This window comes from Phyllostomus discolor, chromosome 11 (genome assembly GCF_004126475.2).
Source record: "Phyllostomus discolor isolate MPI-MPIP mPhyDis1 chromosome 11, mPhyDis1.pri.v3, whole genome shotgun sequence".
Classification (NCBI taxonomy): domain Eukaryota; kingdom Metazoa; phylum Chordata; class Mammalia; order Chiroptera; family Phyllostomidae; genus Phyllostomus; species Phyllostomus discolor.
Genome location: NC_040913.2, coordinates 8,341,663 through 8,412,536, shown reverse-complemented (window position 1 = coordinate 8,412,536; position 70,874 = coordinate 8,341,663). Strand labels below are relative to the sequence as shown.

Here is a 70,874-nt window from a genome sequence, read left to right as displayed (position 1 = left end):
CACGGGGTACTGCAGTGCTGCCACAGGCCTGCATTGTCCGAGGGCAGTGTGGTGATGTCGGACACATGTGGATCACTACTAGGGAGCTCATAGTTTCAGCCATAGATCATTTCTTTGAGTGACATCATCTCTTTGAGAAGCTAGGTTTTCAGCAGTTGTGATGAAAAGTAATTGCCCGTGAAAATAAATGCATAACAGAATGTAAGAGTGGCAGCTTCCAAGGCTTGAGAAATTGTGCACGACCCAAAGGGTTCATGCATCCCATTGGTAAGTGATGATGAGTGCTTATAAATAAAAAAAATAGAATGTTTTTTTCAATTTATGTGTATAATTTTTTTCCAAAGAGTTATAAAGTTGTTAGACAAATATTTAATAAGTTGTTTGGGCCTGAGCATTTATAAAAGGAACTGTTTCTGATTCCTTTTGACTTGGGGCATTCAGAAATGTTATGGAGACACTCATACATTATGAACAGAGAAAGTCTGAAATCTCTAGCTTAGTGCCTCAGTGTGGACAACAGGAAGGAAATTTCTCGGTGAGCTTGGACAAAAACCTGGCTTTGCCCAGCACGACTGCGGAGGCAAGAACCGTCAGAACTGCGCCAAGGGCTAAAGTGGAAATCTGCATACACGTCACGGGAAGGAGCAGACGATAAAGAAATGCACTCAAATGAGAAAGATGTTGAAAAAGGCTCCATGTTGAAAGAAGTTTTATGTAGGCTGCAGTCCTGTCTTCCAAATTAGCCCATGGATTCCAGCCAGCTCCAGTCTAATTACCTGTGATAACTATGAAAACTAATTATGAGAAGACCTGAGAATAAAACAACTAAAGAGAATGTGTTGTATATAGTTACAACACCTAATAAAGTTTTGAAGTGCTGTCAACTGGTAGTGTGTCCTCAACTTTGCTCCTGAGACCGCACAGCACACACACACACACACACACACACACGTGCTTATTTTGATTTGCCTCTGATTTTAATCAGTATTTCTCAAGTGTGTAAAAAAAAATGGGAATGTATCAAAGGGCATAGGAGCCACTTTGAAGGGGCTCCCAGTAGCCAAATTTGGGATAATCCAAGCATCAAAATAAACAGAGAGAGTAACAGATTATTCACCCCTTGGATAAAATAAAAATCCATGAGTACAGTAATGGGGGGAGAGGGGCATGGAGGATTCCGGCTTGGCTGGTGCCTACTGAGAAATGTGAAGGGTGTGGTAGCATTGAAGTCATCCTTTCCCAAACATCATGGTAAAGCCTGGTTCAGTCCAGAATCATCAGTGGATGCTAAGTGTGAGGGAGGCGTTAGAGGACGAGCAGGAACACTGCATGGTCTCAGAGCATTCCTCCACAGATTCTTAGCGGCTGCAAGGGGGAGGCAGAATCTATGCAGTGGAGAAACGACACCATGCCTTGGTCTGGTCATCAAGACTAGCATCACCAAGGAAAGACATCCAGACATCACATGGCTCCTAATGTGATTCTCCAGAAAGGACACAGCTTGGTCCCTGACATGAGAGTCCAGCCAGGGATGCATAATCTGAATTCAACCAGGAGGCAGCACTCGACAATCCAAAACAAAGGTCATGCTAGTACCGGACTGGCCTGTATTCTCAACACTGGTGAGGTCATAAAAGCAAAGAGCTGAGGAGCTGTGTCAGATGGAAGGGCTGAAAAGATTCAGCCACTGACGCAGTGTGTGATCCCGGACTGGCTCCTGTTAGGGAGGGTCAATGCTTTAAAGAGTATTGGTGGGCGATTGAAGAAATCGGAATCTGGGCTGTAGATTACATAAGAGGGTCATGTCAGAGTTAAATTTCCTGATGCTGGCGACCATATTTAGGCAAGAAAATATCCTTGTTTTTAAGAAATGCATACTGAAGTATTCGGGATAGAGACATGTCATATCTGCAATGTACTCTCAAGCCGTTCAGAAAAATAAAATAGTATATATGCAAATATACACAGAGAGAGAGAGACAGGGGAAAAGAATACAAAAAAGTAAATAGGGGAAAATATTAAAAGTTGATGAATCTGGGTAAAAGATACATGGGACTTCCTTGTACCATTTTGTAACTTTTATGGAAATTGGAAAGTCAGAATTTAAAAAAAAATTTTAACTTGATGTTCTGGACCTAGACAGTTTGAGTTGGAATCAAGATAATGCTAGAGGTGGAAAAGAATTTAGGGTTTACTTAGCCCGACCCACAAATTTTACGTATCAGGAAACTGAGCCCCAGGGACGCTATAAACAGCTTGCTCACTGCCTTGCTGGAGATTGGCTGGGGCTGCCATCACAAACTACCACAAACGTTTGAGGGAGGGGAGAATGGTGCTTAAAGAACAGAAATTTATTTTCTCACGGTTTGGCGTCTGGGAAGTCCAAAGTTGAGGTGCCTGCTAATTAGGTTCCTCGTGGGAGATCCTTTCCTGGCTTCCAGACAGCTGACTTCTCCCTGTGTGCTCACGGGGATCTTTCCTTGCTTCCTTGGAGCACGTGCATGGAGACAAATCTCTCTTCTTCTTCTTCTTCTTATGAAGCCACCGATCCTACAGATTAGAACTGTATCCTTATAACTATCTCCTAAAGGCCACATCTCCAAATACAGCCACTTTGGGGGTTAGGGCTTCATCGTGTGAATTTGGGGAAGAGGGGATACAATTCCATTCTTAGTCACAATTAATTTGGTGCAGAACTGACTGCCAACCTAGAGAGCGTATTCTCTAGCTTGTGCTACATACTCCAAATACATATTTTTTTAAAGAAAGACCTTCTTTCATTCACCCCGGTTGGTGTGGCTCAGTGAATTGAGTGCCAGCCTGTGAACCAAAGGGTTGCAGGTTCAACTCCCAATCAGGGCACACGCCTTGGTTTCGGGCCAGGTCCCCAACAGGGAGTGCACAAAAGGCAACCACACCCTGATGTTTCTCTCCCTCTCTTTCTCCCTCCCTTCCCCTCTGTCCAAAAATAAATAAATAAAATCTTTGGCGGGGGGGGGGGGGGGGAGCCCTCTTTCAATTAAAAATTGGCGTGGGAGTCCAAATCCTTAACTGGAATCTTGTGTTAAGCCTCAGCTATTTTTGGTTTGGGAGGTCCTTTTTTATGGGTATGCCTATGCATTGTGAAGTTGTGTGGCTGTAGACAAGAATGCCTTTGCTTGATGGATGTCTCCAAAGTGATGTCTCCAAAGTTATAAATTAAAGTTGTGACTAAGGGGAGAAGTATTCAAAACGTTCATAGATTGCAAAATCATCAGTGTACTGAATTGATCCAAAAGAAGTTAATTTATTTAAAGCCATTAAACCACAAGTCAATAAAGACCTTATTGTTTTTTGTGTGTGTGTGTTTGTAGAATCACATACATCGATATAAAGCCTCTAGGTATACTTCCCAGGCCAGAAACGATTAAGTAAATTATACTCCAGAACAACCTCCCAGGTTTTTCATATGTCCAAATCCAATCCTCTCATGCCCATCAAGCAAATGCCTAACTAATCACATGGATTTCGCACAAAGGCCTAAAGGCCAAAAAGCTTGGATTCTAGAGCTTGAGTTTCAGAAGCTTGCACACCCTTTAAATACTTGTCAGCTTAATTACTTGTCTCTTTCTTTTGATGAAGTGGGCCAGCCTCCCAGCTGTATCCCTGCCCATCTTCCCAGCTCACCCCCACCCAGCAATTAAAGGATGAGGCCTGATTAGTCACCCAAAGAAAAAAAGACAACATAAATTCAATGCGCGGGTTTCCTAAACCCTTGATATTTTCTTTTTAAATGCCAGAAACAAGAAATAATTAGTCTCCTTTTCTGTTCCCCAATGAAGATGCAGAAGACAGTGTTAAATGACTAGAGACTCCGAAAAGGAGGCCAGGACAAAGGAGTGTCTGTGGGATTTGTCCCCGGAGTCCCCTCCAACCTCCCAGGAGCCTTGAATTCTTGACTCTCCACTGCTTTCATCCGCTTCTCCAGTCCTCTTCTTCTGTCCCCTTACACCAACTCCACGTCCCACCACTGGCCAACCCCTGACCCATACCGCTTTACCCAGGAGCCCTAGCAACAGTCAGCTCTTCTCCACTGGTCCTCCCTGTCTTCCTTGCACACACAGAGCAGATACTTTCTGGAGACCTTTAGTGGGTGGGTGGGGTCCGGTGAGAGAACCGGGTAGCGGAGCGTTGCTGCTCGGCGCTGTGGTCCGGACTCAGGCAAGACTCTGCAGTGTGAGACAGATGCTTCGTCGGACCTTTTCTGCCTTGAGGTTGGAGCTGTCACGGCACATTTTGGCAGTTTTGCTAAATTAGCAGGACAGAAAGCAGGGCCCTGACCCCAGGTTCCACCACTTAGCTTTCCAGCCGGTTTCCACCATACAACTGGAAAAGCTGACCACACCCACTTGTCCACACCTCCCTGGGCTGCATATTGTCCAGAAGGAGCAGCAGCTGCCCACCCTACATGTTTTCGCACTGGTTGTCCAGGTCCGATTCTTGCTGATGGAAAGGCAAGAATCCACACTACTGACAAAAAGACATAACGAACAGTTAATGTGTGGACCTGTACTGGATCCTGGTATAGGTTTGTTTTTTGTTTTTTGTTTTAAGCTATAAATAAGAGACCCTTGGGATATAGGGGAGAAAAAGTTTTCTTTCTACCCATCTTAGGTTTCCTGGCTGGGGTCCTGTAAATTAGACTGACAAAAGACAAGAGAAAACAAGAGAAAAACAGAAGTTTATGAACCTGTGCATTACACGTACATATCTCCATGATGGGTAACTCAATGGGGTAGTTAGAATTTGGGCTGACATGGCATCTTACAAGATAAAAATAAGTTTGTAGAGCAGTGATAAGGCAAAGAGAAGACTAAGGTTCCAGGGTGGCCAGGTAAACGTGGGAGAGACTAATGGTCCACAGGGCTAGTTCGTCAGGTTGGTTATGTTGATTCCTCGGTTGCCACTTGTGAGGGGATGGGGCTGTACAGTTTGCGTTGGCGATTAACTCCTGTCCTTTCTGGTAGAGAGGGGCAGGGGGGACACCCTTACAAATGTATCTCCTGCTTTTAGGCACATAGGGGAGGGCAGAGAGCTTTTCTTGTATGAGTATGTCTTCTCAATTGCCTGCAACTCAATATAATGCTTATGCCAAAGCAGCGTGTTTTGGGTGGCATGTTCTGTAACTTTCAGGGAAACATGGAGACATTTAAATATGTATATTAGGAAAGGACTGTGAGTTTTCTTAAGTATGAAAATGATAATTATGTAGGAGAGCACTATGAATTTTAGGGTGTGTATGCTGAAGTATCTAGTGTGGAAACATCCTGAAGTCTACAGCTTACTTTCAAATATCTCACACGCACACACACGTGAGTAAAACTAATATAGCAAAAGGTGAACAACTGTTGAATCTAGGTGGAGAAATACACCCTTCAAAAATTTTTGTTTTAATTTTTCATAATAAAATTTGAAAAAAGGTAAATATCAGTCTTATGTTACAGTTCCAAAAGAATTCTGGATTTTAATGTTATTTTTCACTAAGTAGTGAGGATGTTTGTTCCTCATTAATGGGGTTTTCAGCCTCAGAATGTGATTAGGAATAAATTTTGTGAAACTAGAGAGGTTCTTCATCAAATCCACAGTCAGTCTAAATAGCCCCTTGGCCCCGCTACTGCCAAGGCTGGTCCTGCATGTACTGGGACCACAGTTTTGGAATCACCGAATAAGGGCATGTGGTGTGGCAAAGGATGGTTTTTCCTCACTTCTGTTTTCACACACATGAAAGCCTTACAAAGGCATAAAATAAAAATATGTGTAGATATAGCATTTTTGTTTAATAGATCACAAAGTACATTTATTGAAAAATAACACAGTTAAATGAAATTATACTGTTTCAAGATTTGGGATGCAATATTCATACCTTATAGTGGAGTCCAATGTGATTTACAGAAAAACCTTTCATTAACTCTACAAGGTCAACCTAATATATCATGACATGTGTTGGGGATAAAAATGTCTTCCTTGTCTTTTATTCTTAACTTTAATTTCCTTTTTGAATCAGACTTTCTGTTTTGACCTTCACAATTACTAAGGAAAATCAGATTGCAGTAATTAGAATATTGCAGCAACACCATCTAAAACCATGGTTTGACTGGTCCATCAACTTAAGGAACCAGAGTTTCAACTCCTGAGAATTTTAAACTGATTTAGTTTTAGCTATGTGGTACACTATTTATTTTTTTAATGAAATCTGAAGTATTTTCAGAATAAGTCACAGGTAGCATAGTCATTTAGAATGTTACTAGGGCAAAGAGAAAACTTGCAGAGCAGCAGAGTAATCTTAGGGAAATGTGTATTTTCTAAATATTAACACACGGTATTTTCACTTGGTATGTAACATCCAGATAAGCTATAATTACATTTTACTGTGGAGGCTTTTTTCCTGAGCAAAGAAAAATTGCTTTATATTTTCACCTAAGTGTATTCAATTAGAAAATTGTGAAGGGCAGAGCTGCAGAATCATTCATCAAAGTTCTGAAATTTGCTTGCCCTGGCTGGTGTAGCTCAGTGGATTGAGCGCGGGCTGTGAACCAAAGCATCGCAGGTTCGATTCCCAGTCAGGGCACATGCCTGGGTTGCAGGCCATGGCCCCCAGCAACCACACATTGATGTTTCTCTCTCTCTCTCTTTCTCCCTCCCTTCCCTCTCTAAAAATAAATAAATAAAATCTTTTTTAAAAAGTTTTGAAATTTGCTAGAAGTAGAAAGAGGTTCCTCAAGGCCTTATCTGGCCTATTTTATGTAATAGTTCTCATCTCTGTCCTTCTTATTCAGTATTTTAACCTGAAAATGTGTTTTCCCTCCTCCCTCACAAGTATCTTCGTTCAGTGAGCAATATTTTCATTCTAAGTCAAGCCAATAATAAGGGTAATGAAGCAAAGCACAAAACTGTTACTGAAAGGTTTACAGTTCTGTATTTTGAAAGACATTTTATTGAAAGGTTTTCCAGCAGTTCAAACCAAGAGAGGAAAACCATGAATTCACATTTCTTCTTTTGCTTCACAAAATTAACCTTATTAAGTCAACATGTTAAAAAAATGTCAGGGAGGGGTGCTTCCTCCTTTCCAAATGTAGAAGGGAAAGATTACGTTGGTATAACAGAATCTTTTTCACCATTGGGTAAGTCTGGTCTGAGAGTGTGTCAAGTAAAGCACAGTGAGTTTGGCTGTAAACACAACAGTATTAGAAATACCGACTCTCAAAGCTAAGAAAACATCAAAGAACAATTATCCAAAGCAGTTCCTACAAAGACTCACGGAAGTGAGGATTAAAGATCCGTCCTTCTAAAGTGAGATCAGCTGTGAGCATAAGGCTCGCGAAACTGGTTTACCTCTTTCTTCAAATGTGAGGTTCAAGGAAGAACGCAGGCTTTGTGTGGTCAGTGGTGTGTGAAAAAGCAAGGGTTCTGAGTGTCGCAGGCTCAATTCCTAGTCAGGGTACATGCCTGGGTTGCAGGCCATGACCCCCAGCAGCCGCACATTGATGTTTCTCTCTCTCCCTACCCCCCCCTCTCTCCCCCTCCCTCCCTTCCCTCTCTAAAAAATAAATAAATAAAATCTTAAAAAAAAAGCAAGGGTTCTGCCCGGGGTGGGGTGGAGAGCAGATGTGAGCACACGTGGAGAGGGAGGCAGAGAGAAACTGCGAGAGACAAAACATAGTGACAAAGAATCTGCTCCTTGGAGACTCTGCAAGTGAATGGGAACACTGGGTGTCTGGGTCCTGGGACGCAGAGATGATGACACACTCAGGAGCAGCAAGTCTAGGGAGGCACACACACCTATAAACAGATGGCCCGTATGAGTCAGTGTGGTGGTCATACAGAGGGCAGAATCTCAACAGCTGCAGGTGAGGCCACCTTCCGTGAGTAGGTGACATTGGGTTGGGTTTTGAAGGTTGAGTAGGAGTTCTGCAGACAAAGAAGAGGAAGGTGCGTTTGTGAAAGGATGGACAGTTGTGCGGAGTAACAGGGTCTTTAAAGGGCTTGGAAGGGCCCGGCATCCTGAGGAGGCCAGGATGCTTATGGGTAAGGGTGTCTGAGGGGGGAGCTGGAAGGATCAGGGAGCCCGGGTAGGGAAACACTTTGGAGTTTGAAGCATTAGGCAACAGGGAATCAAAATATACTTTCCACGTCAGGAAGTAGTTCGATTAACAGTAATTTTGTGTTTAGGGCCAGGAAACTCCAGTTTCCTTTCTTTTTTTTTTCCTGTGAAATAAAAATAAAAACTAACATTTAAGGAACATGTATTATTTATGTACCAGGCACAGTCTGAATGTTTTACATGCATTACTTCTTTTTTAAAAAATCACAATAACTACAGTTTCCACTTTATAAAGGAGGTGGTGAACCTGGCTTTGAACTTGAAGTGTCGGGAGGCCCTCCTAAGCTTGGGGGGTTTCCCTGTTGCCCTGTGCAGAGGCTGCTACTGCTCAGCCTGAAGGCCCAAGGGCAGTCTCCAAAGTCAGAGAAACCGGTCACGGCAGCTTTAAAACGTCAACTAGCCCCAGTCCTCACGTTTTATCCATTCCCTGCAGGAGGCTAACAAATTATTGCTGGGTCACTCCGGCTCTCCATCTGAGGTTCAGAAAGGTGGCTTTGTGCTCCCTGAAGAGCTGACCAGCTGTAGGCTGCCATGCCACTCACTCCTTGCTCAGTCCCTCCAAGCAGGACACCTGCCTGGCAGCAAGTCTGGCCGGGTCTGGTTGTCATGGTAATCACAGCTGATCGGCTTCTGGAATCTCCGCAGTCAGGGAGTGGTGCCAGCTCGATCAGGCTGTGGCATCTCGGGACCTAGGATTTCATGAGCTTGCACACGTCTCCTCGAAGGGTTAGTGGAGAATTTTCAAAGGTGAGCGCCCATTTTCACATTTGCCCTGACCCAGCAAACACGTCTCCAAAACTCAGGGTTTTTTTTACCACTACATCATTTCACATCCTTCTACAATATTAGTAGGAGAACGGACTGAGAATGAGTGAGACCAGAATCAAGTCAAGAACTTAACATCGTGATAAAAAAAATATGGAGAGCTGCTACCCTATGGCATATGAAAGGCAGCTGAGCAGGAATAGGTGAACGCATTGCTTATAGTCTTAAGGGCACGTTTGTTTCTCTTGGTGGTACCAATACATAGAAGTTTGAAAATTTCTTCAGCAACATTCTATAGTACATGTACAGAATTAGAGAAAGAGAAAGATTAGATTCATTTAAGGTTGGGCGAGGTAAGGATAGTGCTTGGAACACAGTAGGTAGTCAATAATAGGAAAGGGAAGGGAAGGGAAGGGAAGGGAAGGGAAGGGAAGGGAAGGGAAGGGAAGGGAAGGGAAGGGAAGGGAATTGCAACATGGGGCCACTAGAAATTTGTGGCTTTCGACTTGGCCATGCCCTCACCTGGGTAACGATCAAGTTTCTGCTTTTACTTTCCTCTGTGACACTTCAAAATTCTCACGTCCCCTCATTTGCCTTCCCTGCCACTCAAGAAGAGATTGAGGTCATGGTGAATTCCCTCATGCCCCTTTCCCAAAGTCTCTACATCCAGAAATTCATCTCAACTCCTGCCGTTGCCAGTCCAGAAGGATGAGGAAAACCCCATCCTTCCCATTCCACCCAAGCCAGTGCTCTACCCTGGGGCCTGTACCCCCTGGGGCCCGTGAGTCGCCCACTCCTGACCCCCCATCAGCCTCTCCTTCTCTACTGTCCCGTCTCCCTTTTAGAACAGCACAGAACCCCATCCCATGCAGGAGGGGGGGGGGGGCGTGGGGAGAGAGAGAGAGGGGGGGGGGGGGAGAGAGAGAGAGAGAGAGAGAGAGAGAGAGAAGTTAGTTTCTGAAGACCCTTTTGAAGGGAAAAACTCAATTTCCTCCTCTACTCTTGACTATTATTACTCTCTATAATTATCACACTTTTGGCCACCAGAAAGCGTGCTTTTTTCCACACCAAGCAATTCTTCAGTTCCCGGAGGACGCCAGCAGGCTGCCCTACAATTCAATCCAGTTGTGACATAGCTACCTGGATCCCCCGACACATCCCACAAGCAAAGACTGTCCTCACCTCAGGCACCAGTCGCCAGTCCAGGTTGTCACTTGTGCTTCTGACCATTAGCTGACAATTTCAGGTCCCCACAATCCCCCTGTTCAGGTTTGATAATTTGCTAGAAAGGCTCACAGAACCCAGGGAAACATTTTATGTACGATTATTAGAGAGGTTACAACTCGAGAACAGCCGGATAGAAGATGCCCCCAGGGTGAGATGCGGGAAAAGAAGGCAGAGCCCCCCAGGGCCTTGTCCAGAGGCACCCCCTCCCAGCACCTCCGCCCCTTCACCAACCTGGACGCTCAGCAAATCTCTCTGATCAAGGGGTTTATTACAGACCTCAATTTTTAGGCTCTGTTTCTAAAAAAATCTTACTTTCATAATCATTTGGTGTTTCTGGTGGCCAGAGCCATCCTGAGGCTACTTAGGGGCCCCATGCTAAGTCAACTTATCAGCATAAACTCGTGTGATTCCACGGGGCCTCCTGTAAATAACAAAGACGCTCCTAACACTCTGGAAATTCCAAGAATTTTAGGAGTGCTGTCCCAGGAGCCCGGGACCGAGATCCAATATATTTCTCACACCACACTTTCCTGGATGCTCTACCCTCCTTAGGGCTGGCCCGATCTTGATTTTCTCAGCTCCTGTGGATGTAAAAAGTCAAAAGCTGTAGATGTTTTTATGAGTTTATCTGAACCCAATTGATGACACTGGCCAGGAAGCAAAATCTCAACAGACTGAGAAGTGTTCCAGAGAGTGGCCGTTTTGCAGCTTATTCTAAACATGGGAATGAAAGGAGGGGATGAAAGGAGGGTTACATGAGATCTCCTGGTGGCAGATGAAAGGGGCGGGAGAAAGCAAAGTAGGAAAACCTCTGGGGCTGGAAAAAAGGAACACGGAGAAACACTCCTTAAGAACTAACGTTTCCAGCACGGAGAGATGGTATGTAGGGAACAAGGTAACGAAGAGGGGTGTGTTCTCACACTCTGTCTGGTGCAGCAGTTATCCTGGGGGGTCTGGGAAAGGTCATGTCTCTGCCTTGGGACACACTTTCAGTTCGGGATGTTTCTGTCCAAGACGGTCCTGTGGGGTTCCTGTGGGTTTCTGAGCCTGTATCGCCCGTCATGCCCGCCTCCCCTGGCCTTGTCAGGTTTCGTGTGTAGCCCCCCACACTCCATTCCGAGATCCCTAATTGCAATCGGCATTAAGGCTCTTGGGGTCTTCAAGGTAGACATCGAGAGGAAACCCCAGAGGCACTTTCAGACAGATTTTGTTAAGCTTATGCTTGAGCACAAGGGAGGCGCCACGGAGGAAAGGAAGGGAGGTCCCTCTGAACCAGCTCAGTGGCTGGCTCTGCTGGGCTGCGTGTACAAGCTGGGGGCAAAGTGGGCTTTGTCAAAGGCAGCCTTGTGAAATCTTCCATCTCCGGGTAGGGCGACTTCCTTTTCCAGCTGCGTTGCCCGGTAACCATGTTTGCCTGCACTGTGTGGACAGGCTGGCGGACTGCTGGTGACCACCACTCTAGAAAGGCAGAGAGGTCAAATCTTGATCAACCGCGTGTGCAGGTCAGTGGCTTCAACACCAGCAGTTAGAAGGGAGGACATATCGGCTCCCTCCGCTCTTTTGAGCTGGGAGTGGCAGGGTGGCGACATTCTTGCAGTCAGCCTGTCTGGCACTCTCTCTGACCATGTGGTCTCAACGTGGCTTCCTGGCTGCCCTGTATTCTCTATTCCCAGCCCTGCGTGCCTGTGCTGTCTCATCATCACCTCTCGGTCTTTACTATCCAGACGCTCTCCTTCTCCCCCACACTGCACTAAATCAACTCCAGAAATGTTGTCTGTCTATTGCCCAAGCCAACAGGCGCTTTTCAAGTCTTTACCTTACCCAACTTCAGCCAGCCACCTGCTTGTTGTTGACTATCTATCCCTTTGACTGCTGTGGCATTGCTTCCTTCTGTTGTCTGCCACTCCTCTGACCATGTTTTTAAACCATTCCTTCTAGACCTCTCTGGCTCTTCTGCCTGAAACTGACACCGTGGTGTTATTTCTCATGGCGTGTTTGTGAATCGTGACGCCCACCATCAACCTTGTTCTTGTGTGTGATCTCCTTGGGGAGATTTTAATCCACTCTCTGGGTCTTAATAGCCACTGAACTCATTAATACAGGGGTGGACACAAGTAGGTTTACAGTCGTTCATACGGACAAAGACATGCAGGTGATGACGATTACAACAGCTTTAGTAACGCAAGAGAATGTCACAATGCAACTGTAAACCCACTTTTGCCCGTCCCACACGAATCTGTAGGTCTCGAACCCTGCCCACCAGTCTGAGCCTCAGATTCCTGTCTGATTTTCTGTTAGATGTCTCCTTTTTCATGCCCCACCGATGTCTAAAGCTCATCACTTCCCAAACATAATTTACCGTTCTCCACCCTTTGCAGGGCAATATTTACAACCTTAAAATACCACCCAAGTCAAGAAAGTGCACCTCCCACGTCTAATCATCTGGTTTTTAATCTAAACACTTCTCGTGTCTGTCCTTGACACCGTCCCTTTTGGGCAGTGCTGGGCTGTGGGCCTTTCTGGGGCTAGCCTGATTTACAGCAACGGCTTCATCACTTGGATCCTGCAGGGGCTCAATCTTGCTTTCCTTCAGCTCATCGTCCACGCTGTTAGCACAATAAGCTATCAAAGCTGTAATTCTGCTGTCAGTAAAAGTGGCCAAAGATCTCATAACGTGTAAAACCATTCGTGATATATTGCTTAGCATAAAAAAGCGACTCTAAAAACAGTATGTCCATTATAGTTCCATGTTTGACTTTTTAAAAAAAAATTATATATATTGATCGACTTTTTGGCTTCTATAGTGCATGTACCTGCCTTCCCCTGCTCCTGCCCCCAATCTTGTACTGTGGGAGGGATGGGGATAAGGGGTGAAGGGTAAGGGCTTCTTTTTCCTCTCCAATCACCTTGCTAGCTTTTCACACACTCAGTGTAAGAATCTCCCCACTGCCACCACCTTGGCCAATGGGTGAGATTCCCCCAGACTCCAACTGTTTTACAGTAACAGCGAGATAAAGTCCAAGCATTTCCTCATGGCAGACAAGACCCCGCCACCCCATCCCTTTCCCGCCTCATCTCCCCGCCCCCTTCAGGGAGCAGCGGCTCTCAGACATTAGGGTCCATCAGAACCGCCAGGCCGCACCCACGGAGGTGCCGATTCCCTAAGTTGGAAATGGGGCCAGGAATCTGCATTTCTAAGAACTGATGCCAATGCTGCTGGTCTGAGGGCGAATTTTTAAAAATTATTATCGTGATAAACTATACATAACAGAAAGTTCCCCTTGTTAACTACTTTGAGCGTGTAATTCAGTGACATTAAGTACATTTACAATGTTATGCAACTACCACCATTATCACTTTTGGAACCTTTTCATTATCCCAAACATACTCTGTGCCCATTAAACAGTAACTCCCCCTTTCCCTCCCCGCCCAGCCCCCAGCCCCCAGCCCCTGGTGAACCTCTATTCTACTCTCCAAGTCTATGAATTCCTACTCCAGATGCCTCCAATAAGTGGAGTCTCTTGTCAGCACTGGGTGGTACCAGCGTTACAGATTTGGGGCTTTCTAATGGGTGTGTAGGGGTATCTCGTTTTCATTTGCATTTTCCTTGTGACCTATGATAGGGAGAATTAATTTCTTTTAAACTTTTTTGCATTAAAAAAAATAAACTGGTTTTCCATTATATGTTCCTAATGTCTGTCAAGGTTATCTCCTGAGATTAGACAAACAATAAAGTAAAGGCATTAAAGTTGGAAATAAAGGTATACACAAGTCCTGGCTGGGTGGCTCAGCTGGATGGAGCATCGCCCTGTGCACCACAGGACTGTGACTTCGATTCCCAGTCAGGGCACATGCCTAGGTTGCCGGTTCGATCCCCGGCCACGGTGCATATGGGAGGCAAGAGATCAATGTTTCTCTCTCATATCGATATTTCTTTCTCCCTCCCTCTTTCTCTCAATTCAATAAACATATTCATGAGTGAGGAATCTTTTTTAAAAGTGCACACAAAATTATGTGCAAGAACGAAAGACACAAAAAGTGTTATTCTGTCATCTACCCTCAGTGACCAAACTCCACGGACCATTTGCTCCCGGTCGGCCCTGTTTCTGCCTGTAACTGCCTGGCCCCTGAGCTCTCACCCCAGCCTCCCTTTGCCTGCTACCGTCTCCCTGTCTCCCAGGGCTCCGGGCTACCTCCAAGGGGCATTTTCTTCCCTACAGATCCAAGACTGGTGAAGCCCCAGTTCGCTTGCCCTCACTCTCTCCTCCTGCCCGACCTGATGCGTACTAGTCCCAATTCTGGCTCAATCTAACCGTGTTTACAAATCTCCAAATTCTAGAGTTACCAGTGTTCCACTTTACTTCCTGCTTGTCAGGCAAATCCTCTTACTAATTTTGGGTCTGCTTGCCCTTCTCCCAGCCTCCACTTCCTCAAGGTCCTTATTCCCCTCCTCCCCCCTGCCCCACCACCTCTGCGTTCAGAACCGACCCTGCTTCCTACTTCCCAGAGAAAACCACCATCACTCATGCACCGCAGCCAGAGAGTTGGGTGTCGTTTCTGACTCTTTTCCACTTTTCAATGTAATATCCAATCAGTTACATTTCTCAAATCATCTTAGTCTTTAGAGGAGAGAGGAATTAAAAATATATAATCAAGTGTTTTAAAATTTTTCTACAGCAAAATAAAAACATACATTACCCCCCAAAACAGACTCTATATTAAATACATTAAAATATTGAATTTATAAATAAAATCATGATAAACATTAAGTACATAATATAATTTCCAATACGTGGTTGCTCATACAGAGTTCAATGACTGATTTTGAAAATATAAAAACTACATCTTTGTTTTAAAAAACATTTAACTTAATATTGCGAAATTATCCAAAGTTAAAAAGTGCTTCCATTTGGTCCCATTTTCAAAGCTCACGTGGCACGAGAGCGCACCTTTAAAAAAAGGTGAATCAGGGCACACCATCGAGTGCTGTCTGAAAATGAAAACCCCCGAGACTTCTCAGGCGGCGGGAGAGGACGGCACAGGGGTCCTGGCCGGAGCTCTCGCATCCCTGCTCCCGGCGGGGGGGGGGCTCCTCTCCCCGGCCCCCGCCTGCGCAGGGCTCCGTCTGCGCCTCCTGGCTCCCGATCCAGAAAAAGCTTCGGAAAGAATGTTCATGTTCAAATCCTACACTAATACTGAAACTCTTCTCAAGATGGGTACAATTTCTGAATTTTATACCAAAAGATATGAGTCTAGTTCCAAATGAAAACAAGACACTTCCTTTGGTCGCTTGATTTCACATCGCTCGTTGAGGTAGGGTAAGGCTCTCCCTTCTCCAAAAGCTCCCGTCTACACAAACGGCGGCTGCGCCGGGAAGGGCTCTAATGCCTTTTCCGCGTTCTTCCAGTTGTGAAAATTCTCCCGGTACCACTCAACTGGTGGGGAAGGAAACAAAAGACAAGGACCAAAATTAAAACACTAAACATCAGTGCACCAAAATTCACTGGGTTCCGGTAAGTAAGAGGAGTCCTGCCCAACAGCTTACCAGCGGGCAAGGGCGGCCTGATGACAAAGTTCGATTTTGAACTGACAATGAGAAAATATTTCATCATCTGAAAATTCAGATCTAAAAATCAACTATTTTTTTTAACTTCAAAAGTATTATATTGAATTTGCTGGTATAAGTGTTTAAGACATTCTCATTTTAAGAAATCCAGGGAGAAAGGGAGATAAGTCATTTGTGCTGGTTTTAAAGTTACAGAAAATAAGTGTCGTATTTTATTCATGCAGATGCAGCAATACTGCATTACAGGCACAGCGAGGTGATGTGAGTTTACTTCTGTTAACATGTGAAGTTATTTTATCTTGCTATACTAGCATTAAAGTTTTTTTAATTAAAAAATAATCTTTTAATTTGCTTTTTAAAATGTAACACTGGTATTTGTATTTTAAGCTCTGAATCAAGACTTTATGTTTGAACATATTTTTTCTCATGAGTACATTTCTAAATAGAACTTTAACATACATACACTTATATACATTTATTTTAATAGGTATTCTGCACATGGTCAATTCACTTCCTATTTAATATAAAAAGACTCAACACTTAAAGACTGTAACAATATATTTCATCAAACCTAAGATGTCACTGAAGATGGGCCATTGTTTTACATACCAAAAAAAGAAAAAAGTTGCAATAATTTTAACATGTGAGTGACTGTAAAACACACACCTTTCAAGGGTATGAAAAGAATAAAGAATGTACACCTGAGAATCAATGAAACAGGAATCTGAAAAATGCTAATAAGATATAGGAGGGCAGATCAGAAGTTAATCTATGAAATTCAAGATGCTTAGGAAACATATTTCTATTGTTAGAAATATATTAAACATAACGATTTGAAAAGTAAAAGTGATGCATCAAAATATTCCACTGAATTTGTAGTGTTCTAAAAATAAAACTTTTTCTTTAAAATTTTCTGAAACCCTCAACCCCCAAGGGACCAAGTCACAACATACTTGTTCTCTTTATTCCTTCTTTCCAAGGCACTTTGGGTCTCCATCCCAAGCCGTGTATCTTCTCTGACTTCATTGGATACCTCATGTCATTCGTGGGTCTTGGGAAACGAAACATTTAAAATGATACTATGGAAATATATTCACACATCTGAGTACTATGAGAAATAATGTGTCCATGCATCTCTACCATAATTCAATTTAAAAAATTCTCCTTGATAACATGATCATAGAACATTTGTAAAATAAAGTATTTATTTTTAAAAAATTAGCCCTGGCTGGTGTGGCTCAGTGGACTGAGCTGGTACGAATCCAAAGGTCACAGGTTTGATTCCCAGTGAGGGCACAGGCCTGGGTTGTGGGCCAGGTCCCCAACCCGTCGATGTTTCTCTCCCTTTCTCCCTCCCTTCCCCTCTCTGTAAAAATAAGTAAATAAATAAAACCTTTTAAAAAAATTATCTATAATCCCAGATACCTAACACTCCCCTTGGCTGGTCCTCTTCTTATCTCAGCACAGTCTGGGTCTGAATGCAGCGGATAATACCTATGTGTCTGAGGAATGAGTCAGCAAACACACACAAACTTATCAGGGCTCTTGTGTTCCACACCCTGGGCTGGGCACTTTGTATTTATAGTCAAACCGTAAAATTCCTTGTAAACAGCAAGATGGTATTTTCTCTATTCCACACTACAGGAAACCTCACCCTTGGAAAGGCTCAATAACTTTCTTTAAATCACAGAGTTAGCAAGTAAGAATGTTATTCTTTATTTGTACGACATTTATAATTAGGAAAATATTTTAGTAGAAAACTCAAAACGAACAAACTGGTTTTGGCCCATTCCATGTATTTTATAATTCTGTGAGGACCTCAGGTTTCACAGTCTTCCCTGATGTTTGCACTTGGTACCCACCTGTCATTGACATAATCAACCCAGCGTTCCATTTCAGACTCCGACTTGGTCTCCTTGATCTGTCGAAAAGGAAAAGGCTTTTGAGTCAAATTATAAAATGAGACCAGAGAACAACAAGGTATTCCCTGGCAGAGTCAAAGGGTGAGAAGTCCAACCCCCTCAAAGCCGCGGAGACAGCTGAGACGAACAGCGTTTCAGTAACACCATCTGTACTTTACGGCCCAAATTCTACCTGAAGCTCAGTTAATACACGATGTATACTATGGCAGAAAATACATTTTTTGGCTTTTGGTTATTACTCAGTGTGATATTGTGATTTATAATAAGAAACACAGGCTTGGTCGTCACCCCCGTTCCTGGCACTGAGCTCCTAGGGCACTTGAGATTTCCTAAGTGATGAGATAAAGTCCTCCTGCTGTTTACAGCAAGCCCCTTTCAACCACACCGGAGTTCATGTTCGAGTCTTTGGGGAAGTCCATAAGGAGGGGGGCTGGTTTCCTCGGGAACCAACCATGTGATTAGAGGGACAGAACTCAGCCCTGCTCCCTTCATACCCGGGAGAGGGGCAGGAGGCTGCGTCAGTCACCTATGGCCAATGAGTCAGTCAATCATGCCTACTTGACAAAGCCTCCATGCAGAGCTCCCAGCCTGCTAAGGTGTTGGGAGGGGGCATGCCCACAGAGAGTGTGCACACTCCACACCCCTTCCCTCATGCCTTGTTGACCTTACGTGTGTCCTCCATCTGGCTGTTCCTGAGTTATATAGCCTACGTAATACAAGTTCTGTCCAGAAAAAGCCCAGCCATTGTTAGTATAATGAGAACGGTTTGGTGGCATCAATGTAACCTGGCAGCCAAGGACAGTGGACTGGAATGTGCATGTGTGAACAATGACGACTTCACTGTACTGGTCAGTGGGGGTGGGAGAGGCTGCTGAGCGAGCATGTGCACTGTGTGGTTGTCACATTCAAAATGACTGAGCAAGTAGAGCAATGAATCTGCATCAAATTTTGAGCTAACCTTGAACATTCCTCCACAGAAACTATTCAGATGATTCAGAAGGCCATAGCTATGGACTACTGGTGACTGGCAGCTTCATCCCGACAACTCCCCCCACTCATGCATCATGTCTCATGCACTTTTTTGGTAAAACATCAAATCACCCAGGTGACTCAGCCCCTCTACAGCCCAGACTTGGTGCCCTGCGACTCCTGGCTTTCTCCAAAACTAAAATCACCTTCGAAAGGGAAGGGACTTTAGACCATCAGTAGCATTCAGGAAAATGCCATGGGGCAGCTGATGGTGACCAGGAGAACTGTGTGAGGTCCCAAGGTGCCCACTTTGAAGGGGACTGAGGTGTCACTGTCCTAAGTGCAATGCTTCTTGTATCTTGTGTAAGATACAATAAATGTCTCTCTTTCACATTACATGGATGGATACCTTCTGGGCAGAACTTGTAAATCCGTAATCTAGAAAGTAAACTGCTGTTTTCCTGAGTTCTGTGAGCCACTCCAGCGAATCACCTCCGATTTATCACTGGCTGGTTAGGGGCACAGGGACAGCCAGGCCTCACAACTGGTATCTGAACTGAGCGCAGTCTTGTGGGGCCGACTCCACAACCCATGGGCCCGGGTGCTGTCTCCAGGCAGGTAACATCAGAGCAGCTACACTGTAGGACACCCCACTGGCATCGGATGAGCACCTGGGGTGGAACACCCACGTCAGGAGCACAGCGCATTCTGATGACAGTGCAGAGGCAAACGAGTTTCCCAATATTCTGTCTTCCTTTCTACTGAGTCCTGAGGTTTTTTTACGACTGATATTCAGAAATACACACCTACACTCACAACCACAATTACTTATATATCATTCCATTGTTGCTTGCTTTTAGGGCACAACCTCACATTCCTGAAATTGAAGTGTGTCTTTCACTGGGTGCGCACACTTAACGTCCTGCGGGGTTTTCCCTGAAAAAGCCATTGCTGGACGGGTGGCAGAGCCTCACACACGTGTCCCAGCACAGACGGTGCCGGCAGCGCTCTTCCGCCTTTTCCGTCCCAGGGGACACGTGAACTAACGGCTAAACTCCTGCGGCACACCGACAAATGTATTATGCTTTTCGCTGATCTGACGAAAAACCAGGTATGATTTTGATTCACTTACACCGGACGGCTAGTGCTGTGCTGGCTGCTGCCATGTGTTTATCTGACCATCTACGGGGAGCGGGGTCAGTGCCCCGACTAAAGAGTCAGGTGCTGCGTGTCTGAAACCTGGGGCGGCACACCGCTGGAAACTCGCTGGCGTGCGTAATTACAAATGTCACTGATCAAACTTCACTTTTCACCGAATAAACTGCAAACTGCTGGCTCTGCCTGAAGCGGTGACCGACCGCTGCCCCGAGGGAGGGACGGACGACCTTGAAGCACGCATGCGCGCGCACGCACCAGCTGGATGAGCTCGCGGGCCAGCTGTAGCACGGACATCTCGAGGCTGCTCCCGATGTTGTAGATCTCCCCCGGCTGCCCCTTCTTGAGCACGGTGAGGAAGGCTTCCACGACATCGGTAGCATACAGGAAGTTCCTCGTTTGAAGCCCTGACCCATGGATGCAGCTAGGAAGGTTGGATAAAAGCGCATCATAAAATGTAAACAGTAAGCTCTCCCCAGCCACAGGAGGCAACAACCGGGTGCAACTCCAGAAAAGCCAATTCCTGTGGCGATCCTGGAGACCTCGGACTGCAAACACCCCGTTGCGACTTTGCTGAAGGTTATCCCGAGTTCTTAAACGATCTCCAGCCCCCTTGAGGGTGGTCAGTAGGACAGTAGCAAACATGAAAGTGACCCCCGAGAGATAATTTTTCATCAACTGTATGCCTTAGGTTCATTTTGAAGAAATATCTACAGGTCTATGAATTAAATCTTCTCAAAAAGTTATATAAAGACAGATGTCAAATTTTACGTGATCACTAAAAGCTCCAGGATAAATCATTTGAGAACTAAAATTTTCTTCTGTCACTATTTATCCTTGCTTTACCCTCTTCATCCTCCCATACCGCCCCGCCCCTGCCCCTCTGGTCATCACCATACCGTTGTGTTTATAAGTCGCTTTGGGTTTTCTGTTTTTGTTTTTGCTCAGTCCCTTCACTTGAGAACCAAAATTATCTTAGTAAATAAACTATAAAGATGAATTACAGATTATATTTATTTAAAAACCTCGCCCTGGCCTACATGGCTCAGAGGATTGAACGCGGCCCGTGGACCAAAGGCTCGCGGGTTCAGCGCGCAGTCTGGGCCAAGGACGGGGCCCCTGGCTGGGGGCCTGTGAGAGGCTACCCACGGGTGCTTACCCCTCGCATAGCTGTTCCTCCCCGTCCCCTTCCCCCTTCCCCCCCCTCTAAAAGTACATACATGATTTAAAAACAATAAACTATTACACTGATTGTAGGAGGAATTCTTAAATTTGTTGAGACATCCAATTCTATGGCCTCCAATACTAAGACTTTATGATTTTCAAGAAAAACTGTCAGCAAATAAGTAACAACATATGAGAAAAACATCTGGGTACAAAGGTGAATGATAACATACCATTTCCTGTTGTGCTGTAGTAAAGATATAAATTTTGGAATAACCTAAAAGAATATTTAAATATCATTTCAGACTTTGGGAATTTGCTCACTAATCTGTATTTGCACTCATAAGACTAAAACATTGTTATTGTTAAGAAATATACATATAGATACCCTCCAATTCTTATCAGCAGTTCAAGAAAAATCTATTATAACTTTGATAAGTGAAAGAACTCTAAGATCGCTCCCTATTTCACAAAACAAGTTAACTGCTACAAAAATATAAAAAGAAAACAGTATGAACAGTGGAACACGTTTATACTGTTTTCAGAAAAAGTCTTTGTGAACAACCGCTTTCGTCACAAATCTCACTTTTGTGCTGATTTTTACAAGAGCAGGAATCTTAGTTATTGCTTTAAATACAACACCTACTCAGGAAGTGCCTGGGAAATCAATTCTTTAAAAAAGTACATTCCAGCGCTTTGGATTCAAAGAAAATTGATGTTAAACAGAGCGAGACGAATGACCACATTTATAATAAACCTGTTGAAGATACTATGTGAACTAAGTGAAGTGGACGTTACTACCAGCAGACCACGACAGGGGCCCTTTCCTTTGGGAAAACAGGCGAGCGCATCCGGCCGGGGAGTGAGATGTGGCCCCACCTGTAGACGCAGGCAGAGGGCGGGCACCGGTCCCTGACACGTGGGTTCAGTGACACAGAGCCAGGCACTCTCGGCCTCCCCTGCACTGCTTCCCTCACCACCTGTGCCGCTGTGGGGCCCTATTTCCGAGGTGCCCTCTGAAGTCACTGAGCCCGTCGGGACTCCCGCACTGGAGCGGCTGACCTGGCGTGTGCTGTCTGCGCCCACCTGGAGAGGCTCTATCCCACGCTAGCGCCCCACGGCCATGGGGTCTGAGAGATGCCCTGGGTGCTCAGGGTGGCGCTCAAAGGGCCTGACTTAAGCCCAAATGTTCAAACTTGAAACCAGGGTCTGCCTATGTAACACTCATAGATTACGTATCATTACTACATAAATTGTGAACAAATAACTGGAGAGGTTATTAAAAGGAGTAAGTTCCCATCACTAACGCGCACTAAATTCAGAAGTAAAATGTACCTTTTCTGGGTATTGGTGTGGTCCATAGACATTGCTGCTCCTCGTGATGACAACTGGAAACTGAGAGTATCAGATATTGAGAGAAGGGAAAGGTCCTGAATGATGATGACCTAAAGCTGAAGTTCTAAAATACGGCACGTCTGGCTAAATGATTCCTCACACCTCGAGGACAGAAGCGAGGGGACTTTTTCTCATGTGAGGCTGAACAGACAGGAGACGACGGGCTTCAGACAAAGGCAGGAGTTCCAAAGGGAAGGGGAGGAATCTTTCCTTTACTGGGACAAGGGGAGGATAAATGCAGATGGAGGCAGGTTTCTAAGTCTGACGGAAGAAAATTAAGGACATTTCCAGCCAGTTATTTCAGAGACGGCCTCTAAGACTCTAGGTTTGGTTAGATGTTAAACTGCAAGTCAGCTTCCCCTGCTGAACCAGCCCTTACAAATAAAAAACCTGCCACGAAAAGAAAGAGGAGACCCTGCTGTCCACCCCGGGCTTGCCCCTGTGACCCAGCCCTTAGGCACTCCCAGGGAAGGGCAGTGCGGAGGCACCCGTGGGTGTTCGAGTCAGTGACTCGGGCTGGCTAAGACCCTCAGACTGACACCACAGAATCCGCCCCCCCCCCCCCCCCGCCCCCTGGGAATCTGCCTGCTACTCACAAGGAGCCAAGGGAGGTGGGCCAGGCAGGGAGGGGCGCGCAGGGGAGCAGGAACCTGCCCTCCCTCCGCCTGCCTCCACTCAGAACAGGGCTCGTTGCTAGAGCCGTCACACCCGGCCTGTCACTGAGCAGGAAAGCACTCCCGTGTATGCACACGTCAGCCCTTGAAACGGGAACTGAGGAAGCAGCAGGCCCTACTCTGTGCGCATGGTACGGACAGTCAGTTGTTTAGAGTTCCTTAACATATAACTTTCCCCAGTACCTGTCCTCTGCTCTACAAGTGAAACACTGCTAAGGCTAACTTGAAGTTTCATCACCTAAGCCCAAAGAACAATGGTTCGAGAGTTTTTAGGTCAGGTCTTACCTTGTATCGTTCCCAGTAGGACTGCACAAAACACTCAGCCGCTGCTTTGGAGGACGCGTAAGGATTTGTTGGTTGCTTGGGCGAAGATTCATCAAACTCCTAATTTTAATAAGATACATATAAAAATAAATGTCATGCATGCTTTCTAAGTAGAAAAATCAGAGAATATTATCACAAACTTGAAATGCTAATCACTACGTTAAAGAAACATTCATGAACCCCAACTATGTGCCCAGCATTTTTCCCAGCGCTTGAATGTACTGCAGAGCAACCTATTCCAAGTTCACGACCACCCTGTCAGGCAAGAGGCAGGAGAGCAAGTGCAGAGGCCCTGAGACAGAAGTGCGTTCAGAGGGGCTACAGGGAGCTCCATGAGAGGGGGGAGACGGGGGGGATGAGGCTGGGGGGCTGGGGAGGCCAGAACATGCGGAGCCCTGGGGCCCAGCACCGGAACACCAACAGGGTGAGAGCGCGGGAATGTCATGGACTGCCTTACACTTCACGGATCATCCTGGCTACCCCGTCACTTCTGCTGTGGCGTGACGACGCACAAGGAGGAGTAAGACAGCCGCACGAAAACGGCCAGGGGAACGGAAAGTGGCTGCTGCTCAGAGGAGGGACTGTGGACTGACAAGTGGCCAGGATCTGCCTTTTCTCAGTGTGTTTTCGAACGACTTGACTCTTTTCACTGTCCATGACTTTCGGTAAAAATACAATAATAAAACAGAATACGGTCACTGCTGACCACGAAAAATATAAACTGGAAAATGGAGCCATCCGTTTGCATAACAAGTGCGACACTCATGAACGACCGGGCGAGGGGAACGGGTTCCCGTCTCTGCAGGAGTTGCCGCACACTCAGCCCGCACGTCCCACGCGCCTTCCTGAGGGCACGGCAGTGTGCTGCGGCCTGGCGCCCACGAGCTTTGGCCGGGGGAATGCCATTCACCGCGTGTGCAAGACTGGGGCACGCAGATGAAATCGGCTGCTCTCTTGTGAAGTACTGCCGGTCAAAGGTCAAATCACACACACGCCCGCACCCAGAGGACCGCTGTGGGCAGCGGGGCGGCGCTGTCGGATCGAACGGAAGGCGCGATGGCAGGACACGCGGAGAGCCCCACAGGATGAGCAACCGGAGGGTGGTGACACGAGCCCAGAGCAGGCGTTACTGAGACAGGCTTGCTCCCGGTCCACGGGAAGCCGGCGGGCGGGCGTTCCTGCGCTCACCTTGTCGAGGCTGCCGCCGTACACCTCGTCCGTGCTGACGTAGATGAACTTCTCCACCCTGGCTTCGTGGGCCGCGCTCACCAGCACGTGAGTGCCGTACACGTTGACGTAGGTGAACTCGAAGGCGCGCACAAACGAAAGATCTAAAAAAAAGAGAAAAGGCTAGAACGGTTTCACCCAAGGGATAGAACAAATACCAGAGTTGATAGCAGATAAGTCGAGTTAAAGTGTCTAGGGTCTTTGTGTTACTTGGGAGGCGAGCAACGGTTTTGACGGACTTTAGGCTTTGGTAAGCCAGTTACGCATGTTACAATGTCTAAGGAAACCACTCACAGAATACAGGCAGAACATATAACTTCCAAACTAGTAAAGGAAGAAAAATAGAATAAGAAAAGCTCCTCAGTCAAGCCCTTAAAAGAGCAAGCAAGAATAAGAATTCTTTTTATTTTAAAAAGAATTTAAAAAGAAACAAGCAGAGAAACAGAACTGGTGAGAAAAACAGAGAGCACATAATAAGATGACAGGGATAAATCCAAACAGATCAACAAACTCAGTGTTTAGGGGAACTACCAAGGGTGGTCAGACTAGATGAAAGAAAATCCAAACATAAGTTGTTTATAAGACACACGGCTAAACCATAAAGTCAGAGAAAGGTTGGAAATAAAAAGATAGAAAAAGACGTATCATAAAAATAACACCAAAGGAAAGGTGACACAGCTATATTAATGTCAAACAAAACTGACTTCAAGGCAGTACACATTGCCAAGGAAGAAAGATCATTTCATAAGGATAAAAAGTTCAATTCATCAGAAATAGACAGGAGATCTGGAGATCACGATTAGCCAACTTAACACAACAAATGTGTAATCACAATGTACCCAACCTTTGCAGATGGCACATTCTTTTCAATACACGTGAAAAGAATACACGTGGGTAAGAATGTTCACGGTAGGACTGCTGAGAATTGCCCAAAGCGTAAACAACCCAAATGTCCATCAGTAGTGGAATCGATACACAAATTGTGGTATGTACTCAGAATGAAATATTTTATGTCACTGAAAATGAATAAATCACACCCACATTCAACTGCATGGATGAGTCCAGCTGGATGAAAAAGCACCACCAAAAAACCTACATGTTATTTTATATATACATTTTTATAACATTTTAAAAACAGGAGTAAATACACAGACAGCAAAACTACAGAGAAAACCAAGGGAAATGGTAACTTTGAAATCAGGTTAAAGCAGTAGTCATACTACAGCTAGAGAGGGTTCAGCAACATTCTGTCTTTTGCTTAGGTGATGGCTACACAGGTGTTTGCAGTATCAGCATTCACTTAATCTTCCTTCTAAATTCTTCTGAGTATTTGTATCTCACACTATCAAATGCTAGACAAACGATGAGAAGAATCTCAGATGAACAAAAAACTACAATTATATACCAAAAACAACAACAAATACGGTTTGAACGTCCGTCTGCCCAGAAGTAATGGCTACGCTGAATCTGGCTAAACTCACGGTTTTGAGAGAGCGTTCAGGGTTATAGTTCAACCTCCCCGAACAGAGATGACCTGAACAACGACAGCAATCTCGGTGGCACAGGGACCGCTGGCTTGTGTTCTGGGAGAGCGCGGTACATGCCCTTTCAGACACACACACACACACACACAGGCACCCGCTCGTTCAACCCCAGGACTGTGCTTGGACGCAGGCTCATCAGCCACCAGAGGAAACAATGTGCCCGTCGAAACTGGAACACAAAACGATGCTCACCGACGTGTGTTTGTGCCGCGAAATGCAGGACCATGTCTATTTTCTCTGTTTCAAACAGCAGCTTCACAAAGTGAGGATCACATATGTCGCCCTGTATGAGAGCGAACATGAGAACACTGAGTTTCATCGCACGTGCCCGTGCATTAGAACCATTCTACTGCAGGAACCACAAAGAAAAATGACAAGAGAAGAATGAATCCTCCCCTCCCCGGTTTAAGAGAGCATATCTTAAAAATTCAACTGAGGGGTTGAGTAAGTATGGTAATGAATGACGCATCTTTTTCAGCATCCTAGGATATAAAACACTCAATTCAAAAATTTTGTTGCAAATTAATGCCTAAAATATTTTATTATGCACTAACTACTAGAAAGGACTTGCCAACCTAAGATCATTAAGTTAACAGGAAACTTTTTAAACATATTTTCAAAAGTTTGAGATAAACATTACTGAAATATATTTAAAGTAAATGTTACAAGTGGAATGACGTTTTGAAAAATTTAATCACAACTAAGTAAATTTATGAGTACTTTTGTTATATGTATAGTTCCAAAAATATGTATCCTCAATAATCCTTTGGTGACTGAAGGAAACCCTTTCATACAGAACAGAATTATGAAATGTTTCCTCAGTATATTCTTTAAGATTCGTGATTAAGTGAACCACTACAAAATAAAAAATAAAAATAAAAATAAAGCATAGGATAAATAGTTGCACTTGCCATTAAAATTCCCCTTTGCAAATCAATGACCTGGCTCTCCGGTTTATACTTTGGACTCTTTGGGGAGTGGCTAGTAAGAATCAGTCTTCTAGAACCAATCAATCAACTCTTACGGGAGAAGACCATGCTACAGGCTGTATGGTGGGCTTTTTTGCTGTTGTCTGGCCTAAGTCACACCCACTTTATGCCAATCTTTTGAAATCCCAGCAAGGCCTTATTTAGAAGGATAGTGAGGACCTAAAAGAATCCCAAACCATGTGAGTTCAATCAGCTACTCACAGATCTGCGGAGACACCAAAAATCACACGTAACTTTATATGTGGTGTACACCGACAGCATGTGGTGCTTCTGGAAGCTAAAAGGTCTTTAATTAGCATGCTTTCCAAGCCCATGTCATGCAAGTTTGTAAGGAAGATACAATATCTGAGTAACTAAAGACACAGTGTAATAATTATATAAGAAACTATCATACCTGTATAAATTTGTAGTTTTGTTTGTTACAAATGGTTTCAAGATTCTTCAAGCTTGCACAGTAATCCAGCTTAAAATATTCAAGGGGAAGGGAGGGTGGAGAAAGGGGAAGGGAGGGTGGAGAAACAACACAAAAAGAGATGATAGCTTTTCCTAGAAAATACCAATCTATTGTAAAGATGTTCTGATTATAGTACAAGAATATGTCTTCTCAAGGTGTTTGCACTTTGTATTTTTAGATGTTTCTAATATATTAAAGTAAAACACAAAAAATATAATTTGTTAATATTTCAAAATTTAAAAAAAATTACTTGTTATAAACCTCTCCTTTAAAGAGTTTTTCCGCCCAGTTTGCCTCCAGCCCCCAGGAGCTAGAGAAGTTTACCATTCCTCACGGAAGAAGAATCAGCCGTTGAAGACAGTTACTCCTGTGTCACACATTGTAACTCTTACACTTTTTCCTGAGTAACTGGTGGTAAGTCAGTGGGGATGGAGGAAGACACTACTGTCCATCATATTACGGCAGGTAAACATTCCCAAGACTTAGGACTACCCTTGGACTAGACATTGTTTTACTATCACGTTTTATGAAATGAAGGTGACTGCCTGCCTCTTGTGTCTAAAGTAAAAAATTCAGCGACTACCAATCCAGGCTTTCAGACTCTCTAGGGAGACTCCAATTATTACAGAAAAGTTCTCAAAATTAAATTAATTTATTTACATTTTAATTTTAAAAAATACAGTTTTCCATGAGATGGCGGTTATAAAATCAAATAATAAAGTCAAATAATCGGAATATTCCAACTCCAAAAAAGGTTAATAATCACAAGATTACACTAAATATTACATTTAGGGTGAAGATTTTTGGGGGGTAAAAATAATGCTCTTCAGACCTTTACTTTATGGGCTATCATAATAAATAAAAGTTTCAAAAGACTTTATGTAAGATTAAATACAGCATGAATACATAACTATATAAGTCCCTAAGTTGCTGAAATGACTAAAGAACTAAAATATCAGCATGGCAGGATTCTAATACTTTTAAAAATGTAAATAACTTTCAGTGCATGAAGCTCATTTTTATAAAACTCACCTTGTCTAGATTTATGATCATATAATTTGGATAATCTTCTACTAAAGAGACAATCACATGCGATGCACTATAAGAAAAAAGTGTATCTTGTTAGTAGAAAATGAAATGATTTCCATAAATTCCTGTTACCCTAAGCCACCAAGTATTAGGAAACTATTCAAAGATACCTTTACATTTTTCCAAGAAATGTAACTACACTGAATAGACCCACACCCACCCTTTTTACTAACCTCGCCAACAGTATCCATATACAAAGCCTTATAGTCCCTTTACACTATAGAGAAGAGTGAATTTACTGCTCCTGGGTGTAAGAAAAAACTAGTTTAACCAAATGATCTGTCCATGCATGCTTTGAGTATGGGAGCAAAGCAGGATCATAAATACAGTGGTTGGTGGTCAGTGCAAATGGGCTATAATGTGCCTTTTCAGATTGTAGGTGTAACTATGTAAAAATTAAGTTAGTACGGGCATAGGAGTTGTCTGTGTCCATAGTAATCGCACTGCAATTGCTAGCTCTTCGTATAAGAATTTGATGGTGTAAGTTGGGTGCGGGGCAGAGCGTAGGTCTCAGGTTAAACCTGGTTTTCAAGGCTAACGGCTGACACCACCCTGAGTTCAATATCCACAGTGACTCCTAGGTTTGGGTTTCAGAGGACCCTGAAGTGGAAGGACAGGCACAGCTCAGTGAGATGACTCACCAGATTTTATCACATACACCAAACAAGGACAGGATCAAGGGCAGCACCCGACCAAATTACAACCTCAAGAGTTTGTACCTGACAGCCCTCTCACAGTGTTTTCTGCAAGCACCCTTCCTGGACCAGCAGTATCACCCCTGTACCCCGCTGTTATGTTCATGCTCCTGCTGTCATTAAGTCAACCTTGCGGGCCTGATACCCTCCTCCAAGTCACTGTCATTTCAGAAGAGGAGATGTAACATGCTAATGGGCCGGGGGTGGGTAGGATGGTGGGAGAGAGTCACATGTTCCTCTTCTCCCACTGGACATTGGGAGAGCTTCTTGTTTGTACTTATGCATTCAGCCATTCAACAATGACTGAAGACCTTTATAAAATGAGCCAGACATTCTCCTTGGTGCTGAAATGAACAATAGTTTCTGCCCTCATTCAGTGTACATCCTTAATTGGGGGTGCAAGCAATAAACAAGTAAACACGATACACAATACAATTTCAGGTAGTGACAAGTGTGTTAGTAGGGAGAGGGGTATTTTAGATAGGGTGATGAGGGAAGGCCTCTCTGAGGAGGTGATGTCTGAATCCATGTCTGAATTGAATGATGCAAAAGGGGAAGCAAGTATGAAGGCCTCAAGAAAGGAGGAAGGAACCTCGTACGTTCCAGGGACGGCAAGGGGTCAGCGTGGCAGGCACAGAAAAGAAGGGGGTAGACTGGCAGGAGAGCGGATTGGAAAAGTAGTGCCGGGCACTTGAGAATCTTCAGGATATGAGAGTCTCGATTTTAGTCTAAGCCTGATGCACTTTCATTTAATAAACACTGACTTGTGAGGAACAGAAGCACTATGCCCAATTAGGAGGCTACAGTAGTAGTCTAGGCAAAACCAACCAACCAATCAACCAACCAGTAACCTGGGCTAGGTAGAAGGGGAAGGGAGGTGAGGAATGGCCGTGAGAACAGACTTTGGAAGCAGGGAGAGAGGACTTGCTGACTGCGGGTGGAAGCGGGAAAGGGGCACAAAACGTTTAGTACCAAGAGAGAATTTTTAATTCAGCTGAATAAATAAACGTCTGGTCGTGCATTAAGACCCTCCCCTTATGAGGCACCCAAAGCTGGTCCCAAGTTGCCAAGAGCGAGCAGAGCCGCAAGAAAAGGTTGGGGTTTCTGGGGAGCCACTACTCGGCTAGCGACGCCGTTACCTACATGAAACCAGCACCCCCGGTCACCAGGACCCGCTTCGCAAAGCTGCTGGGAGGACCCGGGGGATCCACCCCACCCGCAGCCGACATCTCCCGGCTCAGCAGTGGCTGGCACCATAAAGCCACGGCTCTCTGCACCGTAGGGAGGTTCCACCGCGACTTTTTACGACGGGCGCTGTTTCCCCGACACGTTTACAGGGGCTGGCAGGGGCGGCTTCCGGAGCGTAGCGGACTTATCCCCGCCCATTGGGGGGCGGGGCCGAGCCTTCTGGTGTGCAAACCCCGTAGCGCCACTGCGCACGCGCAGCTGTCTGCGCAGTCCCCTGGCTCGGTAGCTGCAGTTAAGGGTGTCGGGACAAGTGGGGTTTGGCGCGTTGTCCGGGAGAGTATCACCAGCATGAATTAGGCTTTACTTAGATGCACAAGTAGTCAGAGTTATGAACGATTACCTTCTTGTCAACCTTGTACTACAGCGATCTCCACAGTCATGCACCAGTTGTACTGAGAACTCCCCGGGAGTCCTCTTGCAAAAGTGTAGAGATGGGAGGTTGGATTAGCCAAATGACCTTTTGCTGTTGTGGTTACGATTATTGTTACAGATGTTCCCTAGATCCTACCCTCAGATCTTTACCTACTCTGCCCTAGCCTCTACTCCTTGCTTTTCACTGAATACGCCTGGCATACTACTTCCTTTATGCCTGGGCTGCTGTTTCCCCAATGTCTGCCTAGTATTTACCCTTACTTGAATTCTCAGTTTGAATGTCACCGTATTAGAGAGTCCTTCCTTGACCCCCCAAATTACAATAGCAAGCGCTACTCCAGCCCTGCCGAACAGCTCTCCCCTTTTCCTCTGAAACAGTTATCAACATTTACGTTGAATTGCTTATTGTCCCTGCTCTATGAGGGCAGAGGCTTTGTTTCCTGATGTAATCCCAAAGCCGCAGGGCCAAGCCTAGCACAGAATAAACCATCAGTGAGTATTATTAAGTAGGTGAATAAAAATCTTGTGGTTTTTTAAACAATGTGTTAGCAGTGCCTAAAAAGAGTGGGAATACCCAGATATATAGAAGAGTCATTGGTAAGAACCTTTTGGTAGGCAAGTTAGTAATATATGTGCAGAATTCAAATGTATGTATCCTATGATCCCCATGTTCTATGATGGATAGTGTCTGAAAGGACTCACCCTAAACTATTAACAAGGGTTACCTTTGGGCATCAGGTCTAGGCAAGGAAAGGAGGGAATGAGGACTGGCATTTTTATTTCACATAATTTTGACCATAGTTCTTTTCTAAGCTCATAGAATTACTTTTATAATTAAAATATAATATAATTTTTACTGGGATGGGAGTAAAGGACAAAAAACTGTGCTTGAACAATAATTAAAATAAAAATTTAAAAATATGTAGAATGTAGTTTTTAAAACTCTCATAATATTAATACCTTCAATTTATTCCTGGTGTACTAGAGATACCAGAAAATGTTGGCTATATGATAAGAAGTGTTCCCCTAAGCTTTCTTTTTCTAAAAGGTGAGGTTCAGTGTGAGAATTTGCTTCTATGTAATAACGCTGGTAGTCTAATGAAAATAACTTGTATACATTCATTCATGGAATAATTTTAAGCTTCTACTCTTATGGAGACATAGTCTCTGACCAGCTGGAGCTTACAGTATAGTAGGGGATTCACATAAACCAATAAACATTTAAAATACCTTGTGGTAAGTGCCTGTAAGGGTAGGGAAGTTGGGGCCTTTTCCCGGGGCATCTAGCACACACTTGGGGGTTTGAGAACGGTTCTAGAAGAGCCTTGGGAAAGAAGAGTAAAGTAGAGACAGGAAGGTGACCCGGAGATTGAGCAGCAGAGTAAGACAAGCATTCCAGCCAGAGGGATTTGCCAGGGCTGTAGGCCCAGAAGCGAGAACTTGCAGTATTCCGCCCACTGGCAGTGGCTCACCAAGGATGGAGATAAAAAAAAGTCGAGAGATGGAAATTTGAGAGGCTCCAAAACCGTAACTGAAGAGTGTGTTGTGTGTTAAAAGCAATCGAGAACTTTTACAGGAAAGTTATGCAGTCAAACTGCACTTGCCAAAACTCTCTGTGGCTCTAGGGATGGGCTGTGTGCTGTAGCCAATTGGAGAACATGAACACTGGGGGCAGGTCAGTTGCCACAGGCCAAGTACAAAGATTATGTGTTATTGCGTCCTGGAGAGGATACCGGCTCCTGCTTCCTACCATCACCGCCCAGGAGAGGCGCCAATAAACATCTGTTGCATTGAGTTGGCAGGATGCAGACTGTAAGGGCTGGGGGCGTGGAGGTAATTCTCAGCTGTCTGGCCCGGGAGGTGATAACGTAATTCAAGAAAACAGGGAACAAGAAAAAAATCGACTGGGCAAGTACAGTTAACTATCTTTGAAGTGGAAGTGTCCAATAGGCTGCATAGGCACCTAGAGCTTTTCGACCGATTTCCTCTCTTCACCAGAAATGGTGCTGCCGTGGGTTTGTTAGTTCTTCCCGAAACCCATTGGCTTCTGGAAAGTGGAGAGCCCAAGACCGCGCTCTCACGCATGCGCAGTGGACCGCGATGGCAATAATTTTTCCGTAACCTGAAGCAACATCCTCCTCATTCTCCATAGAAAAAGGCGGGAACTAGCCAAAAGGCAGGGAAGTGATGGGACGCAGGCAGCTGCACGTCCCGCCCTTTTCAGCCTCTGATTGGTGAATGTCATTGGCTCGTGGCGGAGGCGCCCTTCTCATTGGCTGTCTGTCTCTGGGCGGGTCCGCGGTGCGGTCCTGCTCTCTCTTCCCCCTTCTCCAGCTGCCGACGTGGGACCGGTAGCCGCTGGTGGTTGGCGGCCGCCGTGCGGGTGCCGAGCGGCAGGCAGGGATGGGGTTGCTGCGGCTACTGGCAGTGGCCCTCACTTGCTGCTGGTGGCCGCCGGGCAGCCAGGGTAAGACGCTGCGGGGCAGCTTCAGCAGCGCCGCGGCCCGAGACGCGCAGGGCCAGAGCATCGGCCACTTCGGGTTCCACGGTAGGTGCGGGGGCGGGGAGAGGGATGAAGGCGAGTGGACACGTCCCACGGGCCGCGCCCCCAGCTTCTCGTGGGGAGACCTGGAGCCGGGCCGCCGGGCTGGGTGTGTCACCTGGACTTCCAGCGCCGCCCTCTCTCCGCAGCTCAGCGGCTTCGTGGGATGCGTGTACTGCGAAACGCACTGTCGCAGCCCCCTACACCCTCGTCATCAGCACCCCTTCCCCACTTGGTGATTGTGTTCTGCACCTCAAAGATCGTTTCTCCAACCTTAACATACAAACGTTGTACAGATGACACGCCTGCTCCATTTTTCGAGATCCTTCCCTCCAAGAAGCATCATTGGCTCACTTCTGTTTCAGCCTGGTTAGGTACACTAAGGCACTGTAATTACGTGTGATCTTAAGCCCCAGAACGTAGACTTCTTGGGTCTGTTGCTGTTAAAGTTAATTGGATAAAAGCTACCTGCAATAAAGAGATTTTGGAAAACAACACCTGATAATCTAGTTGTCACTGTCGCTTCAACAGTTTACTCTGCCACCAAAGGAGTAGATTGATTATGGATCATGAAGCCCAGAATTAACTTGAGAGAAATGCATGTGTGTCCTGGAAGGGTCATAACTTGTGTCCAGTAAAATAATAATAGCACAACTGTACTGAAATAATGAACTCTAATTCAGAATGCTTCTTAAGATATTAACAGGGCCTTAACATCATTGTTAACTTTCGATACTTTATAATGTAATCAATTTATATAGGATACTTACACTCTCTTTGATACATACTATACATTTAAATTTACTTAAAACGTTTAGTCAAAATGATAATTATAATAACAAAGATAAAAACAAGAGAATAGAACATTTGAAAATGAAACAGTCTCCTGCTTTACTTCTCACCCAGAGTGCATTTCCACAGAGGCACCTATTTTTTTTTTTTTTTTTTGCCATTTATTTCTGGGCCTTAAATGTATTTGGTGTGTGTAACCAGGCTCATTTGACGCTAGTCTTGCAACGTACTCCGAAAGTTTTATTGTAAAAAATCCCATGTCAAAAAAAAAAAAAAGCCCTGGCTAGCGTAGCTCTGGATTGAGTGCAGGCTATGAACCAAGCATCACAGGTTCGAGTCCCAGTCAGGGCACATGCCTAGGTTGCAGGCCATGGCCCCCAGCAACCACACATTGATCTTTCTCTCTCTCTTTCTCTCTCTCCCTCCCTTCCCTCTCTGAAAATAAATAAAAAATCTTTAAAAAATCCCATGTCAAATTTTGTGTTGGGTATAAAATGCCCCAAACTCTTTAAACTTTCTTGCTATTAGCTAGGCTTATTTTTTACATTAAAAGTATAATTCAATATTAACAGCCATGTTATATTTAAAAAAGAAACTTAGGAAATGTCTATAGATAGTTTATGAACAGATGTTAAAGACATGTGGAGTGGTCGTAAAATGAGGCAAAAATTAATAAAAGGTCCCCATGCCGCAGATGTTGCTGTTTAGTCAGTGAACTGGCATCTGTTAGCTGAAGTACAAGGAAACTCCGCACACCACTTTGGACAATTAATGTGCGTCATCTCTTGCCCTGCATCTGGATGGGGTGTTCATTCTAATGCGATCTACCTAGTTCAGTGAAATTTAAGAAAAATTGTGATCTTTTCCATTCCCACTTTGGTAAGTGGAGGTGTTCAATTGTTCTGCCATCTCCCTTTTGTACAAGGCCAAACTGGTTGGTAATTTTTGTTTTACTGTCCAGGTGACCGTGCTCTTCTCTGTGTCAGAATCAACAACGTAGCAGTTGCTGTTGGAAAAGAAGCAAAACTCTACCTGTTCCAAGCCCAGGAATGGCTAAAGCTGCAGGAAAACAGTCACGGTGACAGTTGTAGTGAAAAACTGTCCAAAGCTCAGTTGACAAGTGAGTATAGCCTTTTTGATATGATGGGGTATGTTTTCTTCCTCCTTATTGCTAAATGCAGTGTTTGCACACCAGGGTGTTTCATGACGCAGCACACCTCACACTGTGATGACTCTTTGTCTAGTGCATTTTAAACTGAAGTTTAAGGAACTGAAGTTCAAGTTTCCAGGATCAAAGATGGCATACCTTTTTCCCCCTTTGTCATTCAAACTTTTTGAAAATATATACATGTCATTTATAAGGGCATACTTTCTTTCAGTCAGACCTTTTACAGGTCACATAATTCATACCAATATGGCGGATAGATTTTGACCCACTGGCAATGTGGAGTGAATGACATTTGTTGAATGCTCAGTATATATATGCTAGCACTGAGGTAAGCACTAAACATGTAGTATCTCAGTTAATTGTATAATGTAGCCCACGTGATGCAGTTTTGCAACCTGTTATTTGAACGTAGGACCTAGTCATGGTGACACAGTAAGTCGTTTGGGGATGTACCAGCACCCCATCGTTTGTAAATCTTTAGGTTTGCCTCTAGAGAGGGCCTGCTTTTATTATCCTAGTTGCCTGCATCCTTGGGCTCTTCCCTTCTCATCATCGCTATCCTGTGCATTAGGGTGTTAGCCATCCGGAGTGCGTGCAGGTCTTTTTAATACAGAAATGAAGAGCACGTGCCACGCTGCCCATTTTGCCTCTCGGAAGTCACTTGTTTGAAGTGGACATTAGGAAGATAAAGCACCCATGAGAAAAAATGGAAATTATCCCTCTTCCCTTTTCGCCTCTACATTTTCCCCATCGTGTTCTGCATATTGATGAGTCTCTGAATCTTCTTTTAATCTAGTCAAGGCAAACACCGCCATTTCTAAACATCCATTCTCCCTAGCCTTAGCAGCTCCCTGATTCCTAGTGAGGCTGCGAGCCAGAACAGGGCTACGAGTCCCCAGTCCTTGCCACCCACTGTGAGGAGATCTTATTCACATGTGTGAGATGACTTTGACAGTGTGCTGAAGAAGCCTGAATCATTTAAGGCTTCGAATACCAGAGAGGCAGTGACACGAAGGTATGTGCCTCCACCTGAATGTCAGAACCTACCTGAGAAGTTCATGCAGGCGCTCATTCTCCATTCCCTTTTCCTCCGTACACCAGCGTGTCCATCTGAGTGTTCCACAGAGACGGGCCAAAACTTCTTGCCCATCCAGACCCTCTTCAGTGTTCAGTGTTTCAGGAACTGGCACCACCACCCGCCTAGGAAACAAGCTGGAAACCAGGGAGTCTGCGGACCCTCCCCTCTCTGACCTCTGTCTCCCCTTCTAGCCCACCAGTGAGCAGCCTCTAAATATGTCCTGAATTCATCTGGTTGCTTTCTCCCCACCCCACCGGGTTACTCCAGGTTGCCCTGATCTCTTGCCCGCACTGCTGCAGTAGCGTCCGACCTGGCCACCGCGGCCGAGCTGATCCCTGCCTGCCTTTGGAGGAATCTTCCCAAACAGCAGGTTTCGTCTGGCTGCATTCACTGCCTCCCCACACCCTCAGGACCTCAGTGGCCTGCTGCTGCTCCTAGGTCAAAGACAGGCCCCTCACCCGGACCAGCAAGGCCAACAGAGCCTGGCCCCTGCTTCCCTGCCCTCCCCCAGCACTGTCACCTCCCAGCACTGTCGCCTTCCTGTCTCCCTTCCTTGGCAGTGCTTGTTCTGTTGAGTGCTCTCCTGGGCCTTTGCGCGGGCTTTTCTTCTGCTTCTTCTTCCTTCCCTCTGTGACTCCTCCCTCCTCTAAGTTAATGCTGGAGTTTTTATAGCCTCTTGTGTTCCTCCACAGCGCATATTATAGTTACCACTTTGTATGTTATTTACCTGTTACCAAATCAATCAGTAAGAGCACCAAGGTTCTTTTGGTCTATTCATTCATTCATTCATTCATTCACGAGCTCTCCTGTTGTATCAGGGGTTATGCTACACAAGTGGTAAATCACAGAACAAAATACTGACATTGTCTGAGTCCTTAAGGCTAGCCTAGGGTAGAACGGGAATGAGCCACATCAGTGTAATGTAAAATCGCAACTGTGATAAGTACTATGCATGTTAGTTACGTGGTGTTATGAGGATGCAAGTTTAGGATACTCCAGTGCTGAGCTAAGCATTTACTAAGCGTTTGTAGGATGAATTATCACAGAGCTTAGTGCTTGAGGGGTTTTCGTTGGTAGGTTGTTTGCTTTGTGTTTGACACCCCAAAGTCTTTTCCTTTCTTTTAATTTTCATTAAAAATTTATCAAGTAGTTGAAAGCTTTGAGCTATAGGAATGAACTTATTTTCTTGTATCACACGGCCACTATTATACCACATACTATGTACACTGGGAAAATCATAGCTTTTGTATCACTCATAAAATGCCTCCTGTCACAGAACTCAGGTATACAGGGGGACGGTGCGGGGCCCTGGAAAGACTGCTGAACCTCATGAGAATCAGGGCTGCTGCCTTACAAGATCTTCTCTCTGAGCCACATTTTCCTTCTCTGTACAACAAGGGGGCTGGACTCGTTTTCTCTAAGGTTTCTGGAAGTCCGAAAATGCCGTGATTCTAATTATCACTCTGTAGGGCGGAGTTGTATTTACATGAGGCTGTAACTCTATAAAACCTCCTTCTGTTGTTTCTCTTTCCACCTTTCCCTTCCTCTTGCCTACTCCCTCCAGGGAAAGGGTGTTCTGTGGACCTATTAGAAGAGAAGATCTCCGGAAACGGATTTTTTGAGGAAGAAGCTTGTTTTGTTCAATTTTGGGGCCTGAAATAAATTAACTGTTGCTGAGACATAAATCATTTTCTACGTATTTCACCAGTTCTTTTTCTAATAACAAATGCTAAGTCTTCAGAAAGTCTGTATTCTCTAACTTTACATGAGTTGTCATATTTATAGTGTATTGTTCTATAGGGCCTTTGGTGCTCTGACACACAAAGCATGTTCTTAAATTCATGACGGCATAGTAGCACCACATTTTAAATTAATTTCCTGTAGAAATAATTCTCATTTCCTGGCCATTTAATAGGACTTTAGAAATTAATAGCCTTTCTCCTACTTGGTAATGAGTTCATTAACTGTGCCTATATAAAACCCTGCTGCTGCTCGGAACTATGAAAAGGCCCGCAGATTTGAAAACCGCCCTAGCATCACCTGTGGCTTCTGAGTACACATTCTCCCAAATTAATGTGCAGGAAATTATTTTTCAGTCTTCCTTTGTTCTCTTGCAGTAATGTCCTAAAACATCAGCTTTAAAAATGGTGATAAAATATTTTGCAGGTCTTTTTAAAGCAAGCAAACAAGACGTTTAAAAACACTAAAGTTTCTGTGTAAAAAAATTTAACAAGGAGATGAAGAGTCGTTTGCTGTCAGATTAGAAGACCTAAATACAATTTTGTGTGTAAAACATTCAGTAATGTCTCTGTCCATCACGTGTGTGTATTTCCTTTTGTACATTCAGCGTGTTTGTAAGTCCTTTAAAGGTGTCAGTATATTATTATTCTGTGTATTCTTGCTAACTGCATTCATTTCCCTTCATCATATGATTGAGCAGATCGCCATATACCATCATTCTCTGCAGTTCAGGTTTCGCTCATAGGTGAGGTACTAGTTACATCAGCACAGAGTAGGCGCGCTGTGCTGTCGTCTTTTGTCTTGAAGACAGTGAACACCCAGTTTGGTCTGGAGGCTCGTCTTTCTGGGCTTGCTGGGAAGGGCGGCAAGGCGGACAGCCGAGGCAGTATCGCTCTGTGAAGCACACTCTTGCTTCAGTTTGATGTCAGTCTGCATAATTTAAAAAGACACAATAAAAAGTGTATTGGCGAACATATAAGGGTTCATTTTACATTGTTTTATCTAAGATAAAAAAATGCAAGGGATAGAATAGCAACACAGCAGAGCCTTTATATAATGAAGTCCAAATTATGTAATTGCAGGCTACACATTACAAAAACCTTTTTTCTGAGCCATGTATTGATTATATATTGAATTCTTATTAAAGTTCTTCAAATACTTAATACAGGAATTCAAATACAGGAATTACAGTATGTGTTACATTTTTTCCAGCAGCTGTACAGTTAAAAAAAAACCACACAGTATAAATTTCAGCTAAATTAAGATAGCTAAAGTAACAGTGCCGTGGTGTTATTGATAAAAGCACCTTATCCAGTTTCACTGCTATTAATGAAATTCCGAAATGTAAGTCCAAGTCCTCAAAATTTGAATCCTGACTAGATAGATCAGTATCTCATTTATAAAGACAACCTATAAATAACATTGTTCCAACTTTTTTATTAGGAGAAAATTTTAATCATACAGAAGAGTTGAAAGTGTATTACACCCAACATCTGTATGTATATCCCTGGCTTACATTCATTAATCGTTAATGTTTTGTTAGATGTGCTTTGTATTTGTGATACTCGTTTTTAATCAAGCTGTATGAAAGTAAGCTGTGGGCCCTGGCCGGTGGGGCTCGGCTGGTTGGAGTGACGCCCTGGAACCAAAAGGCTGCGGGTTTGATTCCAGGTCAGGGCACGTATCCAGGTTGTGGGTTCAATCCCTGGTCCGGCACACAGGGCAGACAAACAATCGATGCTTCTCTCTCACATCAATGTTTCTCTCTCTCCCTCCTCTAAGAAGCAGTGAAGGAATGTCCTCCAGTGAGAATTAAGTAGACTGGGGAGGAGGGTGGGAAGGAGGGTGGGAGGAAGCCAGGAAGGGAGGGAGGGACGGAGGGAGGCAAGGAAGGAGATAAGCTGTGGGTGTCCTGAGCAGTTCGACCCACCACGTTTCGGTCCACCTCGTGTAACAAGCAGTACAGTAAGGACGTTCCCCATAACCGCAACACCGCATTACACCTGAGACAGTAAGTCGTTTCTTAATGTCCTCTGAAATCCCCCACATATGCAGATCTCCACAGTTATTTCAAGACATGTTTTCTGCTTATTAAAAAGTTGTTTTCTTTAGTCGAGAAAAAGATGGAGGCTGGTCAGCTTGCCGTGCAGGTAGTCTAGAGCTGAGACTCGGCCCATCATAACATACAGTTTGAGAAGAGTCAACTCTGTTCAGAATCAGACCCTTGACCTGGGATTGTCACATACTGTCTCATGTTCTCCTCACAGGAATCGGAACCAGCTAGGGCAGGTGTCTTGGTCTTACTACTGAAAAACGAGCTTCGAAAATTAGGTACATTTATGTGCTGAGTCGTAATGTTGGCAAGCAGTAGGGTGAGGGCTTCCTCTTTTAACTCTTCTACTCCTTCTTGTACCTCGAGCTGGGGATGCTGCCGTCCTGTGCCTTGGCAGCGGTGTTAGCGACCGCCTCTTCCGTCAGAGGCGTGGGTCTAAACTGAGAGGCGATCTTAGACGTCATTTAGCGTTTCTCAAAGGGGGTACCGTTGGCATCTTGGGAGGGACTGTTCCTTTTTGTGAGACTTCACCTTCGGTTTCATGAGGCTTCACATAGCCCCTTCCACGCGTCTTCTCAGCTATTGTGACCAGACGGTCCCCGCACACTTCCAGATGCCCTGGAAGGGAGCAGGATCACCCTGGACTGGGAACCGCTTGTTAGTGTGACCACCTTTTTAAAAAACCACCCTTTATAAAGGAAGGAAAGGGAGAAGTAGCCTTTATTCAGCAACTCCTGTGGCAGATACCATACAAAGTGGCTCACGTAGCTTAGTCCTTGCGTCAGCTCTTCGCGCTTAGTGTTATCTTCGTTTTACAGATGAGGAACGTGAGTGCCGTTGCTCATGTAACTTGCCCAAGGTCACACAGAAGGTGAGTACTGGAGCCAGGGTTCAAGTGCAGTGTTGGCTTGGTGTGATGCCAACATTCAGGAGTCCCCTCTGTCCCGCCACTATGTAGCCCCGACCCAGTGTGATAACACCTACATTCTTATCATGTCTGTGTGTCTACTTGTAGTGCCGCCTTAAAGAATTGCCTGTTAGAAAAGGATTTTGGGAACTCTCCCCAAAGAGAAGGAGAAGGTATTTGTGAGTCATAGCTGTGAGATACGGTTTTCTACGTTGAATGCTCCACTGTAAATTGAACTTTCATTGATGTTTCCCTGTTTTTCTCCCTCGGTTTCCTTCTCTCTAAAAGTAAATAAATCAATGTAACTCGTAGTTTTCAAATATGTCACTGTGATGATCATGTAGCATTGTGAAGGTACTTGGTGCCCCAGAACTGTACCCCAAAAAATCATGAAAGTGCTAACCTTTGTGTCTTGTCTATTTCACTGCAATGCAGTATATAGATTATGTATCCTAGAAACGTGCACTTGAATCCTGTATAATCCTATTAACCAATGTCACCCCAGTAAATTTAATTGAAAAAATTTTTGAATGTCACTAACCCACTTGAAAAATGTGAAAACATTTCAAATTCAAATTCAAAGTTTCAGTGAAATCATTCTACCCATCTGTGGTGTTTCATAGTACTTTTATAGTGATCCCTGTGGTTATGTTCTTTTTCTCTGCTTTATGATTTACAGACCATACGCCAATACTACAACAGGGTTTGAATGTCTGAAGCTATAAGAATTAAACAAGAGAATTCTAATTTCAAGTTGATTATATGACTAAAATCATGAATATGTTGGAGACTTGTGCTTTGAAAGTGCTATCTTCTTTCTCTTTCAAGTGGCCGTGAACCAGACGGAACATAATCTGACAGTGTCCCAGGTTCCGTATCCACAAACGTGGCATGTGTTTTATGCAGACAAGTACACATGCAGAGATGACGAGGAGAGTCCTCAGGGGGACGACATACCGTTTGAAATGGTGTTACTGAACCCCGATGCGGAAGGGAACCCGCTTGATCATTTTAGCGCTGGCGAGTCTGGTAAGAATGTTCGTTTACATACATGTCCTTGATACAGAGAGGGATTAATGCGCAAATTACTTCATGTTGTGTTTTTAGAATATGAAAAATTAAAAATAACATGCATCCAATAGGAGGGAAATGGTAAAATGAATCTTCCTATAGCATTTTAATAGCTATACTATTAAGTTAAAAAAGCAGAACACTAAATTTTATATATGATTTGAAACATGTTTAAAATTACAGAGAATAATCAGAAGTACAAGAATATTAACAGATTATTTCCGTATGTTGGGTGGTAGAAATTTGGATAGTTCTATTTTCCTCTGTATATTCTAGATCTTTTTAAAATGATAAGTTAGCATTTACATAAACAGAAAAATATTAATAAGCTGAGTAATCTAAATCAGAAATTCCATGATCAAGGTTAGAAGCTGCGCTTCCTTGTATGACTATCCTTTTAATAAATCGTTTGAGCAGATTTAAGGATTCGACTGTTTTAGGTGTGATCAAAGTTCGAAATGCTTTCCAAAATCAGGTGTACTTACGCCCATTACAAGTCTCATTGACTGTGCACTGTGGTACTGGAGGGAGCTACCTAGCCCAAACAGAAATGCATGACTTCTCGTGACTCGTGATAGACATGCCATAAAGTATCCTAACAGATTTGTAAATTAGCACGGCAGAGTAAAAACCGAGATCTGTAGGACGTCTGACAAAGAAAGGGGATTCTTGAGTTCACGACCCATTTGGCAGAGTCAGCCTGCTCAGAGAAAAACTTAATCCTGTTGCATTTCCTTCACTGTCAGGTGGGCGAGTGGAGGCGGGGCAGGAGCTGCGGCTACATCACCCAAAACTGGTTGTTCAGTTCGAAATGTGAATGGCCAGCGATAGGGAAACACTTCAAGGAGCTTGTGTTACGGACCACAGGTCACAACTAACTCAATGTACCAAGAGATCAACTTTTTAAAAAAGTGTCCTTTGGTCTGAAAACACATGATTTATATGGTGACAAAGTGAGATGCTAAAGGTTTTAAAGTAGTCAATTCTGAAAGGTTTTTGTGTGTGAAGGAAGTGACGTAAGGGTCAGCTGCTCAAGTTGTTTCTGAATGCAGGTGAACTCAGAGGTTACGTTTCACTCGATGGTAGTCCGGAGCACTGTAGATTGTCACGGGAAGTTGTTGGTCCTACTACGGTAGTTTGGGTCCTTGTGGTGCTGGAGGAAGTGGGGTTCCTTCACGCAGTGGCGAGGAAAGCTGTTCTGGGGACCCACGCGTGGGGGTCAAGGTGGTGTTGTGGTAAGATTTATTGGGGTTGAAATGGAAGGGTGCCCCAGGTCCCCGGAGTCCCCTCTCTGTCTGCTCACTCTGGAAGAAGTCCAGTGTTGTCTTTATCAGGCCCAGAACAAAGGCCCCTGTCCAAAAATCCTAGGCCATGCCAAAGTTTAGTCCAGGTTAGCCTCTGCCCTTGTCCAGCTGGCTCAGTCTGTCCCCGGGTGTGCTTTGGCCGGCACTGGCCCAGGCCTGCACGTGCAGTCTGCACAGCCATACGGCTGCCGGTGTGAGTGAACCGGCAAGCACAGGTTATGAAGCGAGAGAGAGAGGTTGTCTTTGTCAGGCTGATTATATTACCTAGAGTGTGAGAAGGACCAGGTGCACTTTCAGAACGATCAACTTCCTAATCTTACTCAGGCTTCCCATGGGTCCTTGGCTAACCAATCCATTTCCTAGATCTTCTGGGGTTCTGTGTTCCTTATCCAATTCAACCCAGCCCTTTTCCCAGGCTGGGCTCTGCCCCTTATGGGCATCATCTTCGCTCCTACTGTGCGTGCCTCCAAGTGGAAGGACCTCTGCCTGCACCATCTGGGCCAGCAGAGGAATTTCTCCTCCTGTTTTATCTGTACCTGAGCAACCCTGGACCTTGACTCGCCCAGGAGAGATTTCAGGGATGAATCGGAGTGAGAATCAAGCACTTATTTTTCAGGCAGAGAAAAAAAGAGGCCAGGGTGCGGGTGCCGCTGTGAAAGAAGTGAAAAGCGCATGTCCCAGCAGAAATGGGCCGAGCCCAGAGCGTGTTGTGTGCGTGGTCAGTTAGTTCCTGGGATTTTGTGTGTTTCCAGGGGTCGGGTGTTGCTTCCAAGCTTTGTGGTGGAAAACTCCACCTGCCTTCTGGTTGGGAGGGGTCGGGTGTTGCTTTCCAGAATCACAGGCGTCTCCGGCCACTAACCGTTTTGTCTTTGGTCCTTCCTGGAGATGGGGTTCTGGTGGGAGGGTGTCGGCTTCCTCTTCCTCACTCCACCTGCCAGGGGTCCCCTCACTTTCTTCCGTCCTGCCTCATGGAGGCCGCTCTCCCCCCTTGGTGCCCTGCGGGCTGTAGGCCTTGAGCTCAGCAGATGGGTTCACTTACCGTACAGATCCGTGAGATGCTGCTGTGCACTGAGACGCTTTTCCTTCCTCCTTGTCCGGGCTCCCGTTTCCGGTCTCCTTCTGCGTGTCCAGTCTGACATGCGAACATGGAGCATAGACCACGAAGTGATCGGATGTGTGCCCTGCGCCATGCACGAGCCACCGCCTGTCAGTCGTCCTCTCCCTGGCGCATCCCGAACCTTCCCTGCATTGTCCAGTGTTTTTTCCAACATCCTGAATGATGGTTAGCCCTTTCTTTAGGGTTCACGCTAACCATTCCGGTTGAGTCCTTAGTCCCGATTTCTCCTGATCTGTATTCTTCTGTGACTGACTTTGATTAGGTGTTTATACTTATGTCTAAAATCTTGTTTTTTAAATTTTTTTAATGTTAGGATGGGGAAAGTTACATGGGACATGTTATCAACAAAAGTTAAATTAGGGACAAAACCTCATCACAGTACTTATTTTCCTTAAGCATGGGATTCTGTGCACGGCTAATCTAAGTATCAAAAAGTGCCGGAGTACTCAAAAGTATTCATATTTGTTAGGTGACTGGCTTAATTCTTAAAGGTCACATTATTTCCTAGATTAAAATGCCCAGAGGCCTTAAAATACGACTTCTACGTTGCCATAAAACGTGATTAATTCTACATCAAAGTCTAAATCAGTGTTTCTGCACCTGTCACTGCGCGTGCATCTGGAGAGCTTTAAAAAAAAAATAGATGTCCACCCCTCAGAGACCCAGGTAGATTCGGTTTGGGGTGGGAGCCAGGAACTTGTAGGTGGTCAAAGCTCCGAAGTTGGTTCTAATGGGCAGAACCACTAATCTCGAAGTCCATATTCGGTTGTCTGGGCAACGTGTTGGTACAAAGTAGAGCCTTAAGAGGGATTTCTCCTACTCTGCAGCCTTAGGTATAGGGTTTGTGTTCAGCAAATAGATCCCAATTAGCTCATTTTAGGAACTTTCGCTCATTTGTCTCATTTTCTGCCCTGAGCAGGGAAAATTGCTTTGCTGTGCTTTCTCCTAAGCACTGACTATTAAACCATATACTTGAGAGGGTTGAATTAGAATAACCTGGTGCATATAACTGTCATTAATGCTACATATTATTTTGGTTAAATTTTATAAGTTGTTTTCTTTAAAACCATTTATACCTACCAGACTTATACCTACCAGACTTTGGTTTATCCTGTATTTTGCAGAATTGGTCTAGATTAAAAAATAAATAAATAAAACAGAGGCAAGTTTGATGTCGCTTGACAAAATACTACATAGGGATGTCATGCTTCAAGGCAGAATAAAATGAAACTGCTTCTTAATTTAAAAAAATAGAGTTGCGGTTAACTATATGTGTGCTGCCGTTAGAGACCAAGAGAAGAAGCAGCAGGAATTCCGAGGGCTGAATCCTTACCGTCTAAAGCAGGCTGGTTGTTGCCACTGGACTGACATTACGGGTCCTGTCAGCGTCTGCCCGTCCCTGATGCTGAGATTCCAGATACGTTCCTTCTTTTCTCTTGCCCCTTTCCCCTCTGTTATCCCAGCAGATTATGGGTTGGGCCTTCTATTTAGCTCTGATAACATGTTGCTAATAACAGGTTGGAAAGTTCTTGGCTTCAAGTAACAGGAAAAAGTCATGCAAATGGTACAGACGGTAAGGAGATTAATTACCTTACTTTACCGGAATTTCCAAGACTTCTCCAGGGCGATTTACTCGGCACCAGTCCATCCTGCTGCTCTGAGCCGGTCAGCCGTGTCCTTAGGCCCGCTCCCTCCTGTGCCACGTTCCCACGTTAACTGTGGCAGATCTGGGCATCATGTCTAGGTAGAGCTGGCCCTCTGTAGCTGTGGATTCCGTACCACATACTCAATCACAAATCGAAAATACCAGAAAAGTAACCCCCGGCAGTTCCAAAAAGCAAAAGTGGAGTTTGCCCCGTGCCTCGCGCTGTGTGGAGTCCCCTGTGTGGATGAGGCGTGTGTGGGCAGCCCTGCCAGCCTCTGGCCACCTTCGGGGATCCACGGCCTCGCTCCCGAGTTGTCGTTGGAGTATCGTTCACCCCCAGCTTGTTTGTGTGCCACTGCTGTGCAGGAGCGGTGGGCCCTAGAACAGGTCCTCTGGGATACTCAGGGGTGATTGATGGCAAAAATCAGAAAAAAAGAGCCAGGAGACCTTTCCCCAGAGGCGCTGTCATCACATTTCATTGGCCAGAACTGGTCACATGTGCTTGCTGTACACACGGTGAGGGAACTGTAAGAGAAGGTGTCAGACAGAGAGAAACCGGTGTTGGCAAGGGTGCTGGAACTTCTCCCATCGGTTAGGGGGATCAGGGCACACCCTCGACACCTGGCGGTGGGGTGGACGGTGGGGTGGACAGTGGGGTGGACGCAGGGCTCCGGGACAGCAAGCATGGTCGGTAGGCAAGAGTGTTCCAGTGCTGCCCAGACCCAGTGGCTCTCCCCTTCTCGCACCCTCTTTTCTTTCATCTCCTACTGTTTAGCTGGAGCCGGACTTTTTGAAGCTGTCCAGTAAGTTTTCTTCCAGCTGAATTTTGCCAATGCTTCTTCCCCGTGAGCTTGTCTTAAAATCTATACATTTCCTAGTAGCAGAAGTGTTTGTCACTTGTTGCACACTCACTTAAGAGTAGTTGTCTTTTGTGTATAGGAAAACTGGATACCTAGTGTCCATCTACTTTAAAATCAGATTTTAATTTCAAAGTGAACATAAAGTGTTTTCTTGTGAAGGATAGTGGCAGAACAAAAGTAGATAGCTGAAGAGAAAAAAATACTTTTTTTCTAGAGGTGATTTATTTTAAATAGAACAGAGTGCAGAACTAACATTTTATCTTTAAAGTGCCCTGTGGGCAGAGTCATGGTAAAAAGAATTTATGTAAAAATTCAGTGAACAAAGTGTAGGACAAACGACCTGGTTCAATGTACTGAATACATTCTCTCAATGAAGCAATTTGTCGATTATAACGTTAGCTTTCTCTAGAAAATATACTTAGTCTTGAGGAACGCTAAAGCATTTTCTTGCGGGTGACATATGTCTTGTTTTCCAAAGCTCCCTCCCTCCCCCTCCCCTGTATTATCCCAATTACCCAGTCGATCGTCTAAAGGTTTTCTATTCTTGGTGGGTCTGTTACCTAATGGAGTCTAACCTTCACCTTGTCATGGGTATTCTACAGAGAATTATAAATAAATACAACTTTAAATAGAATGCCATGTCTAATTCTTTCTGCTAAGAAGGAAGATAAAAACCAGAATTTTAAAAGCCTAGAAAAAAGAATTTTACTGACTTATAATCAGCATATTTTCTGTCTTGCTCCATTCCTATAACAATCCCTGGTTTTTTGTCCCATTGTTTCTGAAGCTGGAATACTTCTGTGTCAGCAGTTTTGTAAGGAAAAGAATGCCTTTTCTGTTATCGGACCCTCCCCTCCTGGAGGATGAATGTGCCTGTCACCTGGACTAGAGAGTGGACTCTCAGCACGTGTATACGCAGAGCAGGGGGGACACCCAGTGGCTGGAATACTTCTCTCTCTCTCTTCTCTCCTGCCCGTGCCAAAAAAACATGATTGAGGTTGCACTGTTCATTGGCCGTTTTTCCTACAGTTAGTATCCGGATTGCTTTTCGGAGGTTATTTTTCACATAATGGAAATATTCCCTTCTCTGCCTATCGGTTGGAGTCTGCCACAAATGAGAAAGTGGAGTGTGTTCAGTATTCACAATGAGAATGGAGTGAGTGCAGTCGGTACTGTTCATCCACAGATCTGGGAGAGACAGCTCTATTCCTATCCACGGTCACTGTACTCTGGTGTTGTTTAGATCCGCTATAAAAGCCCTCACAGTAAAGACTGGCTTCAGATGTAAGCAGATAAATGTAAGCCATTAAGCCCAAAGCTAGCCTTCTAGCTCATTGTAAAAGTGTTCTGAAATTTTTGAAAAATGACGACCGAATATTCCAGATAGTGCAGAAAAAGGGTGGGAGAGACTTATCTTGAAGATGCAGGAAGACTCGACTGAAAATCTGCCGGTGGGGACTGGAGGCTGCTTCGTGGCTGGCGCTGTTTCTAGTACGAAAGCTGCACGTTTCCTTTGTCTTGTCTGCACCAACCAGCTCCTTTCGCTCATTCAAAATGTCAGTGTGCTCAGAAATTTGATCGTGGCCTGGGTTGACTCCTTTGGCCTGTCCCCATGTCGGCCTCCTTTTAACTTCCATTCCTGTTGCCTAATTCCCTGTTGTGTGGTTTGACTTCCTAAGAGAATATGATTAGCCTAGCTTGTTTTTGAGAACAAATCATGCTGTTTGTTGGCCAATGGGTAGTCTTTGGACTGGCGCAGTTCAAGGTAACCGGGGAGTGGAGTCACAGGGCCACCGCAGGTGGGATTTCCTCTCTGACGAGAGCGGAGCCGAAGGAAGACAGTTCACTTCAGAAGGGGGGTCTGGCCGCAGCAGGTGTTTGGAAGCTTGGGCCGAGGGGCAGTGTGAGGTCACGCTACGTCCCAGAGCTCCGGTTCTCGCGCCCAGGCGCAGTCAAGGTCACGTGAGGGGGTATTGGAACACAGGCTGCTGGGCCGCACCGAGTTCGGGTCCGTAGATCTGGGATGAGGCTCAGGAACTTCACTTCCAGAAAGTTCCCGAGTGAGGCTGAACAGTGTTTCACTGTTGCTGACTGACTCAGTCTGCTCCTGTGTCTCACAACAGAAGTCCCAGGGGTGAGAAGTCTGTCTAACGATGGATGCTGAAATCGTCATTTTAGTGCACTGTTTGTGAACAAAGCTATGATCTAATGGGCAGTCTTCAGGCTTATTCCTGGACCACTATACTTTTTAATAGATTGACCTTAACTAGTTTAGTTTAATCTGCCTTCTTATGGTTAAAACTACCCAAAAGTATACAATTTTTAAGTTTCAGTAATTTCCTTTTTTCTCTCTTTCTTACAAAAGTGAATGCTGTGACTTCAGTTAAAAACCAAGTTCTAGAAATATATTGACAGGAAGATTTGAAAGCAACCCAACACTGTAACTGGCTTGTTTTACTGAAGCAAACTCCTCTCTTCTCTTCACAGGGTTACATGAGTTCTTTTTCCTCCTAGTCCTAGTGTACTTTGTGATTGCTTGCATTTATGCTCAGTCATTGTGGCAGGCTATTAATAAAGGAGGACCCATGCACATGGTTTTAAAGGTCCTGACAACTGCATTGCTGTTACAAGCTGGTTCAGCTTTAGCTAATTACATTCATTTCTCCAGGTAACTCACAACCACTAAACTGTGTTCATCATTACCTCTAATTAATCCTAATTAGTCCACCAAAATTGTGCTTGATTTGATTGTAAACAATTTTTTTCACATTGGCAATTTACACTGACACTCTTCTCTTTAATTCCCTCAGTTACTCCAAAGATGGGATAGGGGTCCCTTTTGTGGGAAGTTTGGCGGAATGTGAGTATCTTTCTGAGCCTTGTTTTTAAAGATGGAAACTTGCTCTCTGTTTCTTGTTTGTTTTTCTTTTCTGTAAATTGTTTTTTGTGCTAATGCAATTTTTCTCCTCAAGGTTGGTTACAATTTAGCGTGACCGAAAACTGGGCTACAGGTTTAGCTCCCATGTATCCCGTTTAGTTTCCCCTTAACTGGTCAAGGGGGCCGCTCCTCGCTGTTCATGGGGCATATTCATACGCATTCTTCTGTCTCATCAGTAAAGCCTCAGGGAACTGGAGGTTTGCTTCTCCCTGTTTTGCAGATCAAGAACCGGGGTTCAGTGCCAGGCAGCGCATTTCCAGCTGTCAGCCACCTCCTGAGGGGTGGGGCCGAGGCTCAGACCTGAGTCTCCTGACCCCAAGTTGACGGGGGTTTCCTCCCTGTTTGTAACCCTTCTTTCACTCTTTCCTCCGTCTGACTCAGAGCCATGGAGTGTACTTATAACTGAGCTGACCTCAAAGCTTTGGGTTTTTTTTTTTAATTATTTTTAAGAGGAACTCTAATGAAGTAATGTTTCAGCTAAACATGATGGGAAAAAATAATTTAGACATTTCTCTAATCATGACTCATTAAAGAGAACTTCATACACCAGGTCCTATGCCTTTCTCAGTCCTGGAAAACTCATTATGATTTGAAAGACACCAAGAAAGATTCTAAATATGAAACCATTCTAGAATTCACTTTTCCTTGTATTTCCCTATTTCTCTTCTGGTCTCACCCCTCTTTAGTAGGGTATCTTATGGCAATCTCTGTAATCATCTCAGGCCCCCCTATCCTGAACTTGCTGCCTACTGCAGATTCGAGGATGCTAGAACTTTTTCATTTCCTCGTGAAGGGAAGGCACGTGGCTCCCTCCTGGGCTTGAACAAGAGCTGCCTCTCCTTCTCCAACATCACCCAGAGCCCTGGGTTCTCCCGCTCTTCTCTCTAGGATGACTCACAATGTTTAATAGAATTGTAGAATATTTTAAAGCTGGACAGACCTTAGAAATAATCTAGCTTAGGCATTTGAGATGAGGAAGTTGAAGCTTACAGAGGCAGAACACACAGAAGCCCATCAATAGCAAAGCCCTTACAAGCTCAAGGACTCTTGCAGTTTTGTGTCTGCTGTGTGCGAAGTAGCATAGTAGTCTGTCTGGCATCCTCCCTGTAGGTTAAAAAGAAAACATCTTTAATAAAGCTGCAATACGCCAGTGTTGCTGTTTTTGGTAATTCCAACAGCAGGTTTGGTTAGTAAAAAGATTAAAATGTTAAGATTTTTAATCAAATCTCACAGAATGGGATTTTTTGTGTGATCTGTGTATTGTACCTACAATCAGTTATTCTTCAACAACAGGTAAGCAGTATTCTACCTATCCTCAAAGCTATAGCCTTACATCGGTATGTATATTACTTGGTGTATAAAGAAATGCAGCAGAAAATTGGGTGTTTTCACCCCCAGGTATTTGGTTTTGCAAATTAGCAACTTATGTAGGAATATTTCTTTGCCTATAACTTCTTTCAGTAACTAAATATGTATTTGTGAAATGTTTAACGAAAATGATTGACATCACAGTCACTTAAAATCTATCATGAAATAAAACTGTGCTTGATCTGAAATGCCACATTTTATGTCATTCGAACGTAATGACAGTTTGTTATCAGAATTCACTATTATAAATACATAAGCATAAACGTAGAGAATGCCGGTTTTTTTTTAAAGATTTTATTTATTTATTTTTAGAGAGGGAAGGGAGGGAGATAGAGATAGAGGCAGAGAGATAGAGAGAAACATCAATGTGCGGTTGCTGGGGGTTCTGGCCTGCAACCCAGGAATGTACCCTGGCTGGGAATCGAACCTGGGACACTTTGGTTCCCAGCCCGCACTCAATCCACTGAGCTACGCCAGCCAGGGCAAGAGAATGCCGTTTTAATTTGGATGGCAGAGCAGGGGGAAGATATGTCAGACTGTGTATGAAAAGGTATATTGTTCATGGGTTTTTGGCTTGAAACTTCTAAAGACAAGTATTATACTATAGCTGGTTTTATTTGTTTCTCCGAGAATATCTTCATATAAAAGGAAGTAAAAGTTGTGCACTTCAAAGTTATGGATGGCAGTTTGAAAAAGTTTTATTTTGTTAAATTGTGATCACGTTTACTCTAAAATCTAAATCAAAATACACTGTGATGAGAAAGGGACAGTCTTTTTTAGAGTCAATAAATACTATCTTCCAAAATAAATATGCGCGGAGCTTGAAGTATTTATAGATTGTTGTTGAACTGGGTGCAGGCCAGTTGGGCTGCCCCCTCCTCACGGCAGCAGGCCGGCCCTGCAGTGCGAGGGACGGCCGCACGGTGGCGCAGCGCACTAGTGCCAGCAGCGTTTGGTCTGTCTTCAGGACTCTGACACGGAGGCCGCACGAGTGGACGTTACTGCGGCTGTGCGTGCTTCTGTCGTCCGATTTCTTATGAATGGTTTTAGAAAATAGTCTTCGCTTTGTGGTTCAGCCATCAAAAAAAATTAACGACCGAGAAAGGAAGGCGCCAGTATTCTTCTGTACATGGCAGAAATTATATTTAAAATTTGTCTTCTTTAATGAGCAGTGAGGTACAGAGGGCAGGATGATGTAGTCAGAGAAGCTAAGAAAAATGAGAAACACAAAGAGATACAAAGTTTACCTTAATAAAGGTGTGTTAAGGGCATACATATGCATGTATATGTACATAAGTTAAAATAGGAGTAGTGCCATTATTTTCACTGTTCTCATGAATGTTTACAAATTCAGTGGCAAAATTTTACTTTCTTCCAATCTTATATATGAATACCTCTTATTATTGAATTGTATCGGTTCTCTCTGAAAATGCCCATCTTTTTGTGGTTAAAAAATAATTATATATTCTCAACTCCAAAAGGAACCGCACTCTTCGTATTAAGAAAACTTGGTTGACTTGGATTTTCCTTTCCCATCAGTTTTTGACATCGCTTCCCAAATTCAGATGTTGTACCTCCTCCTGAGCCTGTGCATGGGCTGGACCATAGTCAGAATGAAGAAGCCCCAAAGCAGGCCTCTGCAGTGGGACTCCACCCCCGCGTCCACCGGCATCGCCGTGGTCATCGTCACCACGCAGGTGAGCTTTAGCGCTCGGCGCGTCTGCGCTGCGGGGCGCGGAGACGCACACTTACGCAGCCCGTTTCAGAGTGAGACTCGCGGCCCATGAGCAGTTTGCGCAGGCAGATTTTAGAGTGTGACTTTAAAGACTGATTGATTAAGGAATCTGAATTGTGGTAAGTTATCTGAATTTGAGCTTCCTATCAGCTTATTCAAGTGCAATATGTTTCGTATTAGGTTAGATTCTTATTTTGTAGTTAGTAGTTTTCTTTCATATGTTATAACACATATTAAATACTCAGAATTAAATGAGTGAATCCGTGACTCTGAGATTCATCCATTAGCAAGGGTCTTTAGGTCCAGTTCTACACTTTATACATGAAACAATTTAAGTGAATATCTGAGATCAAGAAAAAAGCAAAATGTAGAATAAAAAAATGGATCTTGTTTTTGTTCATGAAAACCGTTACAGAAACAAATTTGATCTTTTTTTTTTAAGATTTTATTTATTTTGCCCTGGCTGGCGTAGCTCAGTGGATTGAGTGCGGGCTGGGAACCAAAGTGTCCCAGGTTCGATTCCCAGCCAGGGTACATTCCTGGGTTGCAGGCCATAACCCCCAGCAACCGCACATGATGTTTCTCTCTCTCTCTCTCTCTCTCTCCCTCTCTCTCTCTCTCTCCCCGCTCCCACCCTTCCCTCTCTAAAAATAAATAAATAAATAAAAATCTAAAAAAATGTTTAAAAAAAAAGATTTTATTTATTTTTAGAGAGGGGAAGAGAGGGAGAGAAACATCAATGTGCGGTTGCTTCTCATGCACCACCCACTGGGTACCTGGCCTCCAATCCAGGCATGTGCCCTGACTGGGAATCGAACTAGCAACCTTTCAGTTTGCAGGCCTACACTCAATCCAGGTCTAAAGTTGATCTTTTAGAAAGGCCTTCTATGCCTTATTTTTCCCCCATAACAACAGTACGAGATGTTATTCTGGGATCTCCATGTGCCTATGTGCGGTGGATTTATAGAAATTAAGGAGAAAGGTACAAATGTAGAAATTGGTACCCAGTTTGTAACCATCACTGACTATAGATGAAAATTAAATATATACCTGGGCTCCATAAAGGACATTGTAATCTAAGTTTTAATGCGTTAAATAAACTGCAAAATTCATTAGTGAACAGTAAGTTCTGTGCTTCATTCTTCTCTGTGCCTCTAGTATTTAGGAAGCATAGTAGTTGCTGAGGGTAGTCATACTGAATTTGCAGGACTGATTTTAGGAAGAGACTGTATCGCAGATAGTGATATTTAGAAAGGGGATAATGTCAGGAAGGAAGGGCTAATGAAAAAGAACTGAGTTAGAAGTTATTAAAATCAGGGCAAGATTCTACCAACTTAATGTTTTTGATTCAGGATTTGTAGAGAGTAGTGTTAGAATCTCATTTCTCAATTAATGGCTGTTTTAAAAATGGAATTTTTATTATTTCTTTGTAATTTAAATTCATTACCACAGACCCATGCAAATTAAGAATTGAGGTTATGACACTACCCTAGACTGTTAGGTGAGCTTTTGTGCAGAGAGCATTAGACACGGCCCTGGTACTGGACGACCCAGACTAGGCGAGTGATGCAGGCCACCAGAGACTGTGTGAATGCATGCGTCCATTTTACAGGTCACGTATTCGCATACATATATGAAAGTACGGGCATTCGAACTATAGAAAAGTGAGTCATGGGAATCAGTAGGGGTTTTCTGCTTTATTGGGGTATAATTGACAAGTGGAAATTGCATGTATTTAAGGTGTACAACTTGATGTTTTGATGGACATATCCATTGTAAAATGATCACAAATAAATTCATCACCTCACAGAGGGCAGGAAGTGTAATTCTGTGCTATGCACTTCTTCGTTGTAAAAGTTCAGTTTGGAAATGTGGGGTCAGAAATCACATGGGTGTAATTTGGCGGAGTGGAAGAGGAATGTTTTCAGTCATAGGGAGCAAATAGTCCGTCCAACAAGGAAATCCGCGTGTGCCGGATGGCCACAGGGCTCACCTGTCAAGAACGGCAGCGGGACTAGAACTGGCGTAGAAGGTTTGAGAGTGAGAAAAGGAAGACTTGCTGGAATACTCCATAGAGTCTAAGAATTGGAATTAACACTTGAGCTTTGATACACACTTTTGGAAGCCACTGAGGATGCAGTTCTGAGGCCTGAGCTGGCACGTGAAGGAAGCAGAGAAGGCTACTGACTTACGATGGTGAAACCATCACAGTAATTTATGTATTTCAGGGAGTGGTGCTGGTGAAGATGGGGGGACTGTGGGTGCAGATTCCTAGCGAACAGCAGTAAACAGCAGCTTGCTGAGTGTTTTACTGTTACAATAACAACATGCGAGAAAAGCAACTAAGGATAAGTAACTGCACTCTCGGTGAATGTTAAAAACATACTCTCCTTTACCCAGGGAGGTGACCATGGAAAAAGAATAAAATCTGAAATTAGCGGTCCTGACTTGTTAGTTTCTGGATCACAAAAAATACTCAGATATTTGAAAGTTACCGTGAGATAATAGGCTTGAATGCAGAACAGTTTGATTTCTAATAAGGTGTTGGAATAAGAAAATGGTGGATTTAGAAAAAAGTTACATTTATTCTCTTAATCTTTTCACTTATTTCCACCTTGACGGATGTCTCACTGGAGTCACGTAGCAGCAGTACTCTTTATCTTCCGTGTGTGGTCCCATGTGATAATCCAGTTTCTCTGGCTGAGGGTGTCGGCCAAGAAGGAGCTGCCTGTGCTTCACTGATTGACAGCTTTATCCTCTGATAAATCTGAGAACCTCCTAGAAGGTTGATGTGTTTAAAGGGATGTTTAAAAGACTTGAGAAAGTACTTCATTGTAAACAGGTATGATTTTGTTTCTGTAAACGTACTGTCTTTTTTTGCAGAGCATTTTGCTCCTTTGGGAGCAGTTTGAGGACACCAGCCCTCACAGCCACTACTCCCACCACAACCTAGCAGGGGTCCTCCTCATCGTCCTGAGGGTCTGCCTCGCGCTGTCCTTGGGCTGCGGCCTCTACCAGATCGTCACGGTGGAGAGGAGCACCCTGAAGAGGGAGTTCTACATCACCTTTGCCAAGGTAGGGGTCTGCTCAGGACAGGGCGTCTCCTGACTGTCAGCTTCCGTCCGCCTCCTGTAGCGGGCACATGCAGGCAGCCGCCGGCCAGCCGCCATCGTCTCCCTGCCTTCCTCCCCAGCCTGCAGGAGCGGGTGGTACTGTCCCCATTTTGCAGAACCCATGGGACAGTGGTGTCCACTTCTGGCGGTCAGTTTTGCCTGGCCCATGATTCCTTCACCAGTGGGAACTTTGCATTCTGCTGTAGTATCAGAATTTTAATTTTTAAAAAACAGATTAGAATACAGTTTACATTTTCTCCAAAGGGGAAAAAAAACCCCAGTTACCTGACTTATTGCTAGAGAGAGTTCTCAGAATTGCGCGGTGCTCCCCAGCTGGGAGGCGCTCCGGGGGCCTGCGCAGGTCAGGCCCAGCTCCTCGGCAGCTGCAGCATCTCCGCGCGCCCATGTGCGACGCTCACTCCATTGCCCGCTCCGCGCCCTTGGGGTGGTAGCGCGATATAAAAGCAAATTTGGTTTTTTTCCTAGATCCATTTGATGAAGGAAAAGGTCAGGAGAGAGTGGGGGCAGTAGCATTGCAAGCGTTTCTCCCTAGAAGGTTTCCCTGTCGGGGTGAGAGGACCCACATTCCCTCATCCGGCCGCCTTATGTGGTGTTCCGACAGGCTGGTCTCTGTGTGGTCCGCGGCAGCTGTGGGGGAGGGGGCGGAGCGTCCTCCCTGCTCCTACTGCAGAGCCCTGCCAGGCTGCTGCCGCGGGCCTGCAAAGCACTAGCCGGGCCAGAAAGTGCCGCTTCACTTTTGAATTTTTTACAGAGGTAGCAGTGCTGACTGTTTGAAAAGGGAGTATATATTTAAGGTTTTTAGAAACTAAACTTCCTCTTTTGTTCTATGCATAAAACACTACCAAACATTTTCTTTGAACTTAAATTATTTTTATGTGTTATGATTTAATTTTTTGAATGTGTTCAGATATTCAAAAGTATTGACAGAGTAGCAAAACATTTCTTACCTCTCTCCCATCCACCCAGTTATCACCTTCTCATCTAGTCACTGGTCTTCTCATTTGTCCTTCCAGAGAATTTTTAACACACAGCCCTACGCATGTCCCTCCAGTGCTATGTGAATAGTAGCACGCTAAGCACATGTTGCTGCATCTTTTTTCCTTATCTTCAATATACTAAGCATCTCAACAGCTACTATTTATTAACTTATTATTTTACTTCAAAGTTAAATTTTGGAAAACAGAGTACATTGCCATGGTTTTAGGAAAAATAGAGAACAGATATCTGAAAGGGACGATGTTCAAAAGCCCCCACGCTCCCTTGCCCAGCCCCGCCGGCTTCTGCCTGCATAGCCCTCCGGCAGGCGACCACCCCAGTCACCGCGAGTGTTCGTGTAGCATCTGTGTGTGTGTGTGTGTGTGTGTGCATGTGCGCGCCCGGTTTTACTTGTTACAGAAACACACACATATATATGCACCTTGGTTTTCTCAACGACCTATTTGTTACTTATTTGTAGTATGTCAAAATGTCCATGTGTAAAAGATCCAAGATTTTGAAATTAAATACTCTAGAAAATGCCCATTTGATTAGAAACAAAATATTAATGTCACAGCAGGAGCAAATTGACTTCTACATTTTTTTCTAAAGTTCTACACGTTCTCTAAAGTCCAAGTGAAGTCGGTCAAGACCTCTGAAATATGCTGCTTTAGTTTTATCTGGAACGCTCTGAAAGCAAAGCTGTTGCTGCACTTCCTTGACTCACTTTCTGTGTGTTCCAGGGCTGTGTCTTGTGGTTTTTGTGCCACCCAGTTCTTGCGTGTGTTTCCGTCGTGTGCAAGGACTACCAGAGAGATAAGGTGAGTGTGGTCAGTGATCAGGATGGTTTTGGGGGGTCTTGACCGGGCCTGTTTTTTCTCTCAGAGCCTTCTTGGGTGCTTTCCAATCAAACTTTGAAACAAAATACTGAACTGGTAAGAATATAATTTAGAAGTTTAAAATATGAAAGATAAAATTTTCCACTTAGCTCATGAGCAAAATGATGGAAAATAGCTTTGTTATTCATGTTTGAGCCTATTTTATAATGCCATTTTATAAATCAGAATTCATAACACATCTTTGTTAAGAAAAAATGGCAAAGTTCTGTGTAATGATAAAAATCAAAATAGAATTATGAAGCTCAGTCCTGTTGCCGTAACACCCTGCCACAGCGGTGCCTCGGTCCCGTGCGCCACATCTTGACTGCGTCGGTCCCTACCCCGGTCCCCACCCCGTCAGGGGAGAAGCCCGTGGTTTCAATGCGCAGCTCTGCCTGGAGCCCGTTAGGAGCAGTGCGGTGTGCGCTTGAACGCACGAAGTGTCCTGAGCCTGGCTTGTGTACAGAGGGTAAATAGATAGGAAGGTGGTCGGCAAAAATGGATAAGGTGGTCTGCAACTTGAGAATTTCTGGAAGGACTTCTGGAGTCCTCTTCAAGGGGCAGGCGGGGGCATGTTGTACTCCTGCTGCTGGGGGAGCTGAACCCCGACTTCTCCCTGTCTGTGGCGCAGCACCGGAAGTGGGGAGTGGCACAGCGAGTTGCTCTTCTGGGGCTCCTTTGGGCATGTACAAGGTGTTCAGAGAATTTCATCTCCGAACAATTACAGTTCTGAACAGCAGCCGTATTTCCCTATGGAAAACATACTATAAAATGCGCCCGAGGTAAAGACGGAGGGCAGGGTGTGCATATATACAGGGTGAGGCCAAAGTAGGTTTACAGTTGTGAGTACACGACACACATGGTTCATGCTTGCTATTTATTAATTATTGTATTATTTTTCCATATGAGCAACTGCAAATCTGCTTTTACCCCACCCTTCCTGTGTATGTGAAGTGCAGTATGTATCGGTTTGTGATCGGTTGAATTTGACCTCTGTTTTGGCCGGCAGTGAAACCTCTCTCCCCCCCTCTCTCCCTCCCTCCCTCCCTCTCTCTCTCTCTCTCTCTCTCTCTCGCCTTCCCAGGTCGTCACAATAGGCGTGATCCTTTGCCAGTCCGTCTCCATGGCGGTTCTCTACCGACTCTTTCTGTCCCACAGCCTGTACTGGGAGGTGTCCTCGCTGTCCTCGGTGACGCTGCCGCTGGCCATCCCCTCCGGGCACAAGGGCCGGCCCCACTTCTGACGCCCGGTTTTCTTGACAGAAGAGTGAACGCGGTGCGCTAAGGATCCAAATTCTGACTTTTTTTTTTCATACTTATAGTATGAAAAGAAAATGGAAAGCAGAGCATGTTATTTATACGACTGCATTTAAGCAGTACCAAAACTGAAAAAGGTAATAAATGAAATGTTTCAAAAAATACTTAATAAACTTTGAAGAAAGAGTATGGTTATTAGGTGACTTACGCAGTTTCCATGTGGAAATAAAGATGAAAAGAGTTCTATGATATTGTGGTAAGAGATTCACCACTTATAATGCCTCGTCTTATGTCAAATAGTTCACTCAGGTCTGAGAGGCTTATAAACAGTAATCAGTTAAATGATTACTTGCTTACACGTAGCTAACCTAAGCCCAGCTATAAAATCAGTGGAGTACACTGACCAAAACTGCTTTTTATGCTTTAAAGAAAACGCATTTCACATTGGAGTTTAAAAGAATTGAAAATGAAACTTGCTTCAGAAAATAAATACCAAGTATATTCATAGTTAAATGAATAAGCTTTTGTTTATTTGTGGGTGGGGTTTTTCTCCGCTTTCTTCTATCACTTTGGCTCTAATTCAGGCTTTACTTTGATTAACAAGGGGTTTTTGACAGTGTGTGAGAAATAAAATCAGATACATTGTACATGTTTTGAGGACAAAGGGTGTTCGAGTCTGAGGATCGAGGTGAAGGACGAGCAGGTTTGCGCGTTTAAAAAGAAGAGAAGAGTTCTGTGTGATACGGGACTAAAGCTTTAATCCTGACATAATTCATTTCTCTTAACGCTGAATCCCCAATCGTAATTAAGCCATATACACAGATTAAATTAACAGAAACATTTCACATAAATGTTGGTTTCAGTCATCAACGGCCCACAAATTCCTGCCCAAGGATACTTAATCAGGATTAAATTTTCTATGAATAATTGAAAAACAAAATACTCACTGGATTTGTTCTAATCCGTATTGGCACTGGCTTCTAAGTAGTTGCCATCTCGAAACTTTTGTAATAAAGCCATATCCTTTCGTGTGGGGGATGCCCCAGCACTGAGTATGATGCTGAAATACACTCTATCAAGTGCCTCTGGAAAGACTTGCTGGCTGGTTGTGGGTACCTGCTGTATAGAATAAGTGTTCCCGTCAGTGACCGATTGTAGGTTATTCTGTTTCCGTTTGTGAGGTTGTTCGGGGCTTTTCCTTTTTACCTCTGGCTTATTTTAAAAAATGTCTTAAATCTACTTTCAGAGGTATTACATTTTTAAGTAAGAAATGGTGCGCTGATCTGGTAATTAAACTTTTTAATTAAAGTTAAAATAATGTAGCACAACTTAAAAATATCTATGGCTACCTTCTTTTCCCTTATACCTAGTCTTATTGGAAATGAATAGTAGTGTATCATTTTAAAGGCAAAAGTATATTTATTTTTGACTAGTGACCAGCAAAATGTCAGACTGACAAGGTTCAGCCTGCTCATTAGATCATCTCTAACAGGTCTTTGTAAATTATCTAATAAGTGAGAGCTGCAGGTTGAGACCAGAAGTCTGGGGTATGTTTTAGTCTTACTCAGTCTGCCGAGTGGTCATGACCTTTTCTTTGCCCGAGTCTCACTCATAACACCGGTTATCGGAGCTTGTGTTCAGCTGGAGTGCTGTTAATTTCAGCTGATAAAACAAGGGAAGCATTTTCAGAAATCCTGTGAACTTGCATCAATGGGAAGGGAATGATTTCCATGTTACCTTACACAAAGAACATAGAAACTATAGCCAATCCGTATGCAACATATTCCTGTGCTTGCATTGTGAAACTTTAACAGGTGTTTTTACTTTATTTTTTAATTTATGGTTGAAATTGCTGATAATTTATTTTGTTATTCAAGAGCCATTGTTAAATGAAGTAAAACAGTTGTTCATAATTAATGTATAAAAGAGTTGTTAATAAAGTTTAGTAGAAAGAGCTCGGACTTACAGTTCATAAGTCATGGCACAGCATTTCCCTTTTCTGAACGGTTACATGGGGAGACGTCATTCCGGATTACAAAAAGATGAGTGTATACTGCAAAAAAGATCAAAACATTTCCACTTTTCTTTCTGTCAGAAAAATACTTTTTAAAATTTATTTTTACGTTTTTCTTGAAGATGAATGGTCTGTCCAGAGCTCTTTTTTTTTAGAGGCATTTTGGCATTTTCCCTGAGAAAGGAGCAGAGGATGTTTATTTTTATTGACACGTATCGTAACGTTAGCTCCTACCTGAGCAGGTGTGCACCTCAGCACGCTTCACTGTTCGCTCCTTGGCTCCCAGCCAGGCAGCGCTGCTGGGGGGCAGGGAGAGGACCCCGGCAGAAGAGCCTGCTGCAGGAGAGTTTCTCACGATCTCAGGCAGAGCAAGCCAAGTCCGATGAAAGCAGAAGAGAGGCGAGTCCTGAGGACCTCGAGAGGAGGACCTACACATTAACGAGAATGTCAGCCCCTCCGTCTGTTTCCCTCAGGAGGCTGTGCGTATTCCCTGGATAGTCTTTGAAAATCTGAAATTATCTGTGAAATGTCCTCTTTAAATAACTTAGTGATGACAGGCCTTTGGGGGTTTTTGTTTGTTTGCTTGCTTCCTATTGCACTTACACAAAAGCCGTCCTAGGCCCATGGGAGTGCCAGCTGCTATCCTGACTCCCAGGCCAGGTGTATGTCTAACTGGATGACAAAACGCGCCAGGGCTGCGGGACAACCCCGCTGTGGAAGGCAGAGGCGTGGAGACAGACACTGGCCCGAGTTCCACTCAGCCCCCGTGGATTCTGCTCACCCTGCGGGTTCCAGTGTGCCCTTGCGTCCCCTCTTCACTTCCGTCTTCCTTTCCTACCTGCCAAACACGAACAGCCTCCTATAATCCCTATGATAAACCCCTTACTTTATATATGAAAGATGGTGTGTGTGTGTGTGTGTGTGTGTGTGTGTGTGTGTGTGTGTTATAGCCTAGTGGTTCTCCTCGTCTGGTCAGACCCTCACTGAAATGCCATTTTATCTAATGCTGCTTCCCCATCCTAACTGCTCCGTTGCATTATGTCCTTCCTCTGTAGTACTTAGCTTAAATTCTGCAGGACTTCAACCATTGTCTGCGTTGTTCACTGCTGTATCCCTAGCACCTAGAACACTCTCTGGCTACACTAGACGCTCCAAAAATACCTTGAATGAATGGAAAAGAGTTCCAGACATGTACTTAGCAGTATAGCATTATCAAATTATAGAATCTCCCATTGTGACTTCAATAATACCTTCTCTGTTCTTTATTCAATTATATGGAACTGAGAATATGCAAGACTTTTGAGTAGTCAAGTAGTTATTATAAAGTCTAATCTCTCAACCTCATCAATTAGGAGAGGATTCCTCAAGTTGTGTAAGGGGCAGCTTTCCTCTTTTATATAGTACAGTATTAGGATCATATGTCTGGTTTCTTGGCCCATCACAACCAAATGCGCCCATTTAGAGGAAAGTTTCAGCCATAGGAAAAATAGTTGACAGTTATAAAAAGCAGCTGGGGGCAGACAGACTAAAAAAGACACAAATAAACCACAATAGCCCAGGGTCATTTAGTGTGGATGAAAACAGTCTTACGTGCCTTACTAGACATTCAGAGCTTTACTGTTTAATTCACGACAATGGCCTTAATCAAAAGATTCCATAATAACAAACAACAAGTGCTAGCGAGGTTGTGGGGGAAAGAGAACCCTAGTACATGTTGGGGGGAATGCAGACTGGTGCAGCCACTGTGGAAAACAGTATGGAATTTCCTCAGAAAACTAAAAATGGATCTGCCTTTTGACCCAGCAATTCCACTGCTGGGATTATACCCAAAGAAGCCTGAAACACCAATCCAAAAGAACCTTTGAACCCTGATGTTCATAGCAGCACAATTTATAATAGCTAGGTGCTGGAAGCAACCAAGATGCCCATCAGTAAATGAATGGATCAAAAAACTATGGTCCATTTACACAATGAAATTCTATGCAGCAGAAAGAAAGAAGGAGCTCCTACCCTTCACAACAGCATGGATGGAACTGGAGAGCATTATGCTAAGCAAAATAAGCCAGGGAATGAAAGACAAATACCACATGATCTCACCTATAAATGGAGCCTAATCAACAAAACAAACAAGCAAGTAAAAATAGAACCAGAGACATTGAAATAAAGAACATACTGACAGTGACCAGGTGGGAGAGGGAGGTGGTAACCAGGGAAAAAAGGGGAAGGGTCATCAAGGAACATGTATGAAGGACCCATGGACAAAGCAGGAAGGGGGGAGGATATTGAGGGTGGGAGGTGGGGGTGGATGGGGCGGGGGAGAGTGGTGGGAGGAAAATGGAGACAGCTGTACTTGAACAACAAAAATATTTTTCAAAAGTATTCAACTCAAAAAAGATTAAATTATAAACTATGTTTAGCATCCTCAGAAAAATGCGTAAATGCATTGAAATGTTTTAGCCCTGTTAAATAGTTAACATGCACATTATACAAAAATCAGGAGGTTGAAAAGTGTAAAGAAGCAGTCCTCCCAGCCACTCGCTTCCCTGGATCCAAACTCTATTACGAGTTTGTTTATTTTTCTAGAGATAGCCCCACGGATTATATAAATATACATATATATGAAACAACTTAGGGCATGCCACACAGAATGTTTTGCACATTCAGCAATTTATCCCTACAGAGTTGGCCCATCTTCATCCATTGCATAGAATTCCATTATATAGATGTACTTTAATTTTTAAAATTAGTCCTTTGTTACTGGACATTGTTGATTTCCAGTCTTTTGCTGCTACTGGTAGCCTCCCTTGGAATAAAAAATGTTCCTGGCCCTGTTTCTCTCCTTCCAGGCCCCTCCCTTTCTAGCCCCCCACACCTCCCCAGGATCTAAATCCTTGGAATTTCCAGAGTGATGGAAGTGTCTTTGTTATTCATGATGAAACCTGATAGCTTATGCTAAACAAGAGAATTCTGGATGAGGGTTGGCCACATCAGAACCACAGAATTAGATGGGGGGTGAGTCACAATGATGTCAGCCTGACCTGGGGAAGGAAGGGGGTGGAGATTAAGGTCAACCCATAGTCAATGATTCAATCAGTTGTGCCTATCTACTGAGCCCCCCATAAAATCCACAGACACTGAAGCTTAGGTGACCTTGTAGATTTTTTTTTTAAATACAGGTGGAATTAGAGGTTTTGTTTTTTATTTGTAATGGCTTCTGTCTTTGTGTTCTACCTGTTCTACATGTGGAAAGCCTTGCCTCTTTGAGATTATATTTAAATCCCCCATTTTTTCTTCTAATAGTTTTGTGCTTAAAGTTTTGATCCACCTAGAATTTATTTTGCTGTAAAATATGAACTAAGGATTCAACTTAATTTTTTTCAAATGGTTGCCTGCTTATTATGACATCATATATTTTGTAATCCACATTGTCTTTACTGATTTGTTTCTAGTCTATATCTGGGCTTTTATGGCTGTTTCAATGCACTGTTGATTCGTGACCTAAGCACCACACTATTTTAATTATCGTAGCTTTAAAATAGGCCTTACTATCTTGTAGGAATAATTTCCCTTTAGTGCTCTTGTTCATTATTTTTCTGATTACTAACTGCTAATTTTTATGTGAACTTTAGAATCAGTTTTTCTGAATTTTCAAAAAAATTAATCCTGTTTATTATTTTTAGTGGGATGACCTGAATTTCCAATTTAGGGAGATTCAGCTTTCCTAACACGTTAGATGTTAATCACACAGATGGTAGTTTATTCTATTGGCTCCTTAGCCAAGTATATCACTAACTGAGTCTGTGGTTGCTTTCATAGTGATGCAAAAAACTGGTGTGAAATACCTTCCCATTTCTTCAATATGAGCATGTATATCACTTTTTGAAAACTTCTTTATATAATTCTTATACATTTCTTGATACCCCTGGAATTTTTAATGTTTTCTTTCATTATATCTTGCATTTAACTATTATTTTACACATGAAGTCTGTTGATTTCTCTATTTTAATGTTGCTCCCAATCACCTAACTGAATTCTCCTAAAAGTTGTAATAATTTTCTAGTTCTCTTGTATTTTTGAGATAAGTATGTTATCCACAAATAATGATCATTTTTATTCTCTTCTTTTCATTTTCTTTACCTCTTATTTTTACCCCTATTGCTAGTATCTCTAGTTAGTTTCAGTAATATACAGAAAGATTTCTACATGAAGTGGTTCCAAGTAGACTTTGAAAAGTTAAATATGTATATTATAATCCCTAGAGTAACAACTACAAAACAAACTACACAAATGTTTGTAAAAAAAAATACAATAGAAAAGTTAAAGTGAAATTCAAAAATCTGTTCAAATAACCGAAAAGAAGACAGGGAAGGAGAAATAGAAGGATTAAAAACAGAGAAAAACAAGCAGAAAACAAAAAAAAAGCCCTAAATTCAAACACATCAATAATTTCAGTAATTGTAAATGTTTTAAATACTTAATTTTAAAGAGACTGATATTTTTTTAAAATGTCCAACTACATGGTCTCTACAAGAAACTCAGTTTGAATACAATGCTATAGGGAAGTTAAAATAAAATGATGGGACTACAATAAAATACATACCCATGCAAACAATAATCAAACAGAAGCTGGAATGACTAGATTAATATGCGTTAATAAGTGGAACAATAAATCAATGTTTCTCTCTCCCTTCCTCTCTCTGTCTCTAAAATCAGTTTTTTTTTAAAAAAGCCAGTTTTCTTTTTTTGAAGATTTTATTTGTTTATTTTCAGAGAGAGGGGAAGGTGTGGAGAAAGAGAAGGAGGGAAACGCTGTGTGGGAGCTACATTCACCGGGCCTCCTGCACACTCCCAGCCAGGGACCTGGCCCACAACCCACGCATGTGCCCTGACTGGGAATCGAACCAGCGACCCTTTGGTTGGTGGCGTTCAATCCACTGAACCACACCAGCCAGGCCTAAAATGTTAGTTTTAAATGGTCACATGCAGAATGATTCCACTTAGATGGTGTTTTCAAATAGACAAACCTGCAGTGATAGAGAAAAGACCAGCGGTTGCCAGGAGTTACAGTGGGGGAAATGAAAAGGTAACACCAAGGAGTTTTTTGGGTGCAACGAAACTTTTCTGTACCCTGACTGTGGTTTTGGTTATCTCCATCTATACATGTGTTAAACATTTTTAAAACTGTTCACCAAAATTCAATTTTTTGTGTCATGACTTAAAGAATAAAATAATTACAAAATAGACATTGGATGTTGTTTAATGTGCTTTGGCATCCAAGAATATGATGATATGGCTTTTTTCTTTTGTTCTATTAATATAGTGCGTAGTATTAATAGATTTCCCGATGTAGAATGAAGAGTCAATATATTTTTTAAAGTTTTACCATCTCAAACTGAGATTTTTTAAAATCTGGGATGTTTAATAGGATATAAACCTAAGTAGCTTGGAGAATGAAAATATTCAGATTTTTATTTCCTTAATTACATCTTAGAAAGACAAGACTCATGGGTGTTCAGAAAAGTGTTTTTAACATAAGTTGTATTATTTAAAATTTTTGTTTTATGCATCACTGATATTTCAGATTTATTATCACAAGATGCTTTACAGTATAGCTGGCTAGGTACAAAAGGCGCCCAAATCTTTCATCTATAGAAGGCGTTATGATCTACTGGAAAGAGCACTGGCTTTTTGGCAAGACAGACCCATTTCAAATCCTGGCCTTGCTACTTGCAATGACGTTCTCAAGAAGCAAAGAGTGATTCTTCTAGCCCAGAGGAGGGGTCTCCCTGAATAGAGCAAGGAGCGGCCAGATGTGAGAGACAGGCTCTACTATTACCAAGTCACGCGATTGTTTTCAAGGTTACATCTAACGCTGTGCCTACTGAACACCAAGTTCTTTATTTATAGATCTGAAGGTTGTGTGCAACTTTCCGTGAACCTGAGGCTCTTCCTAATCTTTCACTTATGAAGATAATATTTAAATGTCAATGAGAGGAAAGTGTTTGTTTTAACGGATCGTACATATGTGGTTAGAACAGAAAGTAGGTGTAATTGGAGTATTTTCAAGATTCTATCTAATTCACACACGACAACATTCCAACTTACACCCACACAAGATAAACTCTTACATCTCTTGCCTAGCCTGCGAGCCTTAGAGATCTTTCAGATTAGTTTTTAAGACGTACCCAGGAGTTAGTGTGTTTGTAGAAGGCTCTTTTGTTTGTTTGTTTGTTTGTTTTGCGGGGGTGGAGGGGAGATAGGAGTGGATTTTTTTTAACTGGAAAGTGGTTTCTTCTCAGGTACACCAATGGCTGTGATTGAAGGTCCTTGTGAAATCAGTAAACTAGGATATTCTTTCCTTCCTTTTGTGAAGGAATCTGGTTTTGCAGAAATGAATGATACCCAATAGCTGTTCCAACTTAATAGTTCTAAACTAACAATCATTTTAAGCCCTCGTGAAGTCTACCTTTCATTGCTCCTGAAAGCATATCAAGTGCTTTGTAAAATTAACCTGAGAATTCAAGAAAAAACAAAACAAAACATTCCTGACATAGTCTAGTTTGAACCACAACAGCAAACATCTCAAGTTACGGCTCCTATGTAGATGTTAACGTCACAGATCTCTTAGTCTTTGCAATATAAATTCCCCTACGGAGGTCGGCATCACACTGCCCGCTCTCAGCGTCCAGGGGCCCAGTCTCACCTCCGGCCACTCCTTGCTCGGCCCGGTGACCCCTTCTCTGTGTTGAAAGACTCGCTGTTCGCCCCGAACCAGATGTTTTCCCCCAGGGCTTTGCTTTAAGTGGGTAAGGCAACATTTTCTGCCCTTTGTCTTCTTATTTTTCATACTTCTGCTCTTTATCACAATGTTGTTTTGCAGTTTCTAGCTCTTGATGAGACACCACTGTCAGCTCAAGCCTCTGGTATGAGTTTCAACAGCTGCGACATGTCTAAACCGCATTATCTTGAAAGGGTTGGCACTAGTGAAAAATAGAAAGCAGCCAAATTAATAGAACAAAACATTTCAAAGGGTTCCTATGGATACCTCCTGAAACCGGGACACACACAGGGGCTGGAGCTGACTCATTCGGCCTGCGCCAGCCTCGGTGTCATCCATGCACACACTGTCCAGGACGTGCCCGGGGACAATGATGGCATCTGATGACCGTGATCGCATCGCCACCGGTGTGCCTTTCTGCCTCTAAAGTCTATTCTTAAATGGGTTATTGTGTTTGAAGTGATTTATTACAATCTTCAGGGAATAAAATATGAATCCTGTACAAGGGGTGTGAAAACCCAAGCACAAAATGGGGTGTTGTGTATAGGGGAGTAATCAGAAAATAATGAGTATGCACTCTAATCAGGGCAAAGTCACTCCGGCAGATTGAAAAGACTTCCGTTTTATGGCACGTTGAGCCTTCCGGGAGCTGGACTCGGGCGGCAATAAAGCCATGCTATGTTCCTTAACGTCCGATTTTATGTGTCTGTGCGACTCTCCTTTGCATGCATTCATAGTTTAGTTTTAATAATGTATTTGCTTAGAGTTTGATTTTTATAATGAGATAAAGCTTCATGGTAAAAATGTAAATGCTACAGTAAAGGCCCTGAGCTATAAGTGGCAAAGGAGGAGTCAGGAAAAGAGGGTTATATTCTGAAGTGAAGGCCAGCTTATTTTTCATTTAAAAAGAAAATGCTTTTTATTGCATATATTTAGTGACTTTTTTTTCCGGGTAATTTACCTATCCCTAAACCTTTCCCGTTTAGTCCTTTATCTTTTCTGTTATACTTTCTTAAGAGCTTTGCCTATAATGTATATTGGAAATATTTTTCTCAGTTTGTGATTTGCTTTTCAGTGTTGCCTGTTTGTTTTTTTATATTAAAAAATTTGAAGTTCTCATATAATTAAACATATGAATATTTTCCATTGGTGTTTCTGTCTAGTGTTATGTAGTACCCTAAAATTACATATAAAATTACATATATAAATTACATTTATATTTTTATTCACTAATTCTATGGCCTCTTTTTTAACAACCAATTTTTTAATCCAGTTGGAATTTATCTTGACAATAGTTCTCATCCAGGGCTCTGCATTAGAATCACATAAGAAAAAAAAATTGTGCCTTGATCCCGTCCCAGACTAATTTATTTGGAATCTCCGAGGGTGGGGCATGGCCACTGTATTGTCCATTTTTGCCTGCAGGTGTGCTGTGATGTGCCCCCAGAGTCAGGGACTGCTGGGTAAAGAATCAAACATGGGCCAGTGCTTTCTTTTTCTAAATTGTTCCGATCCACCTTGCAAAGGATTTTTGAAGAATGTTTACTGATACAAAAATGGCCCTGATATAATGAGCATACGCAAAACAGGTTGATGTAAGCTTTATATAGGTGGACTTATATAAAGTCTCTGATTTCACTCTGATTTCAATTTTATACTAATTTATATAGTGCCGTATAAAACAGTGGAGACAATACATTCAAATCTTAATGAGGATTATTTCAGGGAAATGGGATTTAAATTTCTTTTCTGCATTTTCCAAATTCTTACAAGAAGCATGTGTTACCCTTTATAATAAGAAATGTTAGTTTCAGAAGAAAAAAATATTATATACAAATTATATATTGATTTAAATAACAACTGCTTTATGAGTTTATTAAATTTTTGCTTTTTAATATTAATTCATCTCTGAGAATAAAATACAGTTGGGAAAGGCTGGTAAAAGGAATCAATATATTTCAGTATTTGATTTCCTTGGCCAATGAGGAAATCATAGCAGCCAATATGGTTTTATCTTAGCTCATGTTAGCTCATATCCTCACTTTGCAGAGAGAAATCAATTTAATAAGATCTTGCATTTATATAGGACTTCCAAAGTCATTAGAGACTAAAAACTTTAGACAACATTCAGTCCAGTCTCCTGTTTACAATTGACAAGACTTTTTGAAGACCATTTATTTCACTAGAGCCTCACAAAAATTTCTATATTGGATTGGACAGATTTTACTGTATTTAACTGAATTTAAGATTCCATTGCTTTTAAGATTCACTGTTAATTTTATGAAGAAAGAAAAAACATTGGCATTCAAATTATGACACAATGTTTTTCAAACGCATAGAGTACTTAATGCATTCGATATCAAGGTCTTAAATTTTGAAAAATACATGCATCTTAGAATCAATGAAATACAAGCATTACTCTCTTGAACGGAGAATACAGAAAGATGGGGAAATGTTCTTGTCCAGCACATTCTGGATTTGAACTCTATCCAGATTGCCCTACACCACACAAACAGTTAAGCTGTAGATGTTATAACTGAGTTTCCTGAAGTAAGGTGTCACGTGGTAATTTGCTGGGAGACTTAGGTAGCCCAGGTGATAG

General features: G+C 43.5%; 2 protein-coding genes across 5 annotated transcripts; one reads left to right on the top strand and one right to left on the bottom strand.

The window, feature by feature from the left end:
- Window positions 1-15,266: 15,266 nt before the first annotated feature.
- TGDS (TDP-glucose 4,6-dehydratase) lies at window positions 15,267-30,669 on the bottom strand. Of its 2 annotated transcripts, none has more exons than XM_036011232.1 (12): window positions 30,577-30,669; window positions 28,548-28,614; window positions 27,456-27,524; window positions 26,265-26,355; window positions 24,490-24,632; window positions 23,263-23,361; window positions 22,244-22,303; window positions 21,142-21,185; window positions 20,003-20,168; window positions 17,561-17,619; window positions 16,652-16,749; window positions 15,267-15,567 (listed from the first exon to the last, which is right to left on the bottom strand). In XM_036011232.1, the coding sequence occupies exons 2-12, from the start codon at window positions 28,566-28,568 to the stop codon at window positions 15,482-15,484; spliced, it is 936 nt and encodes a 311-aa protein (XP_035867125.1). In that variant the 5' UTR covers window positions 28,569-28,614; window positions 30,577-30,669; the 3' UTR covers window positions 15,267-15,481. The 2 variants fall into 2 exon arrangements, with proteins under 2 accessions (XP_035867125.1, XP_028382593.1); XM_028526792.2 differs by having other exon boundaries at window positions 30,443-30,667.
- A 2,528-nt stretch (window positions 30,670-33,197) lies between these two features.
- Window positions 33,198-61,428, top strand: GPR180 (G protein-coupled receptor 180). 3 transcript variants are annotated; one of them, XM_028526569.2, is made up of 9 exons: window positions 33,198-33,467; window positions 35,215-35,373; window positions 42,028-42,228; window positions 49,684-49,864; window positions 50,007-50,056; window positions 53,042-53,199; window positions 56,121-56,312; window positions 58,090-58,167; window positions 59,309-60,528. In XM_028526569.2, exons 1-9 carry the CDS (start codon window positions 33,323-33,325, stop codon window positions 59,465-59,467), a joined length of 1,323 nt encoding a protein of 440 aa, XP_028382370.1. In that variant the 5' UTR covers window positions 33,198-33,322; the 3' UTR covers window positions 59,468-60,528. The 3 variants fall into 3 exon arrangements, with proteins under 3 accessions (XP_028382370.1, XP_035867124.1, XP_035867123.1); XM_036011230.1 differs by lacking the exon at window positions 33,198-33,467 and adding an exon at window positions 33,504-33,835 and having other exon boundaries at window positions 59,309-61,428; XM_036011231.1 differs by lacking the exons at window positions 33,198-33,467; window positions 49,684-49,864; window positions 50,007-50,056 and adding an exon at window positions 33,502-33,835 and having other exon boundaries at window positions 59,309-61,428.
- Window positions 61,429-70,874: the final 9,446 nt, after the last annotated feature.

What these genes read in the sequence shown, in the direction of transcription:
- TGDS (XM_028526792.2), bottom strand. Translation starts at nt 30,528, where the DNA reads ATGTCGGCTGCGGGTGGGGTGGATCCCCCGGGTCCTCCCAGCAGCTTT. An exon ending in AAAACTACAAATTTATACAG is followed by an intron (nt 26,356 to 27,455) that starts GTATGATAGTTT and finishes GCTCTCATACAG; the next exon opens with GGCGACATATGTGATCCTCA. An exon ending in ACGGCGGCAGCCTCGACAAG is followed by an intron (nt 23,362 to 24,489) that starts GTGAGCGCAGGA and finishes TATTAAAATTAG; the next exon opens with GAGTTTGATGAATCTTCGCC.
- GPR180 (XM_036011230.1), top strand. Translation starts at nt 33,628, where the DNA reads ATGCGTGTACTGCGAAACGCACTGTCGCAGCCCCCTACACCCTCGTCA. An exon ending in TTTTAGCGCTGGCGAGTCTG is followed by an intron (nt 42,229 to 49,683) that starts GTAAGAATGTTC and finishes TTCTCTTCACAG; the next exon opens with GGTTACATGAGTTCTTTTTC. An exon ending in TGTGGGAAGTTTGGCGGAAT is followed by an intron (nt 50,057 to 53,041) that starts GTGAGTATCTTT and finishes CTTTCCCATCAG; the next exon opens with TTTTTGACATCGCTTCCCAA.